The sequence below is a fragment of the Akebia trifoliata genome, chromosome 15 (assembly GCF_017979445.1).
Source record: "Akebia trifoliata isolate Shusen 1 chromosome 15, ASM1797944v1, whole genome shotgun sequence".
Lineage (NCBI taxonomy): Eukaryota > Viridiplantae > Streptophyta > Magnoliopsida > Ranunculales > Lardizabalaceae > Akebia > Akebia trifoliata.
Genome location: NC_141389.1, coordinates 13,428,754 through 13,500,842, shown reverse-complemented (window position 1 = coordinate 13,500,842; position 72,089 = coordinate 13,428,754). Strand labels below are relative to the sequence as shown.

Genomic DNA, 72,089 nt, shown 5'->3' with positions numbered 1-72,089 from the left:
TTTTTTCATCATAGACCTAATTTCATTTTGCATAACAGTCATCCATTTTTTAGAAGCAGATGATGATAATGCTTTCCAATAATTCTTAGGTTCATCATCATCAAGTAAAGCAGACATAAATGATTCCTTTTCAATCTCAAATCGACGACGGGGTACAATTCCACGTTTACTCCTACGTACTTCAAGATCATCATCAATAACATCTAGTGGTACATTCCCACTAATTGGTACACTCCCCTATCATCGACGATTCATCAGATCATCAAAAGATTTAGTTACCCGATCCTCGTTGAGAATATGTGGAGGTTCCTCTTCTCATTCCGGATTTGATTCTATCAACTCATAGAACTCATGAGGTACCTGAGTTATTTTTCTATATGGGAAATCATTCTCAATGAAATTCACATCTCGCGACTCAATCTATACCATTCCACCATTGTTTCGTTCATAAATAAACACAAAGCCTTTACAATGCTCAAAATATCTAATAAACGTGCATTTCTTAGCTTTTATGTCTAACTTCCCAATCTGATGGGAAGGAATATGAACAAAACCAAATGATCCCCATGGACGTAGATGACTCAAATTGGATTTTCTACTTGTTCATAACTCATAAGGGGTGGATATAACAGATTTAGAGGGTACCCTATTGAGGATGTAGATGGCAGTCAAAAAAGCGTCCCCCCAGAAAGAAATAAGAAGGTTTGTTTGTACCATCATCGATCTCACCATATCTAAAAGGGTTATATTCATTCTTTCTGCTATGCCATTTTGTTGCAAAGTAGAAAGAATTGTTAATTGCCTACGGATACTTTTTTCTTCATAGAGCCTCTTCATAGTCTCTGATAAATATTTGCGTCCTTGGTCAATTCTGAAAGTCTTAATTTTCCTTTCTAACTAATTTTCAACTTTCAACATAAATTTCTTAAAGCAATATGATATTTCAGATTTATGTGAAATCAAATAAATATATCCAAATCACAAATAATTATCAATAAATGTGATGAAATAGGTCATTTCATGACGTGCCATCACATTAAGTGGTCCGTAGATATTATAATGGACTAACTCTTAGGGAATTGACGCATGTACCGTCTTTCCAAATGGTTTCCTACTTGACTTTCAGGCTAGACAATATTCACAAACTGAAAGATCGACTTTTAAAAGTGGACTTAAGAATCTACTTTCATTAGTCTTTTCATCATATCCTACTCAATATGGCCTAATCTAGCATGCCATTTCATAGAATCAGAAACAACATCATTGGAAATCTAATAAGCATCAAGGTTTAAATTATTAAAATTAACATCTAATTTAAACAAACCATTTGAAATAAAAGCATATCCATAAACAACTTAATCCAAAGAAATGCTAACTGTTTTTAACGAAAAATGGAAATCAAAACCTAAATCTAATAACGATATAACTAAAAACAAACTGCGTCGAACTCTTGACACATAAAGAACATTATGGAGTAACAATGTGTGTCATATGCGTATCCGTAATTGGTATGTTCCCACTCCCACTACATTTTCACTAGAATGTTTCCCATGAAAATCTTTATGCTACCATACGGGACTCGATGAAACTCTACGAACCCAACTCTATCCCTTGCTATATGTTTTGTTGCTCCGGAATCTACAATCCAATCAAAATCACAAGAATCAGCAACAAGCACTTCTATGCAAACAAAACAATGAAAGGAGGTTTTAGAGTTGATTTTTACCTTTTTCGGCTCAATGTATTCACGAGTGAAGTATCCTAGTTTCTTACAGTTGTGACATGCCATTTTAGATTTGTCTTTCTTTCCACCACGTTTTATTTTACGACGTTTGAAATTCAGGTTCTTCTTAAATACAATTTCATTAGTCTGAGTTCTTTTCATTCGCTTGCGTTTGGATGTGAAATTCCCACATTTACCAGATTTAGCAGTAAAAGCAACATTGTTACTCCTTATAGACTGATGTTCAGCTTCTAATTCAAGATGTCACGACAATTGAGAGAAGTTGATACTCTCATTGTACGTCATATTGAGTTTCATTTGCTCTCATGAATCGGGTAAATATCTCAAGACAACAAGAATTTGCTGTTTATCTATTAAAACATTTCCAGTAACTTTCAGATTACGTATTGTAGACACCCCAATTTGAACGGGCCCTCACTCGAAAAGACCCAAAAATAGTAGTCTTCCAACAAACAGGGCCAACGGACCTCGAAGGCCCGAAGCATTAAAATCTGATATTTTTATCAAATCGAAGCACCTAAAACCTCCCAACAGATTAGTGGACCCACCAAAAGGCTCGGCATGCCCTGCTCTATGCAAAATGTCAATTTTCCAACAAAATAGGCCAACGGGCCTCTAAGGCCCAAAACGCTAAAAAAATGGCAGTTTTGATTGAATCGAGGCCCCTAAGACCACCCAATGGTTTAAGGGACCCATCAAAGGGACCAGACTCATCCTACGCTATCCCAACCTTTACCGCTCCACGCTTGCATCCAAAAAAATCGATAAAATTCTCCAACGGACCTAAAAGGCCCAATTTGCCAACACATGGTGTTTTTGATCAAATCAATAATTTCAAAAATCTCAAAAAAATCAAAAAAATTAAAAAATGCGAGACTTGGGATGCCTACCCCCCTTTTACTTCCGCCACTCATCTCCGAATCCGCAAACACCTTAAGCCCATTCATGGCCCATGAACCCACAATTCTCCAAAAATCAATTTCCAACCTTACCCCCCTTAACCTAAAATTAATCTCATATCACCTAAACCCTAAAACCTACCCACCTTCAAAAACCTTATCCAAAACAAACCCTACCCAATCCAAAACACATATAAACAATCTTCAAAATCCAAGCCCAATACACTAAAAGCCCACAAACCATTATCCATATCCCATTCATTATCCAACCCACAACCCTAACCCATTAACCACTACCCACATCAATCAATCACCCTCTTAACATCAAAAGATGACACGTCATCATCCCCTCTCACCTCCCTCATCTAATCACCTACTCCCATCATCATTCTCTAAACATCACTTCCCTCCAAAATCACCTCAACCCATACCTTACCCTAACTTAACCTATCTTTATTCTCTAACATCAACAACCACCCACATCATAACCCATACCCTACACCCCCTAACATATCATCATTCTCTAATATCATGAACCACCCACATCACAACCCATATCTCTACCCATCACCTTCTTCAAAACACTCTAATAAAATCACCTCAACCCATACCCCCCTCATCATCAACTAACTAACCCATATCTTCTCCCTAATCAAACAACCACCATCAACCATTCAACCAATCTCATCACCTCACTCTCTCATCATGATTGCCACATGGCTTCATCCCCTTAATCCTCCCAAAAACCAATCTACCAACCTCTTACATAATCCATTCTCCTAAATCTACACACATTACCTCTTCAACCAACCTAACACTCCTTCTCTAAACAATCCCCTTACACCCCCATTCCTTCCATCAATCATCATTCACCTCATCCCCCCAAACACTCTACCCAAATGGATTGAGTAAGATCCAAACCATTTGGGTTAAAAAACAACACATTTCCCTCATTACACAACTACCCTTACTTACACTCCAAATTTCATACCCTTCACTTCTAAAACTCATGTCATTCTCTATTCTCTCAACTCTTCACCCCATTATACCCCCAAATATCCTCCAAGCATCTATAAATACCCCTCCCCTCCTTCCAAAAATGGTTACCAAGTTTTCACCAAGTCTCACATAAAAAAAAAGAACTCAAATCTCTACTCACCTCTCCTCTACTATTCTACTTTCACAATAATCTTCTAAAAAAATATATATACACACTCTCTCATAGTCTACTAAGGATTCAAGAAGACAAAGAAGAAAAAAGAAAGAAGAGAAAAGAAGCTTCAAAGTGGGTTCAAAGTGCACCCCTCCTCTCTCTCTATCCTTTCCTCCTCCCTCTTCTATTATCCCTTCCTTCTTTTCATTTTGTTTTAAATGAATTTAGGATGAGTAGTCCACAAGGCTTAAATCTACAAGGATTATCTCCATAAATAAGATGACCCTATGATCCAGCCGAAAACAAACCCCTATCTAGGGTACAAATACACCCAGGTGGCACATTATTTTTTATTTATTTTAAATCAAAATGATCGAGTTCTTTGAGGTTACCGTCACGTGACAAGGAAAAAAGGGTGTCTAACACCTTCCCTTTTCTCCAACCGAACTGCTTATCCCGATCCCTAGGTTCTATTAGTTCCTTATCCATCACGAGTTATTATAAGTCAAAAATATCATTTTTTGAAAAATGTACATCGGGTGACCATTCACACCCACTTATAACATGAATGGTGGCGACTCCAAATCTTTAATAAATGTGACCGTCGTAATGACGAAAGCCACATATCTACACATATCATTTGAGATATTTTCTTAAGATGTTCAACCATGGTGTTATTAAGAACCTTCTTATATGAGTCAAATTTCAGTGTCAATACGTGCAATTTGGTTGTTGAAGTACCCACAAAAAATAGCTTCAGAACATCCCACATTTCTTTGGTTGTCTGATAACCTTCAAATTTGTTAATAAGGTCATTGTGCATGCTACTCAGCGTAATAAAGCGAGTGCACTAATCTTATTTTTGCCAATTCAAGTATGTGTCCATACTACGACGATGTTGTGCATAAATTTCTTCTTTTGGTCTGTCCATAATTATGGTCAAAGTATTCAGAACCCCTTGCTCATTTAAGAGATATTGGATCTTACGGTGCCAAATGGCATAATTTATAATTTATAAAAAGAGGGATCATTCTAAAAAAATATGAATGTGTCAACATTTATATATCAGATTGCAAAAGACTATTTGCATAAAGACAAAGTAAATCATATTCTTAGTCAACATTTATCTTGTTACCTAGGATAGTGTGCTGATATTTTATTTCATATCAAATAAAAAGTGCATTAAAAGAGCTCCCACATACTATTGCATAACAGTGACAAGTTTTTTTTATATAAAAAAACAATATTGAATTGTGTCACGTGGAGTCTAAATTAACAAATAATTGTTACGGGAAATCCCAACCATACAATAAAATATGCATATTATATGTGTTAAAGTGTCAAAATAATTATATCAAACAAATGGCGTATATGAATGTAGTAAACTAAATCCTATTAATTTCAAAAACTTTCAACAACAAAAGAAATTTCGTTCTTACTCAACTTATATAGAGAAGGAAGATCGTTCTTTCTATTTTATTATAGATCCAAGAAATCCAAGAGGAAAGGAGGATCAAAAGAGGGAAAACAAATAGAAGATCTTTGCGGTATGGAAGAGTACAGCATGGCAAGGTAGTAGCCATGGTTGCGCCATGCTTCAACCTTTGGATGTGTTTCGATCCGTAATAGGCAAACATGGGTGGTGAGATCTACAACCTTACCATGCCATCATCTCTCCGATGAAGTCATGGCCGTTCTCTTTCCAAACGGAGAAGTGTATCGTGGTAAAGCAACAGCCATGACTGCACTTAATCTTTGATCGGAGACAAATCGACTGAGTTCTTCCAGATCTCATCTACTATCCCTCTTTTTCTTTATTTTGTTTCTCTGGTTCTACCCCCTTCTCGATTATTTATTTATTTATTATGAACTTCGACTAAAAGTAACAGAAATTGAAAAAAAATAGGGTATTAGAAGTGTCTAATGAGAGTTCAAAGAAAAGCCCCCAATTTTCTTATCCAAAATCAATGGAGAAAAAAACCTTAAGTTTTTGTCCAAAATTGATTTAGGGAAAAACTTAATTTCTTTCCCAAAAATCAATTAAAAAAATTCTTAAATTTCTGCTAAAAGAAATCTTAGGTTTTGTTCGATTTTAAAAATAATTTGATTTAGGTTTTTATTCGCACAACGGAACATGAAACATATTTGGCTTTGATAATAATATTAGGATTTAGGGAGCGTACCTTTTAGTTGCAACGGAGATCCAAACCTTGAGTCGATCGTCGGAGATCGGAAGTCCAAATACTCGTCACATCGATGCTTCTGGAGTAGTCACTGTTTCCATACCTTAAATCTCAGGGTCTTTTGATAGAAACCTAGAAAATTACTACTTAGAGAGAAGAAATTCTTTTTTGAGAGAATTTGATTTTCTGTCGTCTTTTTGTTATACTTTTCACATCCCCACATCTCATTTATTTATAGAGATAAAAATAAGAAAATGGATTGTAGTCTCCTATTATAATAGAGACCCAACCTTATTAGGACTCTGACTCCAAGAGGAATCTTAATACGTGATATACATTGATTGGGTCCACATGGACGCTCAAAACAACTAACAATTACGAATGGGAGGATCTCAATGCAGGCATCAACCAATATTTGAAAAATGATAAAAAGGAAGAATAAAAGAGCAGGAAAATGTCTAAGAAAGGCATGTACCATGATAGATATGTTTGAATGTCCAAGCGGCATCATGCAAGTCTCTAGCTACTAGCTTCTAAGTTGGTGGTTGCATCAAATGCCAGTAATGCTTCCTTACCACACTATAGGAAAAAGGATTTAGTTTTTTTTTCTTTCTCTCAAGTGAAACATAAAAAATAAAATCAAAACAAACATCAACAAAGAAATCAAATGGAATATCTTGACCTACTTTATTTACTGGTTGAAAAGTCATATGTGCATAAACTTCATCAATTTTAACATCAGCCTGATAGAAAATAGAACGATTTAAGCAAATCTTACAGCATTACATTTATTCTATCTTAAACACCATAAAAATTATTTTTTCCTTCAAACCATAAAATAGTGAACATTTTTTTTAATAATACAGAAAAGTAAACAACAAATTAATAATTAATGAATAACACAAGAAAAGAAAATCATAATCAACACTTGGATGATATTTTCTTCACCAACCAATTCGTCAACCACCATCAAAAGTATGTTGTTTAAAGGTTACAACCATATTGAAACATCTTAAATAAAAAAACATATAATATTCAAACTTTAAAAGTACTAAAACCAAAAGTTCATATTGATCCGTATCGACGTAAACTCAATCAACCAAATTGATAATATCTATAAAAAAAAGTAGTAGTAGGAAGGATATGAACAATAAAATATAACAATTATAATATTTACCATTAAGGGATGGCAACCAATCTTTTACTCAAACCAAGGCATTCACAATTTCGGGATTCAATGAAGAACGAGATTCAGTGATTATTCTACGTCCACTACTAAATGTTGATTTCGATGTTACTATAGATATTGAAACTACCAAGATATCACAAGCCATAGTTGCAAGTGTGGGAAATTTTTTACCATTATTTTTCCATCAAAATAATATATCAAAACTATTTTCATCTTCACCTAGTGAAAATAAGCCTTCATTTAAGTATTTATCTAACTTTATCTTTTGAACTTGTTGTAAATTTTGAGAACTTTTTGGATAAATTTCTTGAATTCTTCTTACATCCTTAAGTTTCCAATATTAGAACTTTCATCACAAACTGTACCCAAACCACCTCCAATCGAATCACTAGCTAAATCAATAAAAGAATCATCAAAAATGAAATACTTGGAATATAATTTATTCATTAATTTCTTAACTTTATTGATGTGCATGTTAGCATCTTCCCCATAAATCTTAAAAAACACAAATTCAATTAACTCCATTTTACAATATGGATCAAGGACCACACTATTGCTCATCAAGAAGTTGTTATTATTCCAATATTTGTCAAAATTTTCAATCATTTTGAAAGTCATTTGATGTACATAATTGTGCTCAAGGACAAGTCATTGAATGATGTTATCATAAACATCACATATGCCTTTAAAATATAAATTAGTCGTTAGATATTTGATTCCTAAAAAGTTAAGAGTAGTATCATAAAATACTTTCAAATAGTCACAAATAACTCTCCCTATTTCCCATTCCTCTAAAGATGGAAAATATTTGTAATCGGGAGTGAACTCCGCTAATTGTTTATATGTTAAATGTACGACCAAACTATTGTCAAGCATCAAATAGGTAGAATTCCATTTGTTTCACACATCCCTGGACACATCTTTTCTAGTCAACCTAATATGGGCTAATGCATTTGCAAATTTTACAAACTTTACACTTTCTCAAATCTCATTTAAAATTTCATCGATCCCTTTTAACCCATCTTGAACAATTAAGTTTAGAATGTGAGTACTACATCTTATGAAACATTTTATTAGATGCATTATCGACTATGATTGAAAATATCTTTTTATTAATATTCCAATCCAATACTTGTACTTTGATAAATCCACTCAAAGCTTCTTCAGAATGTGAACCTTGAATTAAATTAAAGGATATTATTTTCTTATTCAATCTCCAATCATCGTCTATGTAATGGCAAGTCAGGTAAGAATAATTGAGTTTTTGATGATCAGATATCCATAGATCTGTTGTGAGACTACATCAAGAAGGCAGTTGATTAAGTAAGTCTTGTAATCCAATTTTTATCTTGTTATAAACTTTTATTAAATCAGCCTATCTTGTATTTCTAGAATAGAACTTGACCATGAGATTAACGCCAATGACAAATAACTGAAAATACTCATGCTTACCCATATTGAATGAGTAATCATGTTTCACAAAATCCATTCTATTTTTTTCAGGATCATACTTCCAATTTGTCAATTTTGTGGTTCCTATACTAGATTTTTTAAAAGACAACAATTGTTGTTTGACATCTTTAATTGATCTTCTCATACATCTCTTTGTATGATTCATCAAATATGTAATTCCTTTTGAATTGAAACCGTCAAATTTTCTCTTACAATGTATACAAAATTATTTGAATGCTCTCATCCCCCAACTTCTTTTCATTAAATTCTAACCATACTTTTGACCTCATTTTCCAACTTTTAGTTTCTAAGAATGTTGTCTTATTTATAGTATTGGTTAATGGAATTATATTATTTGTATGTTTATCATCATTAAAATCATCATCAATCACAATAGAAAGGGCAGATGCAACACTAGGAGTTGTTTAACTAATGGATCAAACATTTTATTTATAACCTACAAAATACTAACATGTATATCCTACTTAGTTATATGGATTACTAATTAAATTATCAAACAAAAGATAATAATATTTAACAAAGTGGATAAAACTCAAAAATAAAATACTCACATCTAAAATTGTAATTTACTTGGTCTTGGCATATTATCAAATACCCTTTTTATATTACAACCCCAACGTAAATCCTTCGAATCATCCATAACTACTTAATCAAAAATAGAGTTTAAAAAATTATAAAATTATGAAAACTTACCAAATTTATAAATGTGAGGATTAAAGACTAAGTCGATATGTTCTCCAAGTTAAGTTCGTTAGGTTGAGACTCAAGATGTTCTCCAAGTTAAGTATGTTGGGTGACAAAATGTAAATATATTAAATACAAAAACATCATGAGAGTTTACTGATATTCATCTACACATTTAGTACCACAGAGTTGGTCAATATAAGTACTGAGAGCTTCGAAAATTACATTATACAATCTCAACCATGGCATTCTAGTTGATAAATTCTTTAGACCTGACTAACTAGCACTCTATGTAACAAAAACATTACCACTATTAGGATTTTTTCCATGTTAGACATGCATTTACATACACGCAACACCATAACACATAAAGGTAATTCCCCATTTATTTATCTAATAAAAAAAATAATGATGTATGTAATACATCACAAAGGGTACCCATTCCAACTTAGTCCATGAGCTTCACTTAAACAGAAAGTAAAGATAAAACAAACCAATATCCCCATTTATACAAAACTTTGGAAAATCCCCAAAACAAAGAATTTACTCAAACATAAAACAATCCAACATGCCCATTATAAAAAATTTCTTAAAATCCCAAAACTAATAACATTCTTAAAAATAAAACAAACCAACATACTCATTTATACAAATTTATGAAAAACCCAAAACAAAGAACTTGCTTAAAATATAAAACAAACCAACATATACCTATTATACAAAAAATTTGAAAATTCCAAAAAAAAAAAAAAATTGCTTAAAATAAAACAAATTAAAAAGATTATTACATACAACAAATAAGTATAGAACCCATTTCAATGATATTAGAGTTAGTTGAGCTAAAAAAAACACTTCGACTAAATTTCTTAAAGACACAGATTAAATAAAATAATTCCCATTACACAAACCCAAGTTTAATATTTAAAATAAAAAGAAATCAGAAGAACTTGAAGAAAAGGCAAACCAAACAGGATGAAAGTTTTTGGGAGACACTGTGATTTGATTTCAGCACTAAAGGTCCAAACAACAATAAATCAGAGAGAGAGAGAAAAAAAAAATATATATAGAGAGAGCAATAAATACAGATTGGACACCTAAGCTTTCTTATTCTTAGATCTACACCTAAGATATTTACACCTAAAATATCAAAGAAAAAAAATATATAAATTGAAATAAACGAAGATCAAATCGTCACAAAACCACAACAAATAAGGGATAAAAAAGGGTAGAATGCCAATGTCTTCAATCATGTAGCAAAAAACCCTAGATTTTTTTCCATCAAAATCTAATCATCTTCAACCCTTTCATTTTTCAATTTCAACCTTCAAGATTCAAGGCAAGATAGAACAACAAAGAAGGGATCAAAAAGGGTAGAAAGAAAAAATCCAAACTCAAGAAATTGTAGAGATCAAAAGAAAAGATTTGAGATTAGGTTGGCGTGTCCTTACCTATAGATTCTGATGTCGATGTCAGAGGTGAGGTTGTGACCATGAGGGGCTGAGGTCATGAGGTGAGGCTATGAGGCAGTGAAAGACTGAGGGCGGCTGAGGTCGTTGCTAAGGTAAGAAGACTTTTTGTCTCTCAAATGGGAAAAGCTAGCTCTAAAGGAAAATAATACAATTATTTTAAAATTAAAATAAAATAATATTTATTTATTTTCTATTTTAAATCGGATATTATCGAATTGAATTAATCGATATCCGAAACGCTATCGAATATTCAAAATTATCCGAATCCGAATTTGATATTGGAAAATTTCATATAATATTCGATTTTTCAGATTTGAATTCGAATTCAGATTTTGGCTATCCATTGATAGCCCTAGGCTGACAAGGACTAGAAATAGTTGAGCCAGGTACATGGTTTAACACATATTGTTTGTCCAAAGATGAGTTCAATGTCATTTGTTTTTTTTAGCGACAAAGAAAATGGGTGAGGCTAGGTAATGGTAAGGGGGAAACGAAGACAGAGAGAGATCCTTGGTTAATTTTTGAATAGGGTGCTAATTCTAGAGCTATTTTGATCTTTGTCCCATCAAAGGGACCATCACAATATAAATAAGGGATCCTTCCCTCTCTCTACTTGCCTAAACAACGGATATCAGCCTAGACATCAATGATAGGTAGGCTAGGTTGTTATCTAGGATTGACACTCTCTGTTAGAGTGATCAACCTTAGATAGTAGACTTTCCTTTAAGGTTGACAAAAGGGATGTCACCGGATTGACACCATCTATCGTAGTGACGATTTCATAGGGATTGATAATGAAAAAATGACGTTAGCTTTACTAACATTCTCATCAAGAAAGGTATCAGCTTGGTTGACACCTCTCAGAGAACTGCAATCCTGAGGCATTGTCTCTTGTTATCTTTACTGCTGGTCCGCTCCTTGTCTTATGGCCACCAAACCTACACCTTGAAGCTTCCCCCTCATTGGTGCATGTATACCTCATCTTAGGGCCCATGTTGTGGCACCTATTACAGTGTTGGCACTTCTTGACAAGATCAATTATTGGAGGCATTTATGCCCATGCGAGTGTCAATTAGCATCCTCGAGATACATGTTTAAGAATTCTTATCAACATTAGCCCCTTACATGGTAGGGGAAGTGTGATTTACCTATCACACAATCTGGTGCATTCGGAATCAAGGATCTTGACCCTAAAGTTATGGTAGAGAGACCCTACAGTCGTCAAACCCATTGAGGAATTGGCCCTAAACAGGCCAGTAGGGACTCCATGGGCATTAAGCCCATTGAGGAGTTGGCTCTAAATAGACCAATAGGGACGCCATGGGTGTCAGGCTTGCTAAGCCTTAGGTTGCATATTTCTTAACTCATCACCTAGAATATTAAATTGAAAGATTGAAAGAATTTTCAATTTATCCTATTCACCCTCCTCTAGGATTAGACACGATGTATAGCATAAAATTTTAAAAAGATGGAAAATTTAGGATGTATGTGGACTTCAAAGATTTGAACAAAATAAGTTTAAAAGACAATTTTCATCTTCCATATATTGACATTTTGGTTGATAACACGGTTGAGTATGCTCTATTTTCGTTTATGGATGGATTTTCTGGATACAATTAGATATAGATGGACCCTCAAGATATATAGAAAACTTCTTTTATCACGCAGTGGGGGACTTTTTGTTATAAGGTGATGCCTTTTAGATTAAACAACGTCGGAGCTACATATAAAAGGGCAGCAACAACTTTACTGCATAATCTAATTCATAAAGAAGTTGAAGTGTATGTGGACAATATGATTGTCAAATCTAAATAACGAACCACCACACAATTGCCTTTAAAAAATTCTTCAAAAAGATTCAAAAGTACCAATTATGACTTAATCCAATAGAAGTGTGTGTTTGGAGTTATCTCAAAAAAGCTACTAGGATTTTGATTGAGTATAGAAATTTTTTTTAATTTATAACCAAACTTATAGGAAGGCATATGAGGGTTGCACACTAGGAAAGAGAGTAAAATCAAGTTGAAAGTAAGAAATTAATTCAAACCAAAATTATTAAAACCGTTTTTGTGTTTTTAAGTTACCAAAATAAAATCAAATGTTTTTGGAAAATAAACTCCTAAAAGAGATTTAACTTAGAACTAGAGAGAAACACTATTAGAGAGGGTTCCACCTCGAGAAATTAAATCCAACCTAATCTAGTTCATATTCTCATCTAATTTAATTCTAAGGGTTTGGTGTTAACAACTTGGATTAAAAGTTTGACAATGAAAACTTAAATTTAAAAAATATAAGGTAGAACTCTTTCACTTACTCATGTGTGAAGCTCATGCCACCTGTGACACTCCCGAAACACTAACGTAAAACTCCATGTCAAATCTCAAGGCACTAAGTGGCGTCTCAAAATTTTGGTATGATTTCCTCTATTGATGCTAGCATTCTAAGGCACTCAACCTATTTCACCTGATAAACAATATACATAATATCCTCTATATAAATATAGGAAAATGGAATAACAATAAAAGTCTATATACCTCTAACAACATAAGAAAGATCAGAGTATGGAAGAAATAAATAATATATACAAGATTATACAAAACTCTTTTCTGTAACAACATTTTAACTCTCAACCAAAATCTATATTGCAACCTAAACGAACTGGCATTGTTAATAGGTATATAGTTCTAATGCTCACCAAGAAAATGACTCTGATCATCTATCTGACCTATTAGATAATTCTCGCTAACATGCTCTATATCAATCTCATCAAATGCAGAATTTGAAACTAAAAAAATGAAAAAGAAAAAAGTGAGTAATAAAGGTTACCAAATAGGTAAATAAACAATTTTGACTAATAACTTCTCCTAGCATGAACGAGTAAGCATTCGGAATCATTTCAATACATGTAAAGTTTTATAGAATATACTATGATTAACTAGTACATATAACTATTTATGAGCAACTAACCAGTTAAAATTTTATATTATATCAATCATTAGTACTCACTATAATATTTTCTTTCTATACAATTCTAATTAATAAAATTGAAACAGTAAATATGATTTTCATTATATAATTCAAATAAGGCAAAAGATACATAATACACAATGGTGGAGTAGTGGAATTAGAAAGTTGGGATTTTACGAATGGATCGTTCCCAGTCAAGACATGATGTTCTAATACTTTACTTGTTTTTAGCTCCTAATTTTGTAATCGGTCACTACAACTTACCATAATTGGTTGACCATTTATCCCGCTCAAATTGGCCTTTTGACGTGACCGTAAGTAATAAGTCTCTTTTCGATGTGTCAAAACGTTCCACTACTATCTATTGTTAGTGATCAATGACTAGTCACATTCGTATATGCTTATCAGACGTGCATGTGATTTAGATTATATATTTTTGTTCGTATACAATCACCTTTACATTACACGTTCACAAGTAAAGATAGAAAGGAATAAACCCATATTCTAGTTGTAACTCAATTTTCATATGCGTCTCATACCACGTATGAGCTTGGTTGTCCCTATTGTACATCCTAGGATAGTATATCACTCCGGATGATATGACAGATTATCCTTTCAAACATTCATAAGTTTTTTAATAGTTCACAAAATAGTTATGTATATATATATATATCTCATTTTTCTTTGAAAACAAATAAGAAATTGACATTAGAAAGTTGAGAATGAATATCCAGTTTCCTATCATGCAATTGTAGCCAATCGACCTAAATTAAATAATAATATCGAAATGTAAAACGCCAACATAATCATAAATAAACATGCAACAGAAAGTAAATTACCCCAGGATATCCATTCATCAACCCACACATAGCACAACAATGTAAAATGTAAACATCACTCCTCGAGTGTGATTTTGACATTTTACCGTTTCATCCCCATTTTTCCATTTTCGATTTTATCACTTTTCGATTTTTCGAACACAACATTTCTAAATTGAGTCAAAAAATTCATGTGGAAAAAAAATATTCCATTTAACTTAAATTAATTTAAGATCTCTAAAATTGATGAGTTGACTCGTTATATTTTAAAAAAATATTCTTTTAAAATATTCCCCTATGCATAATCAAAAAAAATGTTTTGACTTGGTTTTCTTATTTGAAAAATATTTTGAATGCCTCCAAATTCTAACGAGTTAACTCAATAAGTAAAAAATTGATTTTTCAACACATTCCCCCCCACCCAAAAAAGTTAATGAATTACCAAAATTGATGGATTACTTAAGGAGAGAATCTAATACCTGAAAAATCGAGAAATGGGTCGACTTGGTCTCTTAAAAAAGAAAAAATTAAACCAACTCACCTAGTCTAAATGAAGGTTTGGTTGCCGAGGTATTCCTTTAGAAATTCACCGACTCATGAAGTCTATGGGTTGTATTTGGATTTTTAAAATGTGATGTCTGTGGGCTATGATGTGAATGGAAAGAAAAAAAGAAAGGAAAGGGAGATGGTAAACTTAATAGTTGATATTGCACTATTATGGACTAAAAGAAAAAAAAAACAAGATTGCTAGGGATGATGGGTGATGCGTGAATGAGGGGGTGAGCAAGAAGATGAAGAAAATGTTGAAGTGGTGGTTTTTAGTGGAGGTGGGCTCAAGAGGAGTGACTAAAGGGAGAGGTAAGGCTAATAATGGAGAAGATGAAGATGGGTAATTTGATTGGGCTGAAAAAATGACATGGAGATGGATAGTTCAATTGAATATGGTTGAATAGCAGTGCTGGTCTGATCGTTAAAGGAGGATTGCTTGAAGAGGAAGGTAAGTCCTTCTCTTCCTCTTATCTTTTTTATTTTCTTTTTTTGCGTTTTCGTTACTATTTTTTTCTCTAAAATTTGATGATCTTGTAAAACATGAGGGGGGTGTTATTGTATGGAGTGAAGATAGAAGTAGAGTCCATGAAGGACATCCTCTCTCTCTCGCTATTTCATACAGGGAATTAAGGTGAGATCGAGTCATTCATGCACTCTGTCTCCCTCTCTCATGGTTTTCTTTTTGTTATTTTAAGTGAGAGTTTTTTTTTCCTCTTTCCTCTTTTCTAATTTGGTCGAACTAATTTGGATGAGAAATCGGTGGAACCGTTTCTTGGTCGAACTCATTAGCTAATGAGATTAGCCACAACTCAAGGGACAACAATCCCTTGCATCTCGTGTGTATCATACTAAACCATTTTCTTTAATTCGATTGGTTAATTCTAACTAATTTAAATATATAAAAAAACTTAAGTTGATCGATGATTAGATGATTTTTAAGATTATTTGATTTTATTAACCATTGCCTACTATAAAAAAAAAATTGTTGTATAACATTTGATTAGCAATGTGATAAGACTATCGTTGTCATTCCCATAGGAATTAATATGTTTATAATTTTTCTTGACTTGTGGGGCAAGTAAGGGATTGAACCCAAGAGAAATGGGGATAACCAAGTTAAGGAAAAATGAAGTTAATTTAAGTCACTATTTTAGTGTTTTGTGTAACAAAAATAAAAATAAATATTGTTGAAAAATAAAACAATAGAAATGAAAATTAAATTAAGAAGCAGAAAAATAATAATATTAGTGATTAGAGTAACCCAAGATTAGTAATTAAAATCACATCTAAGTTTTATCCTTCTTTTAACTCAACTCCAAGGGTTTAGTGTGAGCTCATTGGTTTGAAAGATATAATATGAAGCTTGAATAAGACAATAGTTATGACTCCTTTACTCACTAATGTGTGAAACCCCTATTACTAATTATCTAAATTAAGTATATTTTATATTGATTTAATCTAAGTATAAAATATCTAAGTTAAGCTTAAAAGGTGTAGAGATTGATCTAGAGCTTCAATCCATTAGAGTTGGATAAAACCTTAAAGAAAATCTAATAATTATAAAGAACATAAAAGGATAAGAACTAAAATACAAAATTGAAAGCTTGTTCCTAGGCTTCCTCCTCTCACTAATGGTGGGAGTTTAGCCTATGATCATTATAAGGAGACAAAGCGAAGTCATGAAACCATCACTTGTATTCATTGAGTAACCAATGTGCACTATCTTCTTCTTGGAGAAATTATAAAAAAAAAATTACAGAAATGTAAACGATCTAAAATGAAAAATTACAAGAAAAAATGTCAAAGGCATTAGGGGATAGAATAGAGAAGGGACAAGGCCTTTCCTAATTAGGAAACATATTTATTTATAGACATTCGGTGATCTAGAAGGACCCAAAAATAATCGTCATTAGTCTTGTGTGTGTTAGTTCATGAGAAAGGAAAAGATTTAGGGCGCTCCAATTGAAATCTATTATGCCACATTGATGCTGAGACTTCAGGATCTCCAATTTTACATGGTTGCTTGCTTGGTCCTCTAAATTTTAATGCATACTTGATTGATTTTTGGTGGTCCATCTTAATAATTTGATATTTGACCTGTACGATAGGCACACATAATCAGTTTTCTGATAAATGTATTAATTTTATACAATTAAGCCTATTTAGCATGGTAGGACATGTAATGAGATAATTTGAGACTTAGCATAATTATTTACCTAATCTAATAAAATATGACAGAAATCAAGATAAATACTTGGAAAAAATATGGATAAATAAGAGTTTTGAGACACTGATCATACCCCCAAACTTATCTTTTTCTAGTCTCTTAGAAATAAATTGCTACTTTCGCAAGATTTTCGACTGCAATTAATGAATGCAGTAAGTACTTAAATCGTTAGGTTACCCCTAGTGGACGAGTTTGACTCGTGAGGGTTTGTAGAGAATATACCAACGAAATTTGAAACAACTTTTGAAGTAACAATGGTCAAAATCAAAACTTATATTTAAAAGCATAAGTTCTTTTAAGATTTGTTAACCAATTGGAAGTAATACTTGGTATAGAGTCCTAACTCTTATTTCTCTGTGACAAAACTTAGACTTAAATTGACCGTTAAGAATAGTGATTCCAACTTAGAAATTTTAGAGATTCAATTTCTTAGAGTGAATTTCAACTTTCTAACTAATCAAGAATAATTAGATCAACTTACGGTTTAATTCTAAACTTAGCATCTTATCTGGGGTAGTGAGAAGTGTGGATGTTCACTTTAATACCTCTAAGTTGCTTTATCTATAATATTTCAATGTACTTATATTTTTACACTTGTTGATTTTCACCTTACTGAAACTTTAAATATTTCTTTCTCATTTCGAGAAATCTTTTTCTTTTCTTGTTATTTTTTTCTTTTATACTCTTTTTTCACTCTTTTTCTAAGAAAAGTAGGAAACCCTTTTCAAGGTACATAGTCTAATTCAATGGTTGTCATTCAAGATATATTCAACCTAATTTTATTTTTCTTCTAATCAGCCAACCAAATGAATAAGGAAGTCAAAGTTCATCAAACTCAGTTTTTCCTTATACTTTAAGAAGAAAGAAGGTAAAAATGCTCACTTAATTCGATTTAAATTCTTAGTAACCTTATTTGAAGTAACTATATCCAAAAGGTAACTTTACTATAATTTTGGCCTAAGAGAAATACAAATTGAGACTTCATATCAAATCTTCCAACCAGAAATTGATTTAATAGTTTTAATCAAGTGCTTAAAGATACAAACTAAGATCTTGAATAAAATACAACATAGTTTCCACCAAATTTTTTTTTTAAATTTTCAAAATTTTAACTTTTTATGATTTTTGAAGTAGAAGAAGAAAACAAAAGAAGATAGGTGGAAATCCAACCCATACACCCCCAAACTTAAACATGATATTGTCCTCAATATTTCAACATGCACATGCAAAAGTAAAATTGAAATTTATGAAAGGAAATGAAGTGAGTTAGATGACACCTAAAAAAGATCATAAAGTCTTGTTGATACCAACACAATATCTCTTGAAATGAGACAACACACTACTCACTACAATAGTAGTGTCGCTTGTATGAAGTTGAGAGGTATTGTGCTCATAACCTACACTATGTTGGATAAGCATGCAAGACAAAATAACTACTAATAATAAAAGGTAGGTTACCTCCTAATAATGCTAAGTTTTATGTTTTCAGCCAGACTTATTAGAATTGAAAGTCTTAACTCAGATTACATGGGTTGCCTCCTAAGCAATGCTAACATCTTCAACCGAACTTATGAAAAGGTGTTATTGAAAGGAATTTTCATATCATCAAATTTGATTGACACCTTAATTGATTTTTCATCCCGTGTATAACTTAAGCAAATTTTTATGGTTCGAATAGTATGAAATTATATTGCAAAACACCCAACATCCTACTTAAGTCTTTTTGAGTTAAAGAATTCATCTCTTTGAGAAATTGTTCAATTACAATGTTTCCTATGATGGTAAAGATTGTAGGATCGATAGGATCCTTATAACTCTATGAAATTATAGGTTGGAAAAGGCATAGGTTTTAATTGAAAGAAGTTTTACTATTGGTGGTGATTAGACTCTTAGGAACTAGTGTAAATAGAGGATTGAAATTGGTACTCATTTTTTTAAGACAATATTGTCTTTCGAGACTGAATTGATAGACAACTCCAAATGTATTTCTTCTTCCTTGAGAGGTTGTTCCATAGATTCATTTTGTGAGATTGTTTCTTCTAGGAATGGATCACTCTTTTCTAAAGACATAACATGTTGCTCTAGTTGTAATTTCATTTTTCCTATGATTGCTGTTGTAACTTGATTGATGTTTATTTTAGCTTCAAAGGAAAATGGGTTATCAATTATGGATAGACAATTATGGAGTTCCTTATGGAATTAGTCACTAAAGGTATCTTGGAAGAATAATGGATTTTCTATGATTGGAATATCCTCATTTTTTAATTGATCAAACTTCCATTCTTCTAAGGATAGCTTTAAATACCTTAATTGGATCTTTATATGGACTAGGACTTGAGTATTTTCTTGTTGTTGTTAAAGAAGTTGTCGTTGTTGAATGAGTTATTATTATTAATTTAGTACTCTATCATCATGGATTCTAATGCAATGGGTGTTAAAAAGTTGAAGTAGGACAATTGTACATCGATTAGGACTTTATAAATGGTTGAAATGTTGAGTAAGATTATTGAAGAATCATTAAGTTGTCGTGTGTATGGTTACCAAAAAAACTAATCTGAATGAACTCGTTTTGATTATATGAGAATTTTAGAGGGGACCAACTTTTTGAATGATATGATTGACTGGACGGTTTAGGGTTGGCGTCGAATAGCAATTATACTCATGAAAGATTTGAGACTTCCTATTCCTCATGATAGATAAGCTTAAGCAACACTCAACTATGTGATCATACTTTCACATAAAACAAAAAGGGATCGTATTCCTTTATCTACTTTTATGATATACTCTGACCTATAGAGTGGGTTGTGAATTGGTGACTTTTGGAAAGCATTGACTATATCGTTAAGACTATCCACCTCACTCAATATGCTCGACATGATATACTCATAATCATTCTCCATTGAAAGATTAAGAGATTATACTACTACATTCTTCAAATATCCATTAAGCACTCAAAACACATAGTCGATCAAATAATCAAAAGAAAGAAAATACTGAAATTGGATAAGATGATTAACTTTAGACAACTCCTAACTAGGTAAAAATTGCGCCACTAGCTTTCCGACTTGGTTTTATAAAATCAAGTTTGGATCATTCGGATATCCAGATCGAAGGTGACGCACAATATATAAGTAAAGACACTATTAAGTCGTCTTCTTTCAAGAATAGACTGAGTCTATCCCCTTAAAGGACAAAATCTTACTAGATATAAAAAATGATCAAGAAACACAATCGGTGCAACTTAAAACGAATTTCTTTTATTGAGCTTGTGGGGCCTATAGTCAAGTCTTATTAATTTTAATTAATTTGATTAGGTGACTAGTGAATTGATTATCTTAATTAGAGTATGAAATTGGTAATCCAAGTGTGTGTAAGTTGGAAAATAACAAACAAAGATAAGGAGTAACCTACTAATAATGAGAAGCGTGGGTGAATTGGAATTACCTCCTGTTCTAGATGGGATGAAGACGAGTTGAGTCATCTTAGGCCACCAACTTTAGTTTTGATGTGCAAAGCTAAGGAATTGTGACAGTATCATCTAAATCGTTGTCATTCCCTAGTTTATTGCAATCCAAATATTCTTGGATAATTAATTAACTAATGAAATTTTACAAAGTTCCTAATATAAATATATCTAAAACAGAAAAATAAACTGAAAACTCCCTCAATCTGTAGGTTACGGATCTGTTTTTTTATGTTTAGGAGTCACCACCTAGTTTTACGATTTAGAAATCAAAACATGACTCAAAACTAATAAAAAGTATTAATCTGCGAAAAAAATGGTCTGGAGATCACATTACGGGATTGAAAAGTGTTGGGCACCAATCCTACCTGACGAACGTCGGTCTCTATTTCCCAAAATTTTACATTGTTAAAATGACCTAAAAAATAAAAAACCTAATTTACCTAGGTGATTACGACAGTTGATCCCCTTAGAATCTGGCGGAGAGCGTTCCTCATGTGAGTTTTCTTACTTTTGTCTCCATCACTAAATTCTCTTCTGATCTCTGAGATGAAGTATTCTCCTCCTACATCTAAATATTTTTTAGCTTTTATGGTGTTTTTTAGGGTTTCTAGGTATTTTTTGAGTAAAAAAAAATAGTGTTTGGGTATTAAGTAAGGATTTGAGACTTCAGATTTAAGATTTTGGGAAGGTTGGGGGAGAGTTTTTGGCCTTTTTTTCCTAAGGTTTTTCTTGACCTGTGAGATTAGGCCGTGGAAGCTCCTTTTTATAGAGTTTTTTAGAAAATTTTCATTTTGACTAGGTTTCTTCAAGATAAGATTAACTAAAGTTTTGAATTAGGATTTTAATTATTACGTATAATAAAAGAATATTTTTAAGCTTTTTTTGGAGAACCTCCCTAATTATATTTTTAATTCTTTGGGACCCTAGATGGAGGGGTCTTTTATAAATATCAAGTGGGCCTCACTTGAATAAGTATGCCACCACTTAAAATTTGACTTGTAGGCTTGATTGATTGATTTTCTTTGTTCAAAATTTTAATTCAATTTATTAAGATTTTACTTTATGTTTATTAATGTTTTTTAATTATTATTTCAAAATTTAAAATTTTTAGGATTGGAAATTATTGTTTTGCCTTCAAAGAGGACTTTTGCGTTGAGAGGTCATTTTTCGATGTTTTGGGATGTTTTGAATCAATTTTTCGTAAGAAATTTAATGAGAGTATCGGTTTGTATCACTTACAGGTTTTTGACATGAAATGATCGTGGACCCTAGTAAAAATTGAAAAAATAATTTATTTGATTTTAATTTGTTGTTTTATATGTTCGAAAGGATTTTCCTAATCGTAATGTAGGCTCTAGGGATGTTTTGATGTTAGGGGTATTTTGGTAATTTAGTCATTTTTTAGTAATTTTTCTCATAAAACTTCTTTTTATCTCAAAATGATGGTTTCTATGTTTTGTTGTTATATTATCCTAGTATAACATGATTTCTAAAGTTTTGTTTGCTTGAGATACCTCATCCGAATTTTTGAAACATATCTAGTAACAAATAAAAATATTAGAATATTCATCCATAATTGGGAATCATCACAATTGGGTTGACGAGTTGATTAATCAGGCGAGTACGAAAATGAGGTGTCTACATAAACCTAACTAAAAATGTAAAAAAAACCAGTAAAGTGGAATGAATCTTGGATCTAATAGATTAAACTTGAGATTTTTGTTCAAAAATTACTCCAACCTACAAAAGAAAAATAAAAACAGAAACTAAACGTATTGTTACAATCTAGAAGACAAACTAAGAAATGTGATAAAATCAAGACATAGAGGTCTTTGGATTCACCATAGTGTAGTGAAGTCTATGGATCTATGTCCAAAATTTTTCCATAGATCTAAAATGATTTTCCTGATTGTAATAAGGACGCTGTTTTCTATTTTTTTTTTAATTTTTTTTATATCAATAGAAAATAGAAATAAAAAAAAAATGAAGAAAAAATGACAAATAACTTCAAACCAAACTTAGAACAACTACAAATTTTTTCAGCAATGACACCAAAATTCTGATGGGACTATCGTTGTCCTTTCCATAGAAATTAATATGTTTATAACTTTTTTTGACTTGTCGAGCAAATAAGGGATCGAACCCAAGGGAAATGGCATTAACCAAGTTAAGGCAAAATGAAGTTTATCTAAGTCACTATTTTAAAATTTGTTTTTGTGTTTTGTGTTTTGTGTAACAAAAATGAAAGTAAGTGTTATAGGAAAATAAAATAATAGAAATGGAAATTAAATTAAGAAGCATGAAAAAAATACCATTAGTAATTAGAGTAACATAGGGTTTGTAATTAAAACTACATCTAAGTTTTATCCTTCTTTTAACTTAACTCCAAGGACTTGGTGTGAGCTCTTTAGGTTGGAAGATATAATATGAAGTTTGAATAACACAATAGTTAGGACTCATTCAGTCACTAATGTATGAAGTCCCTACTACCAATTATTTAGATTAAATATGTTTTTATCTTGATCTAATCTAAGTATAAAACATTTAAGTTAAGCATAAAAGGTAAAGCGATTGATCTAGAAATTTGATACATTAGAGTTGGATAAAACTTGAAGAGAACCCAATAATCATAAAGAAACATGAAAAGATAAAAACTAAAATACAAAATTAAAAGCTTGCTCTTAAGTTTCTCATTCCCACTAATGAAGGAGTCTAGCTTATGATCATTGCAAGGAGACATGGAGAAGTCATGAAACTATCACTTGTATTCATTGAGTAACCAAGGTACACTATCTTATTCTTGGAGAAATTATAGAAAATCATAGAAATGTAAACTATTTAAAAATGAAAAATTACAAGAAAAAATACCCAGGGCATTAGGAGAGAGAAGAGGGAAGGGACAAGGCCCTTCCTAGTTGGGAAAAATATCTTTATAGACATTCGGTACTCTACAAGGACCCAAAAATAACCGCCATCAGTCTTGCACATGTCAGCTCATGAGAAGAAAAGATTTAGGGTGTTCCAATTGAAATCCACTACTCCACATTGGTTCTTGACTGCACCACATTGATGCTGCGACTTTTAGATCTCCAATTTTGCATGGTTGCTTGATTGATCATCTAGATTACAATGCACACTTTATTGATTGATTTGGTGGTCCATCTTAATGATTCAATATTTGACTTGTACAATGGATACACATAATTAGTCTTCTGATAAATGTATTAATTTTATGCAATAAGCCTATTTAGCATGGTAGGACATGTAATGAGATAAATTGAGGCTTATTGTGATTATTTACCTAATCTAATAAAATAAGATGAAAATCGAGATAAATGCTTAGGAAAAGTGTGAATAAATCAGTGTTTTGAGACACTGATCACAATGCATGCTCCAAATCGATGACCTAAGAAAGGCCTCAAAGTTGCAACCAAATAGTATCCACGGATTAAAATGCGAAAAGCAAATAGGAATTAAAGAAATGCGCCGGTTGGAGAGGAGTTCGGAGTGGGCCGTATCTAATAATGACCCGGAATCTATTCCATTCCCACCAGTCCCACTATCCGGCATCGGATCGAATACAACCGGTCGGAGCTATTCATTGATACGTATATAATATCAATGGGAATTGCCCGCAGGCACCCCTGAGTAGACTTTTTAATAGGCCTTCGGTCTAAGGAAAATGTTCTATGAGCGCCTCCCACTTCAATTTAATTTATCTGAAGATAATTATTTATCGATGATTATACAAAAAATTTCATGATAGGTCGATTTTAAATTTTGAGTAAAGGACCATTGTTTTACATTCGTTCCTAATTGATTGGTGAAAATTTTCAGTGCTTTGAATTTCAAATTTTGAATTAAAATTTCATCTTTTCAAACTTGGACTGAGGTTTCAATTTTTTATTATTTATCACTTCATATAAAAAATCATCATTTTATGTGACTCGAGGGGTGTCTTTCCACATGAAATTTTTTTCCATTTCATGTGAAAATTTGTGGTTTTTTTAAGCGTAGGATTTCTAAATTTTATCGATTTGCATGAATATTCTTGAAAGATTTATTTTCAATCCCAAAGTCACATTTTCCTAGGAATCAAGGTTTTAAAGTAAAAGTCAAACGTTATGAATGTTTTTATTACTTTTATAATTCTTCATAATTTTCTCTGTTTTATTGATTTTAGTCTTATTTTACTAGAATTCTCATTATGAGAATAATGACAGTACTTTTGACCCACGAGGGGTATTTTGTCATTTTGTAAAAAAGTTGATGAGAAATTTCATTTGGTCATGATGTGATTATTTTTAAGTTCTGATGTCGTATTTTTCTACCATTGTAAGATTCCTAGATTATCGAAATGTGTGACGATATTGAGTGTATGTATTTGCTAAGTCAAGTGTAAAATAATGATAATGTGGCGCCCCGTCAAACGCTAACACAAATTCCTATGTCAAAACTCGAGGTACATCGAAATTTCGGCATGGTCTCCTCTGTTTATGTTAGTATTCCAAGGCGTTCAACCTGCACCTGATAAACGACATACAATCCTTCATACATATACAAAATATAATACTAGCGGAAGTTTATATACGTCTAATAACATACGAAAGATCAGAGTGCGGAAGAATAACCAGAATACAAGATTATACAAAATTCCTCACCCTAACAGAAATCTTAACACTCAAGACAGAATCTATAAGACTACCTGGGGGAACTAACACCACTAGGGGGTATAGCCCTAGTACTTACCAGGTGACGAACTCTAGTTGTTTATCTAACCAACCAGATGATCCTCATTCGTACTCTATACTTGCCTCGCCAAGCTTTGAATCTGAAACTAAAAAAATAGAGAAAGAAATGGTAAGTAACAATGGTTACCCAGTAGGAAAACAAACAATTTCTGCCAATAATCCCTCCTACCATGAACGAATAAGCATACTAAATCATTTTAACAATATAAAATTTTATAGAATAAACTACGATTAACTAGTACATATAGCTAGGGATGAGCAACTAAATATTTTAAAACTGACATCACATCAATCAACAGTACTCACTATAGCATTTTCTTTAGGTACAAATCTAATTGATCAAATGGAAATATTAAACATGCATTTCATTTTATATATCAAAGTAAGGCAACAGATACATAATACACTATGGTGGAGTATTGGAATTAGAGAGTTGGGATTCACGACTGGATCACTTTCAGTCGGGACATGATGTTACAATTCTTCTCTAGCTTTTAGTTCCTGATTTTGTGACTGGTCGTTGTTTACCACACTTGGTTGACCATTTATCCGGCTTAGGCTGGTCGTTTGACGTGACCGTAAGTAATGGGTCTCTTTTCGATGTGTCAGAACGTTCGACTACTATAGATTGTTAGTGATCACTGACTAATCATCTTCGTCTATACCTATCAGGCGTACATGTGATTCCCAAATATACAAACCATTCGTATACGATCACCTTTACATTACAAGTTCACTGGTAAAGATAGAGAGGAATATCCCGGATTCCAGTTGTGACTCCACTCTCATACGCGTCACATATCACGTATGAGTTTGGTGGTCCCTACCGTACATCCCAGGATAGTACACCACTCCGGATGATATGACGCACTATCCCTTCAGGCATTCACAAACTCTTTAACAGCTCACAAAATAACTACTTATATATACTATTTTCATTTGAAAATAAAAGAGAAATTAATAATACAAGGTTGAGAATGGATATCCAGTTTCCTACCATGCAAGTGTGGCCATCCGGCCTAAAATAAATAACATAACGGAAAGGTAAACAACGCCTCGCACTAACAAAAATTTAAATAAATATGCAACCAGCAATATTATCCCTGGATATCTATTCACCAACCTACACACAACACAACGTAAAATGCAGACATCACCCCTCGGGTGTGACTCTGACATTTTACCGTTTCATACATTTTTCCCTTTTTTCGATTTTTACAATTTTCAATCTCTTCAATAAAATATCCATTTTTTGTTATTCATCAACTCAATATGAGTTCATTGAATATTAAATCACATTTTCCAACTATAAAATTTATTTTTATCAATAATATTGAAAAAGAATACAAATTTTATATCAAAACGGGATCCGAGCAGTGCACAAGACCCAATTGATGGAAATAACCCATTAAAATACCCTACCCACGTATAATTTGTTAAAAATTATAATTAAACATATCAAACATGCAATTTCTGGTGTGAATTTTTAAATAACAAAAGAATTCTATATTTTGGAAATACATCAAAATATTTCGATAAAATCCTAAATGCAATTTTCACAATCTACGATTAGTAATAGAAATTGAGAGTTCCTTACAATCTCTAGGCGAAAGGATCGAAGCACGTGTGCGAAAATCGAGACGATCGACACAGAAATCGAGATGGATCGAACTTCGAAGTGGTTGATTTTTTAATCTGGCCTGGTGGTTTTGAAGATCTCAACGCCGTCGTCATTTCTCTCTTCTGCGACGGAGGACGGTTTAATCCCGAAATCGATGAAATTCGAGGTCGAAGTTTTCGAAATTCCTATATATAAATACTGCTGATTTTTGACAATATCGAGTGAAATAGAAAGTGAAACGAAAAAAGGTTGGGTGGGTTTTGTAGATGTCGAGGCTGCGAACATTTCTCCCTTCTGCATCGGAAGACGGTTTGACCTAGAAACGGACGAAATCTGATGTTAAAGTTTCGAAATTTTTGTATTTAAATACGACTAATTTTTAACGATATTGGATGAAAAAGAAAGTGAAATGGAAAGAGGTTGGGTGGGTTTTGTAGAGAGAACGTAGCTGCGGACATTTTTCTCTTCTACGTCGATCATCGACGGCGAGCCGTTTGCAAGATATCTGAGGTAGAAGATCGAAAGAAATCGAATAAAATTCATTATTTCGTTGATTGGACAAGTTGGAGAGGACGAATAAAAAAATAATTAAAAATTTTATTTATATAAAATTTGGGACGAATTCGGTATTTTGTTAATTGTTTTAATCGACGATAACTTGACCATTCGGACTCCAAAACTGACAAATGAATACTCTATTTCTCCTAATTTTTCATTTCGGATCTAATAGTATGGTCAATGCCTATAAGTTCTGTCTCTAACAAAAATTTATATTTTTAGCCTGATGTGACTCCTAAAATTGATGTCGTTTTCGTTTTTGACTATAATTCGACTTTTTGATCTTCAAAAATGATAAATAAATAGTCCATGTTCAATAATTTTTCATTATGAATCCAATGGTGTAATCAAATCTTAATAATTCTTACTCTAGCAAAAAGTCACTATTTTAGCCTAGTCCGACTCGGTAATCGAGGATTTTGGAATGTTTATATTCGGACTCGCATTTGAGCGTACTTACAGGTTAACGTATATTTTTCGATCATTTTGAATCCAATGATGAGGTCAGATTCCATTAAAAATGACCAAAAATATCCTAAAGTTTTACCCCTAAGTCCCACTTTCAAGATTTTCTTAAACTTTCAATATTTATATTTTTTTCTCGAGATACGAATTAAAAATTTGAGGTTTTACAGATAATCCTAAGCATGAGTAAACATGCAGAAAATAGAGAAAATGAGGAAGGATTGAAAAGAAATTGAATAAAATTGGAAAAATTGGAGGTTGACCTCTCACAAATTTCGACTCTTCACATATATTATACACTTATCATTAGGGATCCATAGCAGCCGGGTAACGGGTTGTCGGATCAAGTGGACACAAAATAGGATGTCTACACTGATCTCTGAGAGAACCACAATTATGGTGTCATCATCTGTCTTTATCAGATTCACATGATTCCTTTTCAATTTTTTCTTGATCTTTTTGAATTTGCATTCAATTTTATGATGACTAGGTTTACCACACACGAAACAACTATCTTTTGGCTTATTGAATCCAACAATGTCTTTATCCTTAATCCCTATTTTTTAATGTCTTTTTTGGCTTGAACCTAAGGGTTGAGAGTCTCCTTCTATGATATTAGCTTTGGTGATAAACTGTTTCACCTTACCATTCTTCTCTCCGTCTACTAGAGTATTTTATGTTTATGTGAATAATAAGATCGTTGAAAGACTTATCTTTTTTTTTTTTTTTCTTGTTTCAAGTTGGTTTTGTATTTATTTCAACTCTTGGGAAGTTTCTCAATTAGAGATGATACTACAAATTGTTCTGGCAATTTAATACTTTCATAGGTTAACTCGTGAACAATATTGTGGCGCCCCGCCGAATGCTAACACAAATCCCAAGGTCGCCTCGAAATTTCGGCATGGTCTCCTCTGTTTATGTTAGCGTTCCACGGAACTCAAACCTTATAAAACCATAACCAAATAAATCCCGTATATAACATGTGACAAAAACATACAAGGTATGAAAGAGAATGAGTTACGAATGGTGTAAGATGAAATCAGAGTGGCACAAAATGATAAAATATACAAGATTACAAAAATTTATCCTCACTCTTATATAGCCCTATCACTTGGCCTAAAACACTATGTACACATCCTAGGATGAACAAACTCTTACGGGAAATAATCTCAATGCTCACCGGGTAATGGACACTAGTCGTCGATCTGACCAACCAGATGCTCCTCAATGGATGGTTCAATACTCGCCTCTCCAAGCACAGGCTCTGCAACTAAAGAAAAATGAAAGAAAAGGGTAAGTAACAATGGTTACCTAGTAAGTCCACAAACAATTCCTATTAATAACCTCACCTAACGTGATCGACTAATCATACTACATCATTTCAAAATATGCAAGTTTTACAATTGAAACTACGATTAACTGGTACATATAACCAGGGATGAGCAACTAAACAGTTTAAAAGTCACACATAACATCAATCATCCATACTTATTGTATGTTTTCCATTTTGTGCAAATACAGTTGACAACATTGAAATAATAGACATGCTTTTAAGTTTATAATTAGAAATATAACAATAGATACATAGTATAAGTGGTGGAGTAATGAAATTTGAGCGTTGGGATTCACGACTGGATTGCTCTCAGTCGGGACATGATGTTACAACATAAATCTGGCTTTTAGTTCTTGATTTTGTGGCCGATCGTTGCGCTTACCACACTGGTGATCATTTATCTGGCTCAAACGAGCCGTTTGACATGACCGTAAGCAATAGGTCTTTTTTCGATGTGTCAGAATGTTCGACTACTACTAAATTGTTAGTGATCACTGACCAATTATCTTCGTCTATGCCTATCAGGCGTGCATGTGATTCCCAAATGTACATTACAAGTTCACTGGTAAAGATAAAGAGGAATATCCCGGATTCCAGTTGTAACTCCACTCTCATACGTGTCCCATACCACATATGAGCTTGGTGATCCTTACCGTACATTCCAGAATAGTGCACCCCTTTGGATGATGTAACGCACTATCCCTTCAGGCATTCACAGACCCTTTAACAGCTCACAAAATATCATCTATATATATATATATATATATATATATATATATATATATACACATAGGGTAGCATTCAATGGCTAATTTTTTGACAAACTTTTTGGCAAAACATTTTTCAAACACATGAGTTAGAAGTTTTGGAATGGGCAGATTTTTGGTGAGGATGATCTCTACAGTGAGGAAATCATCATCACCAAAAATTAGACCATTTGAAAACTTCTAACCCATGTTTACAAGTTGAAAAATCGTGGATCGTCCATTTTTTGTAAACTATTTTTGATGGGGTTAGAAGTTTTGGAATGGATTGATTTTTGGTGATGATGATCTCCTCACCGTAGAAATCATCCTCACCAAAAATTAGCCCATTCCAAAACTTCTAACTCATGTTTTGAAAAATGTTTTGCCAAAAAGTTAGTTATTGAACGGGACCCATATATATATATATATATATATAATATATATATATATACACATAGGGTAGCATTCAATGGCTAATTTTTTGACAAACTTTTTGGCAAAACATTTTTCAAACACATGAGTTAGAAGTTTTGGAATGGGCAGATTTTTGGTGAGGATGATCTCTACAGTGAGGAAATCATCATCACCAAAAATTAGACCATTTGAAAACTTCTAACCCATGTTTACAAGTTGAAAAATCGTGGATCGTCCATTTTTTGTAAACTATTTTTGATGGGGTTAGAAGTTTTGGAATGGATTGATTTTTGGTGATGATGATCTCCTCACCGTAGAAATCATCCTCACCAAAAATTAGCCCATTCCAAAACTTCTAACTCATGTTTTGAAAAATGTTTTGCCAAAAAGTTAGTTATTGAACGGGACCCATATATATATATATATATATATATATTATATATATATATATATATATTTATTTATTTATTCTTCATTTGAAATAAAAGAGAAATTAACAGAACAGGATTGAAAATGGATATCCAGTTCCTACCATGCAACTGTGGCCCCCTCGGTTTAACATAATTTTAAATAAACATGCAATCCTTTCATTAATAACATGAATATCCTTTCACCAACCAACATACAACATACAATGTAAGATGTAGACATCACCCCTTAGGTGTGATTCTGACATTTTACCTATTCATCACTTTCCCATTATCTCGACAATCTCACTTTTCGTCTTTTCAAATCAAACCATTCATTTTCAATCCTTTAGAGTCAGTTTTGGTCTTTCCATCGAAAACCATCAAGGTTTATTCAAAACGAGGTCCCGGCGATGCACGGAACCAAAGCTGTTAAAAACAAGGAAAACTGGTGAAAATTTGGTTAAGTATCGGAAACTCAATTTTTCCAAGTTCTCGAAATTGAAAATGGATTTTTAAAAATTAAAGTCTCGATCACGAGATTTGACACCATATAGTTTTTGTAATCTAATTCAAAGTAACGCGAAAGTTATTACATCTTGAATTTTTCGATCCATTCTTTGGATTTTTGTTCCGTTCTTCAAACTCTTCAACCCACCCACGAATTCAACATTTAAAATTAATAAAACACATCAAAACAACTACTTCTACCATGAATTTTAAAACTAAACAAAAGTTTTCTACGATTTACAACTACAACACATTTTCAACAAAAATCCCTAAATACACATTTTCAGAAATCTAAAGTTACCAATAGGAATTGAAAGTCCCCTACTTGGTTTGTGGAGGTCGAACGTTATGAACTTGCACAATAATCAAGGTTGGTGGTAGAAGAGTCGATGTTGGATTGAGTTTGGTGCAAAGTGAGCGAGGGTTTGTAACTCTTTCGACGACGGCACTCTCCTTTACTTCTACACTATAAGGCAAGTCTCTACTAATAAGGTAAAGCTCCGAGTTTGATGATACCCTAACTTACTTGCTGATTTTTTGTGGAGGGTGAGGAAACGGATGTGAATGGGTTAACAAAGAAGGTGAGGTTGTAACCATCGTTGTAGCCGACAACTTTGTCTTCTTCGTCGGGATTTAATGGTCATTCCTTCTCAATGAATCTTGAGGTGAAGAGAGGAGAACCCTAGGTTTGAGAAAAAGTTGAGTTTGGGTGCTTTGGAGAAAAAAGAGAATGGATTAAAAGAAGATCAACTTTTTTTTATAACAAAGGTGAGGGTATACTTGTAATTTCCTTATTATTTCTAGTTTTGACCGTGACTTGACTATTTGAACTCGAAATGTGACAAACGAGTATACCATTTCGAATAATTTTTCGTTACGGTCCTAATGGTGTGGTCGAATCTTCCTGATTCTCCTTCTAAGGAAAATTTTCTATTTTGAATCCCGTTCAACACGAAATTTGAGGATTTGTTAATTTTTTCACCCGAACTTAAATTCAAACTTGCTTAGAGGCTAAACTATATATTTCGATCATTTTGAAACTAATGGTGAAGTCAATTTTCAACAAATATGAACATAGCATAATCCGGGTACTTGACTCTAAGTTTTCTTTTTAGAATATTCCTTGAATTAATACTATCTGATCTCTTCGAGATACGAGTTAAAAACACGGTGTGTTACAAATATTCTAAAACTAATTCACTGGGTTTATAATCGACTTCCTATAAAAAATTACAACTTTAAAAATATTTTCACTACATAGTTTTTAACACATGCATTTTCAATTACATATTTTTCTCTAAACCTCCCACAACTCTTTAGAAGTTTCATACACATAGTAGATGTCATACCGGATGTTTACTAGGCTAAATGAAATATAATTGTTATAAATCTCATATGTTTTAACCTAATTTTACAGATTAGGACATGTTTTTGCAAGTTTTTCTCCTTTAAGAATGAACAATACATCTAAGACTTCAAGGAAGAAAAACATCCTTTTGAGCCATCTTCGGTAAAACTTCCCACTAAAGGATTAACAGATCATGTTGACATGTTCTATTTTAAAATCCATATTTTAAGGTGTAAAATAAAAAAAACAAAATGTAGGTAAATTGGTTTTAAGATTGTGGCACTTAATTTGGCCAATTTTTGAATAGTCTAAAGCACATAAAAAAAATGAATTCAAAATTAAAATCTAATGGTTTGAAATTAAAAAAAGATTAATGGCTAAAATTAGATTTGAAGGTCAATGAAACTTTGAATTAAAAGATCCTCAAGTAAGATCCAAACCCAAACCTAAGCCCAAGTCCAAGCCCGACCCAAGTCGATGCATATGTGTGTGTTACTGTGCACACGACATGTCTATGTGCACGTATTAAGGTTTTTTGATGAATTGGTCTTAAACATAATGGGTTGTAGTCCCGTGGTGCCTTAGACCCCCATGTGTATATGAGACCTCTCTCTTTCTCATTCACATTTAAACAAGTGAGAGAGTAAGATTCTTTATTAGGTGAACACCATTCTTGTAGTCATTTGATGTAGAACTAAAGTTTTGAATAGCCATCTTTACAACTCTTATAATTAAGAAAGCGAAGAATCTTTGATTTTCAATTTACATACAAAAGGAAAAAGCTCTTTAATTTTAGGTTTTACCAAATAAGGAAATCTTTACACAACTAACTCTGAAGAGGTCTAGAGCTCAAATTTTGCCCCCAACAAAGCTTAATAAATCTATGAATCCTACAATAGTTCCAACTACTAGTTTTCATTAAAAATAAATAGTTGAGAGGGGAGCAAGTTGGTATGAAAATCGACATCCAAATCATTGAATTTCTTAGTCAAAAGGGTATTTTGGTCAAGTTAAATATTTAACATTGGAAATCAACATTTCAATTGTCGATTTTTGAAAACAAGCAATTGGATCGTCAATTTATTACTTTTTATTTATTTATTAAATATATTATTTTAATAATTTTTTTCAAATAATATAAAATAATTTTGTACTTATTTTTTCATGATGTTCTCGAAATGGAAAACGATTTGTTGATACGTCATTTTCCTTCAAATGAAATATGCCCATCTCGAGACGAGTGAAAAGCTAAAGAATAAAAAATGGATAATGGGTCAAAGTGACTTCACTTGTATCTCGATAAAAATATCTATGATGTACATTTCAAAGTTACTCAAAAAAGAGTTGTGCTAGAGTAACCTCAAGTTGGAATCTCACGTCACAGTTCTTGACTTGAAAGTGGATAGGAATCCTAAATACTTTCATCGAGATACGAATGAAAAAGTATATATAATTTCCGTACAGTCTCACGTGACAGGAGTGCGATACGAGATTTCAGAACATGGTGACGTCAGTATTATTATTAATTAATTTAAAGTGCTAGACACCTTAACTTATTAGACTTACGTGGCAACATGCGTGTACGCAAAGCAAAGTCAGTATCATTATTATTAATTTCTTTTTCTAAGCAAGTGGGACTGTGAATTTACCTTTCAGTCGCCTTTTTTTTTTTTAAGGTTGTCGAAGCCATTTTCTTTAATAAACCCTAATAGCTCTTCTTCTCTTATATATATATATATATATATATATATATATATGTTCATATTGGGTCACGTTCCTAAGACTCATATTGCGACACACCGTTTTGTCTTATATGGGCAAAAATGTTTGGAATAAACTGATTTTTTTGTGAGGATGATCTCTGTGATGAGGGGATCATCCTGGCAAAAAATCATCCCATTCCAAAACTTCTAACCCCATCAAAATTTATTTACAAAAATTGGACGGTCTATAATTTTTCAACAAAAATTGGACGGTCTAGAAGTTTCATAATGAGCTGATTTTTGGCAAGGATGATCTCCTCACCATAGAGATCATCCTCACAAAAAATCAGTCCATTCCAAATATTTTTGCCCATATAAGACAAAACGGTGTGTCGCAATGTGAGTCGCAATATGAGTCTTCGGAACGCTGTTCATATTATATACATACATATGGGAATGTATATATAGAGTGAGAAAACCATCATAGTAGGAAAGAACGGCAGAACCGCCTCTCTCTTTTTTGTAGTCTTCTTGAAAGCCAAAAGGTTGATCTTCACCAGATTTCGTGTAATACAAACTCAGAATCTAAAAAATGGGTTTTCTCTATTCAAGCAACTGTTGATCTTCGAAGTAAATGTTTTTTACTTACCAGATTTCATGTATGTAAATAGAGAAAACTTAATAACATCTATGAATCTAATGTTGGAATATTCAGAAATCGAACAAGAAACCTTATCAGACATCAGAAATTGGAGATCGCAGGTAATTTCTCTCTCCCTGTTCACTATTATTATTCTTATTTTCTTGATTCATGATCATGAAGAAATAAAATTTGCGGAGAAAGAACTAGAAATGGATTTGGGGTTTCTGATTTTGCTCTCTTTTGTTTCAATCCTTGATTTTAGAGTTTCTTTTATTGGTGTGAATTTTTTTTTTCTTGTCGATTTCTTTGCGATAGTAAAACTCAAGTAGTCAACTAGAACCCAGATGCAACAATAATTTTTCTCTCAAATTCCCAATTGGATTGTTGTCTTCCCATGAAGACGTCATTATTGTGCAGGGTTGATGTATTTTATTTTCAATTATAGTGTTGAAGAAAAGGATATTTAGGTCATTTCCGATTAGTCTATGTGGGGGGGGGGGGGCGGTGTTGCACAATTGGATGGAGTTGAGGGGGTGGGGGCAAATGGGACGTCTAATTAATTGAAAATACAAGGGTGTCTCAAAGTTTTGCTGGGGCAATTGCCCCCATTGTCTTCTTACTAGCTCTGCCGCACTGCCCCTGGTTCTTGATAAGGACTTTCAGTTTTTCTCTAATTTTCTAAGAGCTTACAAATTCATAGTTGAATTAGTTTTCATAATTTTCACCATAGTTTTGATGGAGATTTCTTTAAGAGTTGTCAATGTTTTAAAACTCGGTATTTCATCTTGTGTCATCCCCCATTGATATCGAGTTGACTAGTTTGAGTAAAGCACATCTCAAATGAGATAGTTGTAGTTTGATTTACAATTATTTATATATATTTATGCAAATAGTTATAAATTTATTTGTCCAATAAGGTGGATTAGAAGGTTATTAGTCACAAGATCAGTTTTTTATTTGGATAATAAATATTAAAATTATCAATTTCATAAAAAAAACCTGGTTGACCATGATGATTTTTATTGAGTCTGCCAATATTTTCAAAATATCACCAAGTCATCTCAGTTGTCAAATGAGACCTTGTGCAAGACAATTCACTATTAATATCTCATTCATTCTAGAATGATGTCGAGATGACTTGAACGAGATTTGAAACCATGGATTGTAGTAGGTTTTTCGTTGTTGATGACATGGGTAATGGATGTATAGAGGATGAAGAGTTAAAATAGGAAACTAAGTAGAAAAACTCAAAAAATTTTAAGGAAGACAATTGTTATTTCTAACTTTTTAATCTCTATTTCTCACCCGGCTATTTCTTTTTATGAGGTTTTGAAACAAAAAACTGCCTACAAATCTTTACTGTTATAATGAGAGAATGTGGAGTAGAAGAGGTTTGACATTAAATTTTGAATCCTACGAATGCCTCCACCTTTTCATTTAAACTTGTATAATCACGGTCATTTTGTTCAAAAACCAAGAAATTGCAGCCCATGACCCTAGAATTACATTTGTTAAATTTTAAAATTACAAAACTATCATTTTTGCTATGTAAGATTCAAAAACCCTTTAATCAGTATTTTAAATTATACTTAAACCCTTTTAATACTTGGGTGTTTGCACATGCCACTATCTAGTAGAGTTTAAATATAGTATTTGCATTCTATGCAAAGAAGAAAACCATTGGAAAAATACATGATAGACAAACTTGAAAAAAGAAAAAATTATGAAAGGTGGACATGATTTCAATAAAACTTGTACCATATTTGAAGATTAAAAACACTAGAGAGAAACATGTCTTATTTTCAATCAAGTTTATTCTTTGCAGGCAATAGCTGACATGTGATGAAAGAAAAGAGTAGGTACTTTTGACTTTCTTAGTATCATGTATATGAGAAAACAAAGTGAAACACTTGCTAAAGTGTATGTTTACGAGTATTGATGATATCTCAATCATGAAATATATGTTTTTGTTTTTAGTATCATGTCGAGAAGGATAGAACTTCATGTTCTTGGGCTTTTAGGTCTCAAATAGAATTTCATGATAGAGACTCCCAAGGTCGCAAGGGTTTTGTACTCAATATTGTTTTAGCATGCTTAAGACAAATGCTTGGTAAACATAAAGTGTGAAATCAGTCCAAAGTCTAGACCAACCCCATTTGGGTGGGATTGGGACTAGCTAATTCAAGCCCGATAGGGGTTTACGATTGAACTTGTGCACAAGCCTTTTTAGTGGGGGTTGGGTGGAGCTCAGCTTGACTTGCTTGAAACTTGTCCTTTGACAATTTAAGAATGATATTAAGATTCTTTTATTGCAACATCACTTGAATTTTATATTTGCCTTGACAGGAGTTGGAGAGGTTGTTTAGTGAAGAATGTTGTGTTTTTGGAAATCATTGTATCATTCGGGATGGGTGGTTTGGGAAAATTGTTGCTGCCATAGGCATTCAAGGTTAGCATTTCTGTTGGGAATTCTTTTTTGTTAAATCTAATGTGGTTTTTTTAGGTTTTAATGGTACATGGATTGACAACTATTTGTTGGAGTCCTCTCCTTTATCTTCCTATTGATCCATTAGTAAAAAGTTAACATGGTGATTAAATTGTTGATTTATATAATGTGAATCTTCTTAATACTTTTCTTTTATATATCATGGGAGTTGATCACAACTCTGTTTTGAAATATATATGGCCACCTATGGTGTTAGCTTTCAAAGGACCATTTTAGAGAATATTTTATCTGATGTACTTCTTCATGACTGATTTGTAATGAGTCTCCTTCAAGAAATTAAACATTCGAACATGAGAAAATATTTGAACCAAAGATTAAAATTGTTTTGTTTGATAAGATGAACAAGAAATTAAAACAAAAACTAAAGTGCTTGAAATTAGAAGGAATTAAGTAAAGAAAAGAAAAACCATTAGAGAAATGGATCCACCTAGAGTAGCTTAATTACACTTCAATTAATTTCTGTCCTCTTTTTAACTCAACCCAAGAACATGCTAATGTATCTTGGGTTGAAAGATTTAACTTGAAGCTAAGCAATGAGGTTTTTAAAGTTAGGATTCATTCACTCAAAATGTGTGAATCCCTACTACCCTATATCTAATTTAAGCATAAACCATCTTGGTTCTTATCTAAGTATGATTTATCTAAGTCTAGCAGAAAGTGTGCAAGGGTTCATCTAAGGATTTAATCCATTGGAGTTGGATGAACCTTGAAGTGAACCCATTAAACAATAAGCAATAAGAAAGGAAAGAGAAAGTAAAGTAAAACATAATTAAAAGTTTGCTCTAAGCTTCTTCACATCTCCATTGGAGGGAGACTAGTCTAAGATCATTGCAAGAACAAGATAAATTGTAAAAGAGAATAACCTTGCTTCTATATATGTATAATTGATGTACATACTCTCTCTTTTCTCTTGTAATTCTGGAATTGCAGAGAAATAAATGGAAATAAAATCTAATCTAATTGGGGAAGAAGACCTAATGAGGACTAGAGAAGAAGGAACTATTTACTATAGGTTAAGGGTCCTATTTATAGAGAATTCTTGGTTTTTAGAATCATTTCGTATGTGTGGACATCATCAATCAGATTGCCATTGCGTATGATAGCTGTCCATGCAAAATCAACTTTGATTAATCACCATTCAACTGTGGTGTGGTTAGGGTCCACTACAGTTTGGTGAAGCAGGCTTGAAAATGCTTGAAACTTGGTTCAGCTTCTAATAGCTTCTTGATTGTAATGATGCACTTGAAATATTCAATTGTGTTCGTTTGTGATCTTCTGATTTTGGGCCTATATAATTGAACACACGATGGTCAAATTTTTCGAAAATCATAAATATTTATGCAATTATGGTAGTTTAATATGGTAAATCATGTAAGGTAATGACAAAAGGTAATTGCATGTTTATTTGCCAAATATGATACAATTGGGGTAAAAAATATGATAAGTGCCCTGATAAAGTGGTTTAAAATCAAGATTTTAAGGCATTGGTGATGCAGGACAGTGAGGGGAGAAAAGAAAATAGGGGGTTTAGGTAAATCTGGTTGGGGATTGGGTTAAGGATTTGGGCTAGGATAGGGTTACGACGAGATAGATGAAAAGGGTCAAAGGTTAAGGTTTATAGGGTAATGATTAAGAGAAGGGAGAAATAATTAACAGTTGAGGTTTGTAGGTTTCAAGAATCAAGAAAGGGGTTTCAAGATTCAAAAATCCAAGATTTCAAAAAGTCAAGAATCAAGAATTCAAGATTTCTTGAAAAATTAGAGGGTTCTTGATGATTTCTTAATCTCTTACAAATAAACAAAAGAGATAGAGGATAAGAAGATTAATGAAAAGAAAAAAAAGATACCTTGGAATTACCTCAATGATTTTCATGACATCAACCACTTTGAATGCACCAACATTCAAAAGAAAAAAAAACAGAAACTTTTGTATTTTATTTATTCCATTTATTTTCTGTCAATAAATCCTAATACAATCCATAAATAAGGAAAATCAACTAAGAGTTCTAATAAAACTAAAGTACCTAATTTTCCTAACCTTCTTTCATAAATTGACAATCCTGATAAACTTAAATAAAACACATCCTAAAGTTACCAAATTGCTCCTAAGTATTATATTAAGACCATGGGCCAATAAAATATGAAAATAAAGCCCTAAAACACCTCAAAACTAAAATAAAAAACACAACTAATCTAAAACAATCTCAAAGATAAATCTAGACCTAATTAAGTGAAAACCTAAATAATTACAAATTTTTCATCGAAACCCTTTATTATTGACTTGATTTGTGTTCTGCATTAACTGGTCAATTACTTGTGGAGAACAATTACTTCTCTTGATTAAAGTGGTATCTAAAACATGATCTAGAATTGAAAACATTAGGATTTAATGGTTACATATAAAACTTAAAGAATTGAAAACAAATGGATTGAATATATGTATGGAGAACCATGAAGGTATATAGAATAATGCATCATAATTAATAATACTAGCATTACTAAATTTATTGAATTTAATGAACGTCGAGATTCCTATTTCAAGTATTCATATTACAAACAAAAACTTGAATATTTTAATCCATCAACATTGATTTATGACGATGGAAAATGTAAGACTTTGTACAAACAACTATTATTTCTTTAAATTTTAGTTCATGACACTTGTATTATATTTATCATAAACAATCCAAAATTGACAAAGAATGCAATGAACGATTACATTTTATTTACAAGCATCTAATTTTTTTCTTTGTATATGTAGACGAAAGAGTACATTTTATTTCTTGCTACCCAAAATTAGCTATTACAAGAATTAAAATGGGAATCATCTATTGGATGTTTCGGCTTGAAGGCAGTAATATTGTAAGAGTGGAAGTGGGCTAGGGTTTTGGCAACATTACATCTATCCATGTTATATGGATGGAAGGGAAGACATACAATAACCCCTAAAAAGTCTTTACCTCCAACAACCAAAGAAGTGGAGACATGGAGAATCCCCACATAGAGAGCTTAAGAGAATCTTGCACAAGAATGGCCTTTGTATTACATTCTATCATTTAAGGTGAGTGACTTTTAATTGGTTTTCTTTTACTTTACTATTTTTATTTGTTTTATCTTCCTAATTTTGCTTCATTAAACTCAAGTCCACCAATTACCTATGTAAAATGAGAACTTATAAAAATGGGGCATCTAATCATGGGTTTATGCCTTCATCAATTGTGCTGATTTTCAATTGATAGTTATTGTAGAAACAAATAATTACCAAAATAGGTTTGATTTTTTCGTTATTTATTGAAATTAATAATTAGCAATTTTTGAAAAATCACCAAAATCGATTTAGGGAAAATTATTAAAAAAAATCAAAAGAAAAATATATTTTGTAAAAGAAACCGAATTTTTTGAAAATTGTAAATGGGAACCTAATTTAGTCGTTTAAGGGCTGGTAAGAAATGGTTTAAAAAAAAAAAAAAAAGGTTCACCCGTCTAATGGTCGTAACTTTTCTCTCTTCCCTCTCTCTCTCTTACAATATATTTTTTTTTAAAGAAAAGTTTCGGCCATTAAACGGTTAAAACTTTTCTCTCTTCTGTCTTTCTCTCTTACAATATTTAAAAAAAAAACGAAACTTTCACCTGTTTAATGGGTGAAATTTTTCTCTCTTCTGTCTTTCTCTCTCACAATACTTTAAAAAAAAAATAAAACTTTCGCCCATTTAATGGTTGAAATTTTCTATCTTTCCTTTTTCACACTTTTCCCTCGATTTTGTTGTTGTTGTTCTACCGACAGAAGTTTATTTCGAATTTTTTCTTCATCTTCATCATTGTCACTCAGTCATTTCGGTTAAGGTAAAAACATTTATTCGAATTTCCTTCTTTTATATACACTAAGATCCTAAGATCTTGATCATGAGATCTTTAACATAAGATCTTGATCTTAAGATCTTAAGATATTAATCTTAAGATCTTGATCAAGATCGTGATCGTGAGATCTTGATCTTGATCAATGTGATCGTGATAATGATCAAGATTGTGATCATAAGATTGATCGTGATTATAATCATGATCATAATTGTGATGAAGATCGTGATCGTGATCATGATCCGCATCTTAGGACAATCATGATCCGCATCGTAGGAAAATCATGATCGTGATCCACATTGTAAGACAATCATGATTGTGATCATGTATATATGTTGTGGGTCCCATTGTTTAATTGTCATTCTTTTGGATATAAACGAAGATAAGTTATGTTACCAGACCAAAAGTAGCTAATTCTTTTATGATTTACATATGAATTGGGGTGGCATTAGCAAAAGTTGGTGTGACAATAGAATCTTAAAAAAAATATGCTACCCAACCCAACTCAACCTGCATCCTAAAGTTCTATATATTAATATGGAATTATTTTTAAATTATTTTTTTAGCTATCACTTCTGTATATATTTGTAAAATTAAGGAAACAATTTTTTTAATTGATTTTTCTTCTTATTTGAATTTATTTAATGTGATATTTGGTTTAGTATGGTTTGTCTAAATACTATTTCAATGATAGATTTAGAGGTTGTATGCGATTTTGTTTACTAGTCGTTTTGTTTTTTATGTTGTATTTGTTTTTAGACATAAAATATTATTTTTGTTCATTATGAAATTAGGTCCAACCCGTCTAAAATTACCTGATTCGGGTTAACTTGAGCTACATGTGGCCCTGACATGTGGTCCCTACTTTGATCAAGAGTTGTGAGCTATTTTCATTTTCTGAGCATCATACTACAATGGGTTAGTCTTTGGGTCCATTAGAGTGGGTCTAAATATTTTGGTGTTATTTTGACTTGGCCCTCCTTGTTAAGGAATATTTGGCATACCCTTTGACCTAGGTTTCCTTGTGATTTTAATATAATAACCTAAATGCCCTCATCTTCACCTCAAGTAAATTAACACTTGATTATCTTCTTCCAAAAGTCAAGTCTTCTTTAGTCATCTTTACTATTTTAACGAGAAAAGACATAGTAGAAGTGGGTCAACACAAAAATTTGAGTGGTCACAGATGACCCTCTTTTTATATTTAAAATTAATATAATCAAGGTCATTTGGGTAAAAAAAACCCAAGAGAGTTACTACTCATCATACTTAATTTTCAAAATTACAAATGTCTCCTTTTTAAAATATAATATTCAAAAACCCTTTAATAAATACTTTGAATTACAAATAAGCTCTTTTAATATATGTGTGTTTTCACATGCCATCTTTTTAGTTAGATAACAACTTCACGATTAATGATCTTACTCGTATATCAAATAAAATTAAATATAATTGGTAGTCCCCAAATTGAAGTACCATTAACATTTTCTCTCCTAAAATTGAGCTCTCAAAAAATTGCTTTATACTTGGTTATATGTATTTTATCTCTATGTGGCTTTATTATACAATTTATTCTGAAATTTCTTATAACTCGATCGGGACCCACATCACGTTGATTAAGATCAAGATCACGATCGTGATCTGCATCGTAGGACAATCATGATCGTGATCGTGATCACGTTGATTAAGATCACGATTTTGATCATGATCGTGGTGTTGTTATAATTGATCAGCAAAGTTAATAAGTAAAATAAATATTTAAATATTATACTTATATAAAAATAATTTATTGTAATAGATGGCAATTAATGATGGACGTATTCCTAAAGATTCGATTATAGATGTTTTAACCGATCAGTAGGGTCATATATCGAATGATATATGGATGAGACATGTTTATAATTTTTATTTAAAAATTAATAATACAGATTGGTTACAATTATATAATTACTTAATAATTAATTTTGATAACTATGCAAATCGATTACGACTACCATTTACAATTATGATATCATGCGTAGTTTTTTAGATATTAGGACATTAGTGGTCAACGAGAGATTCTTGTTGCTACTGTTGGTTTTAAGCATTACCAAAGCATCCGGTCGTGGTATTATGATTCATGCATTTGCTATGCATTAGTTGAGAAATTTTGACCACAGACTTATATGTTTCACCTTCCACTTGGAGAAATGACTATTACATTAGGGGACACTTTCCATTATTTAAGACTGAAGATTAATAGGTACCCTATTGTGCCACGTACAAGGAGAAATGAGTATCCTAATCTTATATATGAGTGTCTTGGAATGTTACCTCCTATTGATGGAAGTTCTTCTTACAGTTCTAGTAATCTTACATGGTTAAATTATACATTTGGAAAATTGTCAAATAAAGATATGTCTATAAATAAGGTAAAATTTAATTTTTCTTACTATTTTCAAATGCCTCGGGTAATACTGTTGATAGTATTCTACTTAATTTATTTAAGAATCTATCTATTACGTCATCATATGCTTGGAGTGTTGTCGTTCTTATATTTTTGTATTATTTTCTTAGCAAATTTGTAAGAAATGAGGGGTAGCGACCATCGAGACTTATGAGATGTATATCGTTATTACAAGTATGAGCACACGAACGATTACTAGTAGGTAGGCCCATACTTACGAGTGACGATCTTTCATACCCTCGAGCGTGTAGATAGATGACGTATAATAAGACATATATTGGTGATCCGTATCATACTATCTTACCATATTAGAGATCGAGTTAGATTTTCTTATTCCCTCTATGATAAATATAAATATTTTTAATTTATGTCTAATTAAATTATTATTATGATATTTCTTCTTATTTATTTATTTATTCTTTTTTAGGTTGTATGGACCTCATATCTTCATATTGTAGGTGGAGATATGGAGATTATACGTACAACTCGTGATCTGAGCTTGCACCGATCTTGTATAATATTTTTAAACACTGCATTGTATCATCCAGCGGATAAATGTATGGGACAGTTCAGTTTACAGCAGTTTATCCCGGGTCCTGTCCAACGGTGGGCTACAATGGGGAGGAGGAGAACAATAGAAACCACAGTAATGATAGATTGAGAAGAAAGATTTATTAGATTTCACGTACATTGTCAATTATATTAGAACTTGCAAAGTAATTTTAAAGTGAAGTTCAGTTATGTCAATTATGTTAAGACTTACATGATAATTTTAAAAATGTTTAGTTGATCCGAAGAATTTCGAAGATGGTATGGTTGTTCTCGGATGGATAATTGGCATTGTATTTTCTTGAGTCGCGATATATACCTCGTGGTTATACAGATGACTTGTACGCATTATACAAAGATAGATGTTATAATGTGGTAAGTTATAATATTTATTTTAATAATTTAATTTTTTGATAAAAATTTATATTTAATATGGTATATTATTTTTCAGGCTGATGTTTTTAATGGAACCTATGGATGAGTCATAAATCAGTTGGAAGCTGTTGTTTCGACTTTAACATTGTTACCGTCTTTGCCTCTTTAAATACCTAAATCGGGTGAGCTAGTCTATATAGTTTCACAACGTCGATGTCGTCGACCTGAGCTTGAGCCTAAGCCTAAGTCTGAGGATGACAATGATGATGACGATAAAGATGAGGATGAGGAAGAAGATGGTGGTGATGAGGAGTCTGAAGAGCAGCAGGATGATATGACTGAATATTACACGCAGATGAATCTGGGTGATTATATTCCAGTACATGTTAATCAAGATGAGCAAATGATATGTTCAAATCTTAGGATAGGTTATTTTTCATATTTGTTGGGTTCCCCTTATGACATGCACTCATCATTTTTTCCTTTAAAGTCATATCATACACAATACTAACACTCCAGAGGTTCCACATCTTCAGTCATTTCAACCTGCATATAAATATTAGATGCAATACTCACAGACTCTACAAAATCCACAAATTTCACATCTTTAGTCATCTTTAGCCCCCATGTGCTGAAGAATTAGGTATTGCTTTACCTAGACGTAATCTAGGAAGAAACATGTCTAAAAAATATGTTCGAGAGTTATTAAAAAGTGATTGTAGTTGAGGCAAGAACTGTCGTTATTAGTCATTTATTATGTTATATATTATGATTTGCTTGAGAGTTATTATGTTTTTTTACCACGTGATTAAGTTTATATTTGAAATATTTGTCACGTAATTAAGTGTACCACGTGATTAAGATAATGCTGAAGCCCATGATATAAAGTTTGAATTATACAATTGTTAGAGTTATACAATTATCCAATTACGCATTTTAAAAATACCAGTATTTTGCACAATTATCTTCTATGGTCATGGAAATACATGAGATGGAAAGATTAACTAAACTTTGGGTTGCATTCTATATTAGTCATAACATGAAACTCATCACATTTGTTTTAAAAATAAAAAAATCATGAAACCCATCTTCCATCGATGCAATATTCACAGACTTCTTTTGTTATTCTCAAGAAAACATTAATCTGCACTTAATGAGATAATATATTCAACTTAAACTATTAAAGCCTATTAAGAAAAAAAATAGAATGAAAGGCCAGTGTTCTTATCTATTTCATCAGCTAAGTTTTTAACTTAGTGTTGAGTTCACCACATTTTATTTAATTACTGTTGAGTTCGATGGTAATTAAATAAAAAATGGTGAACTCAACACTAAGTGGTAAATGAACTAAGTTAAAAAGTGTTGAATTCAACACTAAGTGATGAGTTCACCAGTTTTTAACTTAGTATCGAGTTCACCAGTTTTTATCATAGTGTTGAGTTCACCACATTTTATTTAATTACTGTCGAGTTCGATGGTAATTAAATAAAAATTGGTGAACTCAATACTAAGTGGTAAGTTAACTAAGTTCGAATCTCAAGTTTATTATTCAATTTCGATACTTAGTTAATCTTTTCGAAATACCCAAAAATGTATATTTGTCACGTGATTAAGTTTATATTCGAAATATTTATCATGTGAGTTGCATTTTTAAATTTGAAATATTTGCCGTGAGGTACATTTTGCCACGTTATTTATTTATTAAATAAAATAACATAATTAAAGTAAAAAATACTCAATATTTGTTTACAAGGTTCGTTGTATAATCTAGCAACTACGTCCTCGGGTTCTTATGAGTTAATCCATTATTTTCATACGTACATATTATATCTCAACTTACAAATTAATATACAAAATTAAATACAAAAATTTTAAAAAAATAAAAAAATTACAATTATATTCAAATTGAATTTCTACATGTGGATCGATTGTGTCCAATATGTTCGTAACAAGTACAATTTAATGGTCGTACATTTTGAACGTTAGTCTTCTTTCTGTTTACATTTGGACAATCAGGTCGGCGTCGAGTCATAGGCGACAAAATTTTGTTCTTATCGTTGAAGAGGATTTTTTAGCTCATATAGATCAGGAATACCTTTAATAGAAGTTGCATAACACTGTTTATATCTTTCAACACTAAATTCGTTAAAATAAAATTGATATTTATCCCATCTTTTTATATCATATACTTTGATTGCATGCTGGCATGGAATAAGTGTTTAAACCTATTTGTCACAAGTACAATATCTATTATTTATTTGAAGTACATGTGTTTTTGATTTATCGCAATCATATACTTCAAATTTCATATTATTAATAGTTAAAAGTTCACAACTACTAGTCTTTTGTATTATTTTTCAAATTTTATATTCTATCATTGGAACTAATGAAGAATCCAAGTAAGACTCTTTAATCTACATCTATTATGTAATTTAATTATTTTACATCTAATGCCTTCTAGTAATCCGGTTATTAGTTTCCTACGTAATTTTAATATTTATGAATTAAAACTTTAATTTTCATTTGATCTTATTATTCTAAAACGAGGTATTGGAGAATGACTTATTGCCCAATGAACTAATGCATGTGTTAGATCTTCCTCTGATATCATCCAATTATATATTTCAATATTTTTTTCTCTTAATTCATTCTAACTTTATTTTGCAGTCAAGTATAAACTTTAGCTACTTTTTCTAAAAGTTTATAAAATAAATCTGATTTATAAATTCTTTTTAAATTTACTTAAAAATGTTGAATGCAAAAAAAAAAAAAAAATGAAATGATGAAGGAAAACATTTATTAATTGCAAATATTATTCTTTTTTTATTATTTGAAATATATAAAATTTTATTAAAATCATAAGGTCTAAGTGATATTTCAAAACAATTTAAAAATCATTATTAAGTATCTTTATTTTCTTCTTCAACTATTGCATATGCAAGTGGAAAAATACCATAATTTGAGTCGTAAGTAACTATAATAAGCAATATTACTTAATATTTATCTTTTAAAAATGTATCATCTAATTCTATAATTGGTAAACATCCATTTTTAAAGTCATCTATACATGTTTTAAAAAATATAAAAATACATTAAAAATGACTATTTAGACTAATTTAAAAAAAAACAAAAATTTATTAGATTTGTTTCTAACATAGTTTGATAATAATATTCAATATTTTTATATGCCTCAACCTCACAACCATGTATTTCAGGATTAGTTTTTTCCCTTATTTTTCAAGTTTTTATATATGTGATAGATATATTATATTCATCTTTAATATCAGTCACTATAGATTGGGGAGAATAAAATTGATTATTTCTTACTCAAGTTAATATTTTATCATTTATCCAATTACTATTGGCTTGAGGATGAGGTCGTGAGTCCATTGTAGGGTTGTGTTAAATTTACATATAGTAAATAAATCACCATTTGCAATTTTTTTTGCATATATGCGTCAATCATAATTTGGAACATTGCATTTAACTATAATTTTTTCTTTATTATTAATAATATATTTTATTATAAAATTATTTATAATAGCTAAATAAATTATTTTTTCTCTTAGTTCAATTACATTATTAAAAATTATACCAATATAAATATTGAATATATTTTCATCGTCGTCGGATGACGAATTCAAATAGTTATCAACAAATTCATCTACATCACTCTTAGAATCATTTTGTGTTACAACATTACATTGAGCTGTATTGTATGCAATATTATGGTCAATATTAGTATTTTGATATTGATTTGATGAGTTAGGCTCACCTCGACCATAATTTGATTGATACGTTACAAAATTTGCATGTTATATCACAAAAATAATTGTACTTTGAGAATTTTGATTATAATTTAATATATATTCCCAAATTCCTTTATCAAAAATATCAATTAAAAAATTTTCATTATCTAAATTAATAATTGATTTTATTGAAAATTGTCATTGAATATTGCAAATTAAAATAATAAGAGCTTTTAATTCCGTATATATAATTTCTAATGAAGTTGATAAAAATCATGTATTCCACCAATATACGTGATATATTCAACAAAATCTCCATTTCGACAAATAATTGTTCTTGAATACTTTTTCGATGTAAATTGTGAGAAAATAAAAATAGTGAGAATTATGAGAAAATCAAAATAGTGAGAATTGTGAAAAAAATAAGAGTGTGAGATATGTATATATATACACGTAGTCTAACGGCTAAATAACGGTAAGAAAAATAACGACTACATAACGGTCGGATAATTGAAATTTAAAAATTGAAAATTCGGCCCTTTAAAGGCCGAAACTTTTCATTATTTTTTTTTAAATATTGGAAGGAATAGAGAGAAAAGTTTCGACCATTAAACAATCAAAAATTTTCATTTTTTTTAATATTGTAAGAGAGAGAAAGACGAAAGAGAGAAAAATTTTGACCATTTAATGGTCGAAACTTTTCTTTTTTTCTTTATAAAAATATTGTAAGAAAGAGAAAGAGGGAAGAGAGAAAAGTTTCGGGCACTAAATGGTCGAATTTTTTTTTTATATAAAAAAAACTATTTTTTATCAGCTCTTAAATGGTGGAATTAGGTTCCCATTTACAATTTTCAAAAAATTGGGTTTGTTTTACGAAATATATTTTTCTTTTGGTTTTTTTTAATAATTCCCCCCCATCGATTTAAAACATTGGATTGTGCAGTAGTTTTCGACATTGTAAGATTGTTCAGCTTTTATGCACTCCATAATTCCCATACTTTTAAACATTTGTATAAAATGTTACTTGTGTGTTATATTTTTCCTCTAAAATTGCATATCCATATACTAAATCTTGGAATTGTCCTACGTTGTAAGTTTTCTCACTCCTAATAGTCCTCTTAATACATCGTTCTCTCTCTTTTTGTGTTCTTTCTAAATATTTGCATCTCTTTGGGTTTGTTATAGGGAAAATATCTAAACTACATTATGCGTGGAGATGAAAAAAACTTGGAAGGTTGTATCAATGCATCCACACTTAAGGAACACGAATACTACCTTAATGATTTATGGAATGAAAATATTAGTTATTCGTATTTCTTAAGATTAATAATTGCATGTGTTGTTCCTTACATGTTTTGAACAAATAAATTATTGATCGAGATAATTAAATGGGTTAATAATTATGTTGGGGGTTGGTGGCCAATATAGTCACTTCAATGTGATTGCAACAACCAACAACTTCGATAGACATTTTTATTTTTATTTTTTGTATTTTACTATTTTCCTTGTAACTAGTTTTTGAAATCTACTTTTTCCCATAAAAAAAAGTTATCACTTGTCGTTTATAATTAAATTTAAAATAGTTATATAGTTACATAATACAGGTAGTAGAAAAAAAGTTTTTTTTTTAAGCAATAGGTAAATTTAAAACAATTGAAGAGACAGTTTTGCAAAAGTTTAATTAGTGGCGATCATGCCCGCAACTAATTATATTATAATTATTAAAAATAAAATTTATAATTAGCTACGCCCTTGATTGTTGCTTTATTCTTTTCAAAAAAATACAAATTTTATTGTTATTGGTGGTTTGATGTAACCGTCAGTAATTCTTTCAACAATGGATATCATACTATAAATCCGTCAACATTGATTTACGACAAAGATGCATAAAACCGAGTAAAGAATTATTATTTCTTTAAATTTTATTACTAAACACATGAAAGTTGATCTAATCTTTTGTCCTTGTATATATAGATGCAAGATTACATATTTTCCAATGCTACCCAAAATTAGCTATTACAAGAGATCAAAATTGGAATTGTGTGTTGGTGCTTTGACTCAAAGGTCCTTAGTATTTAAGAGTGGAAGTGGACTAGGGTTTTGACAACATCACATCTATTCATGTTAGATAGATAGAAGGAAAACATGGAGGAGCCCAAAAAGGAGCTTTTACTCCCAACCACAAGAGAAGAGGAGAAATGATCCCCACACAGTTCCATTTTCTCATTTAAGGTGTGTAAACCTTAAATTGGTTTCCATTCGCATTACTGTAATTTGTTTCGTATTAAGGCCCTTAGTGTCCAAGCAGGGAAATGCGTTAGGATATTGACAATGTCACATCTATCCATTTTAGATGGATAGAACGGGCTACATGGAGGACCACCAAAAAGAAGGCCACACCTATAACCAACAAAGGAAGTGAAACATGGAGGCTCCCCACATATAGAGCTCGAGAAAGACGTGCATACAAATGGTCTTCACATTCCATTTTTTCATTAAAGGTGAGAGATCCGAGATCCTTGATTGATTTCTATTTGTTTTGCTATGATTTTTTGGTTCATCTTCTTGATTTATCTTCATGATACTCGAATTCAATAATTACTCATGTAAACAAGAACTTTCTATTAAAAAATTGTGGCATCTGGAATATGGTTTTGTGCCTTGTCAATTGACTTGATTTATTGTACTAAGAAATAAAGATGAATATTGGGAACTGTGCATGGAATATTTTGGCTCAAAGGCCCTCAATTTTAGTGTGGGAGAGTAATCTTGTAGTTGTTGAATAATTGATGCTATTTATTGCTTGCATGATAGTATTACATTTTTTAATATTGTTCGGTTACACCTAACAGGCAAGTGTTTATGACAGTTTGGGGTGCATCAACACGTTACTATGGTCCGTCGATGGGAATTCCATGAGTAACCCACTCATGATTGGAGTGAGAAATTTGAATGACTTGGCTTGTGACGATCTTCCAATTGATGTCCTAGGTAAGTTTTCACTTACTAGAGTGTTTTATTTGTTTATTATTGAACTAAAAAACATTTCAATAATGTAGTTCCATGGTCGTCTCCTTGGGTTAGAGAATGGTATGGAACTTCACGAGTTCGTCACCCAATTTATAAAGATCAATACATGACAGTGGGTTAGAAAGTAAGGTTAAATATCACCATGGTAGAGCAGGAAAAATTGTAGAGCTCAAGTCAAATAACAATACATTGATTGTATGTTTTTTCCCATTATTTTTGAAAGAATAATGCTGAAGTGATCTCAGGCTGGAACAACCTCATATTGCACTTCTTGATGTGATAGTGTATGGGAACCGTAGATGCTTTTCATCGAGATACAAGTGAAAAGGCATATATGGCTCCTATCCACTTACACGCCAAGAAGTGCGTATGAGATTTCACCTTGAGTTCACTCCAGCACGACTCTCTGAAATATGTATTAATCATGTCGTGTCTTGTGATTGCATGCTTACATCATTTACAATGTATTAATAGTTATCACATATTATCCTTCAACCATGAAAGTTAGCTCCAATATTGATAATGATACCCCAGCTGTGCTGGTGTGTGACCCTAACGAGCCTCTTGTTGAGGTAGTTTGGAGAATCGTGCCCTTAGAACCGTCTAACAAAATCCAAACAATTCGTATTTGTTTGGGAGTACTTTTAGCTAGGGGTGCAACTTGGTTCGGTTTGAGGTCAAATTAGAACCGAACCAACATAGGTCGATTCCACCAAATAAGAACCATAACCGAATTAAAGTCAGTTTGGTTCTACGGATTGCCAATACTTTATAAATTGTAAGTAATATTTTTTTAATGAAAGAACAAACATAAAATTTCATACAATAAATCACAAATCTTTCCATACAAAGTCATTAGTTTATTCATAAAAGATCATTAATCTATGTCCTAACTCCTAAAATAATTCATAACAATTATTATATACTTATATCTTTATTTATTGTATAGGGGTTTGGTTCTATATAAATTTTGATCCTAGAGCCGAACCAAATTGATTGGTTCTCCATTTTTGTAACCTGGAACCGACTGCAACTTGTTCCAAATCACCCCAAAGCTATCGGTTTGGTTTGGTTTGGTTCTCTGTTTGAATGGAACCAAGTTGCACCCTTACTTTTAGCCATAATACACAGGGAGATATCTAGTTATGGGCAAATTCACAATATTTAGATAAAGCTATACCCTCTCTTACTTGAGGCAGCCCTTATACTTGATTCGATGGTATTGAATATTTTCCACTACTACGTAGGGATAGGCATCTTCTCATTGGATGATTTAGCAATATCGATAGTAGTGTGAATTGAGGTTTACTTAGCACTCATAATTATATTGCCCCACAACGATCGGCATGTCAATCACCAATGTGGACAAGTAGCATGTCAATCACCAATGTGGACAAGTAGAATGCCAATATGGACTAGCAGTAGCATGGGTAAAGGTGCCACGTGGCCTTTGATAGGCCCTAAACCATCTATTGCCCAAGTATTGAAACGTCCATGATTAATGGATAGATTGTGCATGAACGGATGAAAGCAACAATGATGTGGTGTTATAGTGGTGAGGTTTTGTTAGAAAATGGAGTAAATATGTCATTTTGTAAAGTTGAACTATTGGCATTCCACTTCATTTTTTTTTTGTTGAACTTAATAGTTGTGTAAAGGAAACGGTGGTGGGGTTAAAAACTAATGTGGGACCAACAATTTATTTATCTATAATGTATTGTAGGTTTCTTGTATTCTAGCAAATCGATCAATCTTTTACCTAACAAAAAAAAAAGATGTATTAATTGGTTTAAGGTATAGAGTAGATGTCTGAAGATTCACACATTTGATTTTTGCTGATGACTCTTTTCTGTTTAGTAAGGCTACTATAGAAGAAATAGTTTTTAATTAGGAAATCGCTTAGTCTCAGCCTCTCAGGGCAAGCAGAAATTTTCAACAAATCTAGCGTCTACTTCAACAATAACAGTTCTCTTTCTTTGTGAAAAGCAATTTCCATGTTGTTGGACATTAAAAACAACGTGAAACCTTGGAAATACCTTGGTGTTGGCATTGAATTTTTGAACACATAAAGAGCTACAACTTTGCTTTTTAAAAAAAGCTTCAAAGAAGATTTTGGGACGGAGAGGCAAATTACTTCATAGTATGAACATCAGTAACATCAGGTTCACCCAAATTACTGGCATTAATAGCATTGAGATGATTCCATAAGCTTTTGGTTCAAATCTCTTTCCATATGTAGCACTTGAAATCGCTCAAATCTTATGAATTGGAGCAAAAATCTTGCTAGGACAATTAATGATGTCTTAATTTATTGCTTTCATCGTGAGTAATGAGATTTGAATTAGTGGATGCTCAAGAGCACGTTGTAGACACCCCATTTTTGCATCCGTCTGATTAATCAACTCGTCAACCCGATCGCAAAAGTTCCCAATGATGGATGTCTATTCCAATGCTTTATTTTGTTACCAAATATGTTTCAGAAATTCGGATGAGGTATCTCGAACTGACAAAACTTAGAAACCACGCTACGCTAGGAAAATACGACCCCAGAAACATCGAAATCATCATCTTGCAGACCAAAAAGAAGCTTCACGATAAAAATCACTAAAAATGATCAAATTATCAAAATACCCTTAACATCAAAACAACCCTAGAGTCTACATTACGCTTAGGAAAATCCATTCAAACACATAAAACAACAAATCGAAACCAAATAAATCATTTCACCAATTTTCATAAAATTCGACAAAATTACGAAAATACCCCTCATAAAATTCACGATCATTTCACATAAAAAATTTCATAAACGACAAAAACCAACATTCCCATTGAATTCCTTACAAAAAACTGATTCCAAAACATCCTGAAACATTGAAAAACGACTTAAAACGTAAAAAATCCTCTCCGAGGGCAAAACGGTAATTTTACAACTTTAATAATTAAAAATTTTGAAATTAATAAATAAATCATTAAAAAATGTAAAAAGAAACATTAAGGTCAATCAAGTAAGACTAAAGTCAAAACATTAAAGTCAATCAAGAAAGACTAAAGTCAAAGTATTAAAGTCAATATCATAAGACTAAAGTCAAAACCCTAAATCAAAACACTAATCAAGTCAATCTCATAAGACTAAAAGTCAAAACCCTAAATCAAAACCTAAATCTAAACTAATCAAGTCAATTTCATAAGACTAAAAGTCAAAATCCTAAATTAAAACCCTAAAGACTAAGTCCATCTCATGAAACCAAAGTCTAAACCCTAATTGAAACCCTAAAAGAAATCCTAATGAAACCCTAATTCTCTTAAGAAACTTTATAAATAGGAGCCTCCACACCCTATTTTGGTATCAAAGAAAAAACCCTAGAAAAAGTAGGTGAAGAAGCCTCCACAACCCCTCCAAAACCCTAATTTTAGAGCCCCAACTCCTTCCCTAACACCCCTACACCGATTTTAGCCTAAAAAACACCTAAAAACCTCTCAAAAATATGTCAAAAATTCACAAAAAATTCGAAGCACCCAGATCCAAGAAGGAGATACTTCACCTCGGAGATCAGAAATCAGATCCGGAGATAGAACGAAGTAAGGAATACGATACAAGGAGCCGTTTTCGCCAGATCTGAGGGAATAGCACTTTTGCAGATCGAAGGTAAGCTTTTTTTTTTTTTTATTTATCTAGGTTTTTCATTGGCGGTGTAGATTTATTTGGGATAAGTAGAGACCGGCAATGGCCGGGCGGGGTTGGTGCCTAACACCTTCCAACCCTGTAACATGATCCCCGGATTCAGATTTTCTGTAGTAGAGTAGTTTTTATCCATTTTAGAGTCAGTTTGGTTCCTAGACCACAATAACTAGGTGGCGACTCCCAAACCTCAAGGGTCAAAAGCGGATTCGCGCACCCTGCGGATCGAGGGCGCTTTCAGTGGCGACTCCGCTGGGGACTATTGAGGATTAAACTTGAAAAACCCCAAGTATGGGAGCATTGCCAAGATGACCTAGTTTTTTTTTTATTATTTAGTTGGATTTATTTTATTTATTTTTTCTGTTTATTTATTTTTTATCTTGATTGTAGATGATTTTGGGTATTGCATTATTATTTTTTTTTTTCCAATTAAGGATCACTTTTTGATGACCCCTAAATAATGAAAGATTCAAATTGACCTATGAAAATGATGGAATGATGAAGGTTGGACAGAAATATTAAAACATTTTTAGAGAATATTCTATTGAGAATTAAGTCTGGGAGCTTCTTAATAAAACATAGATCTCGTCGAGTAGATTAATTTAGAATTTGAGTTCACTCAATTTCGTTATCGGAAGCCTTAGATATCATCGATGCAAGTTCAATTTGTAAATCTGGAATTATTTCTGAATGAAGTTGGTACAGCAACGTTAAAACTTTTTTATAGAACATTCTACTGAGAATTAAGTCTAGGAGCCTCTTAATAAAACATAGATCTCGTCGAGTAGATTAATTTAGAATCTGAGTTCACTCAATTTCGTTATCGGAAGCCTTAGATATCATCGATGCAAGTTCAATCTGTAAATCTGGAATTATTTCTGAATGAAAGTTGGGACAGCAACGTTAAAACGTTTTTACAGAACATTTTGGTGAGAACTAAGTCTGGACACCTATTAATAAAATGTAGATCTCATCGAGTAGATTAATTTAGAACTTGAGTTCACTCGATTTCGTTATCGGGAGCCTTAGATATCATCGATGCAAGTTCAGATTGTATTTTCCTAATTCACAGAAAATCTGAATGTATCTAATGTTAGCACAATTAATGTTCTTGAGAGTGAGCTCATCTCAACCATTGTCATTCTATCATCAATGTAACACCTATTGGAATCTCGATTTATTTTGGATCACCCAAAAGTGATCATTGATTGGACCTTAAAAATCATAAAAATTATGCTTATTGCAATGTTTGTTTGATCAATTATTATATGTCATGCTCATTAATTGATTTGCCATGATCTTGACAGATATATTTGTGATGTGTTTGATTTCATCTTAATTTCGATGTGATGGGTTTGAGATTATTTTCTTGATCAATATTCATTTGATATCCATATGTGATGACATAATCTGGCCCATGTGTTTGAAAAAGGCCCCGGGCACACCCCACCCTGTTTTGCACACACCACATGCACGTTTACTGCTTTACTCACTTACACGTCCCATATAGCCAACGTGGCACTAGTGCGTGGCCCGGTCTCTTCGGAGATGCGACTTCATTCATGAAAACCACAACTCCAGTCACGTACCTTAGGGTATATCAAACTAGGGGCATCAATACCGTCTGATCAGGTGATTCTGAGAGATATATTGATGCACCCAGGCTGGAGCGACCTGAGCCTTTGACCTATTGTGAGCCACACAGTCACATGTCCCGATTGCCAACGTAGTACTAGTACGTGGTCGGTCCCCTCGTGGGATGCCAAACCATTTATGAAAGCTACAACCCTTGACTCGTACCCGTAGGTATAAAAGATAATCTAAGTATATCAATTGTATTTCTTGGTCAAAACCGATACCTAAGCAGATCTTGCCCCGCTGTACCCTACTGTACGAGGGGGATAGACTGCGTCTATTCTAGACGAGAGGTATTTAAGTGGGCCCTTGCTCAGCATTGTGCGCCACCTCTCAACTGGAGATGAAACTGGCTGTTTTTGACTTCAGAGAAGTGAATTGAGGTTTTAGATTATCACCTATACGGTATATCAAACCAAGTCACCACGTATCGAAAGGTATATAGGTGTGCTTGGGCAAGGGTGGCCAGATGAAAATGCATTGCACGTAGTAAGCTTAGAGTCTAGAAACATTCCCAGTAGGTCACGACTCGAACTTATCGTAGGTGTTCCTGGGTTGTTCATTGAATGAAATCTTGTGAGACTTTGTATGAATGTATGTGAATGATGAGATCAGAATGCATGTGAATGATGAAATGGATGTATGTGAATGATGAGATCAGAGTATATGATTGTCCTCAAAGATAAAAAATGTTATTTTTGAAAATCAAAATGGGTGCACCGACCCAATAAAAAATCCATATCTTGCAAATGACCCAGCCCAACTCGATCTAGCAATCCTGATGGACCGGGCCATTTAAATCGAAATAGAAATCAAATTTTCAAAGAAGAAAAATAGTTTACAAAGGGAAAGTATTTTCCAGAAAAAATATTTTCCAAAAGAATTGTTTTTCAAAAAAAGTGTTATTCTCTAAAAAAAATGTTTTCTAAGAAAAAACGTTTTCCAAAAAATATTTTCCAAGAGAAGATACTTTCCAAATAAAAAACTATTTTTCAGAGAAAAAATATTTTCCAGAAGAAAATGTTTTCCAAAAGAAAAGAAAAAGAAGGAAAAATAATTTGCAAAAGATCTATTTTTGCATGAAAGTTTTTATGGACCTTGGAAAACTACCAAAAAAATGTTGCAAAAAAATCATCAGATTTGTGAAATAAAAACATTATTTTCCAATATTTTTCAAGAGTGCAACATAATTATTTTTCTTCTAAATAATCATTGAATGGATGAATTTTTTAATGGATTGATGCACAAAATTCAATAAAATCTCAGGGTTCATTTAAAATGTTATCAAGGGGGTGACACTGAAATTGGTTAAATTCACCTTCAAAGAGGTTTAAGGGTTATCATTGTATCTAAGCTCAATCGTCCATCGTCTAGCTAGGGTTGTAAATCCGGTCAGTTAGAGTAAACGTCAATATCAAGTCAACAGTCAGAAATGACCTCAAAATTTCTCAATATCGCACAGTTGTTCCATGAAGATCATCGTGCCTCAATCCTGTTGTTTGTAAGCAATTTCTTAGTCCTCAGTCCTAATCAAGCCCATTGTGAGTAGTTGTATTGAGTTTTCATGAGTTATTTGAGTTAGCTCGAATCCAATTTTTCAATGTCATGTTTTCTTTAGATCGAGTCTACTCTTTTTCTGTTGAGTCGAGTTAGTTTGTCGAGTCATAGAGGTGTCTGTCGCCCCTTTTGAATTTGATTGGCTAAAGGAAATATCTGAATACCTCGAGCGCATTAACGAATTAACTACTAATCTGGCTTCAAGGATAGATTTCTTTCCTGATGAAATCGCCTCGACCCCCGCGGCCGTCCGCTAAATAGCGGATTAGGGGTCCGATCTACATATCTCGGGGATTTTTAAGAGAAAATGGAGTCGCCACCTAGTTTAGGTCTAGGAACCAAAATTAACTCCAAATGGATATGGGTCGGTCCGTGGATCAGAGAGATGGGTAAGGGGTCAGGTTACGGATTTCGGAAGGTGTTAGGCACCGAACCCGCCTGATCAAGATGATCAGTCTCTACTGCGATCCAAAAATATCCTACGGTCAACATTCAAAGACTAAAAGTCAAACTAGGGTCCAATCATCATCAAATTGCATCGGATTTATTAAACAAATCCTACGGTTAAAATAATTACATGATTTAATGAGGCATTCATGACACCAAAAAATAATGGATCAACTCGATCATACTTTGAATAATAGAAAATTGATTTTCAATGCCACGTACATGAAATTAATGAATTGGCTCATTGATGATATTTATCGAAGAAATTCGATCATTACGTGCATTAAATTCAGTGGGTTAACTCACAAATTTTGAGTTGCCACGTGCATTAAATCGGTGAGTTAACCACGTGCCTAATTTTAAAATAAAATCGATTCAAAATTTCAATGTTTTAAAAATCAGCGAGTCGACTCGCAATTTGTTAACCAAAAGAATCCTAATTTTTTGGAATCGCCACGTGTATTAAATTGGTGATTTAATTCACGTGCCTAATTTTTAAAAATTCCATTTTTGAAATGTCACGTGTATTAAAATCGACGAGTTGACTCACAATTTTTGAAGTGCCACATATATTAAATCGGTAAGTTAACCCACATGCTAAAAAAAAATCAATTCAAACTTCCAATGTCCCTAAAATCAGTGAGTTGACTCACAATTTGTTAATCCAAAGAACTTTGATTTTTTTTTTAAATTCGCCACGTGTATTAAATCGGTGATTTAACCCACGTGCTTAATTTGAAAATAAAATCAATTAAATTTTCGATGTCCCCCAAAATCAGCGAGTTGACTCACAATTTTTATTGTGAAAATCGATTTTTTATTTTTGTGTTTAGTGTATACCATTAATTTTCATTGAGTCGAATAAAATCAACATTAATGAGCCGGTCCATCAACTTGGTATACGTGAATTGATTCAGTCGATCTATTAATCAAAAAAATGGGTGAATTGATACACTAATATTTCGGAAACTCGAACATTGTCATTAATGCCACGTATACCCCAAAAATCAATGAATTAGTTCGGAGGCATTTAAAAAATAAAATCAAGAATAAATGAATAGAAAATAAAAATAAATAAACAAAACAGAGGCATAAAAAATACTCCTAACCTATTAATATGCAAAAAGAATAAAATACAAATGAATCAACAATATATATATATATATATATATATATATATATATATATATATAATATATATATATATATATATATATATATATATTGTCCTACCCTATTGATATGTAAAAATAAATAATAATAATAAGAAAAAAAAAAAAAAAAATTTCAAACAAAAGAGATGTCTAAACATGTTCCCTAATATTACCGATATGCAAAAAGAATAAATAAAGCATAGAAAAAGATACATAAAAAAAATCCTAATCTTATTAACATAAAAACACAAAAAAACTACATAAAATAAAAGAAAACTCTCTTAGTCCTACCGTTATAAAAATATATAAAAAAAAAATTATCTAATCCTATTCAATGTGTAAGGATGAACAAAAATCACATAAACAACGTTTCTCTTAATCCTACATAAAAAAATGTCGTAAAGACGAAAACAACAAAATTAAAAATAAAATGATAAAAAAAAAAATCCAACAGTGAACTCACCTATAAGGAGAATTATCGGGAGTCAGTTCCTTCAGGTACGACTTGGAGGCTTGCAAGTATTTGCTGTTGAGAAATAGGACAGAGGAGTGGCTGCACTGCGAAGAGGATGATGGCTGAGAGTGAGGTGACTGTGTTGGGTAGTGAAGAATACGATGACTATGATGGCTGGTCGGTGATGTGAATGCGGCAAGGCTGTTGAAGGTATTGTAATGGAATCAATGAAATATGAGATAGGCCATTGAAGGAAATGATTTAATAGCAGAAAGGTTGGCTGTTGGAGGTGTTTAATGACAGCAACATTAGCTATTAGAGAGGAAGGAGAATGGCTAAAAAAAAAATATTGGGGCAGCAACTAACAAGGAAGATAAGGGGCTGAGAAGATGGGTATTGTTGCAAATGAGTTGGAAAGGAGACTGAGTAATAAGATTGCAGCTTTAATGGAAGAAGGAAAAGATTCTTTTTTTATGGCAGCCCAAAAAAAAAACGTCTCTGTTTTTTTTTTATGGTTGCTGATTTTTTTGTTTGATGATGGTTGTATCATCAAATATCAGAGGGAGAAATGAGAGAGATCAAAGGGATGAAGGAGGAGAGTTGCTGGTTTTTTGTGCAGCAAAGGGGCTGCAATCGGTCCTCTAAAATGTGAGGGAAAATTGGCTATCTTATGAAGATGTGGGCTGTAGTTGCAGGTTTAAGGTTGCTGTTTTTTTTTGTTTTAATGGCCGCCTCTCCCCCAAAATCCTCCTCCCTTTTGTTCTCCTTCCCCGCTTTTATAATGGTTTATCTATGAAACGTGGGTGTGGGTGTGTGTGTGTGTGTGAGAGAGAGAGAGAGAGAGAGTGAGAGAAGATGGAGCATGGTTGCTGTCCAACGTGGGAGCATGGCAGCAGTTCGAGAAGGGAGGTTATGGAGTGGAGAGTGATGGAGAGAGTTGGAGAGAGGAGTGGGGAAGAAGTGGGTGTTGTGTGGGTGGTCCAAAACGTGGTTGGAGAAGATGGAGAAGGAGGAGTTGAAGACGTGGGGGAGGAGAAGGCGTTGGGGAAGAAGAGGAAAAATGTGTTTTTTTTCTTTTTTTAATTTTTAATTTTTATTATTTATTTATTTTTTTAAAAGAATGAGAGAGGGGGTTCCTACGCTACTCGTACTACGGTAATTCTCCACCAATGAGTGTGATTGGTTAATAAATTGATTTTGTTTCCAATTAGTTGATTTCGAATTTTTTTATATTTTAGTCGATGTTTTGATTTGAAATTTAATTTGATGTTTTAAATTACATTTGAATTTGTATTTGATTTTAAATTTTGAATTTCGATTAGAATTTAATTTGAATAATTTAGTTGTTGGTTGATTTAATTTTGATTTTTGATTGGTTGATCGTTCGATTTTATTTTTACATTTTAATTGGTTAGGTGATTCGATTTTTAATTTTTAATTTAAATTTTGAACGGATTGATTAATTTGCGTTTTAATTTGAAATTTAAATTGATTTCAATTTTTAATTGGTCGGTTGATTGAATTTCGATTTAAATGTGATCGAATGGTTTTTGATTTGTTAATTACATTTTTGGTTGATTTGGTTGATTGATTTAAAATTTTAATTCAATTTTGCATTTTAATTGGTTGAGTGATTTTTAAATTGATTTTCAATTTGATATTGATTTTGATTTTGTATTTTAATCGGTTTCTTGAAAATGTAATTTTTATTTTGGTATTGAATTTTAATTTTGATTTTACGATTTTAAATTAATTTTAGATTTTGGATTTTATTTTAATTTTCAATTTTAATTTTATTTTAGTTTAATTTTTTTATTTGAATTTTATTTTCCTAGGGATCAAGGTCTCTATGTTAGAGTTAGATGTTAAGGGGCGTTTTGGTCATTTTTACGATTTTTGACGATTTTTCTTGAATTTCTCTGTTTTCATCGATTTGAGTTCCGTTACACTCGAAATCACGTTCTGAGTGCAATGGAGGTACTTTCGAGACTTTTCGGACATCCGAAATTTATGAGGGGTATTTTCGTCATTTTGATGATTTTTTATAAATTTTACAATTTCTCTGTTTTCATCGATTTGGGTCCCGTTAGACTCGAAATCACGTTCTGAGTGCAATGGGGGTACTTTTGAGACTTTTCGGACATCAGAAATTTATGAAGGGTATTTTCGTCATTTTGATGATTTTTACAGATTTTTAGGAATTTCTGCGTGAGATTTCTTTCAGTCCCTGTGTGTTGTTTCTAAATCTCAAATCCATATTTTCCTAGCGTAGCGAGGTCTCTAAATTATCGAAATGTGTAGCGAACCTATGCGTACGTGCTTGTTAAGTCGAGTGTAAGATGTAGCGATCCTAAGCGTGCGTAAATTTCTAGGTCAAGTCGTGACGAGTAGGGAGGATGAAAAGAAACTAGAAACAGAAGGAACCAAGCAGTACTCACAAGCCTTCGAGTTCTTTTATATTCATCATTAGGAATCCACCAAAATCGGGTGACGAATTGTCGAATTAGGCAGATGCAATAATGGGGTGTCTACACCTGAGCAAGAAGATAAGAGTCAGGCTCAACGTTTAATCGAGAAAACAAAGGTTATTGACCTTGGAACAGAAAATAATTCCTAAAGAGATTCAAATAAAAACCCTCCTATCCCTAGAGGAACACGAGGGGATAATGAATTTACTCAGAAATTTCAAAAGACTTGTTCGTGTGATCATATGAGGGTATGTTAGGTATAAGCTTGGGTGTTGTTCAACACGGAATAGATACTCGTCTATATCGATGGAATCAAAGAAGATGTTATAAAATGTATCAGCACTATCCTTACTACATCTTAAGTTTCAAATCACATATTATCAGTCGATATGGGGGTACCTTTTGAACTGATCTCTGATAATGGGTCGTACTTCAAAGCATAAATCATTACTCTATGTTTAAAGTTGAAGATCCGGAAGCACAAATCATCCCCCTACCGTCCTCAGATCAATGGAATGGTTGAAGCAGTTAGTAAGAGTCTCAAGACTATCATCAAGAAAATGTGTCAATCACATCGAGATTGGTCAGAAAAATTATCATTCACGCTATGGACATATTGAACTTCAATTCGATCCTCTACTGGAGCTACTCCCTACTCCTTAGTGTATGGCATGGAAGTAGTCTTGCCAGTTGAAATGAAAATTTCGTCTCTCAGGGTCTTATTGGAAAATCATTTGTTAGAAACAGATTGGGTTCGTCAGCAGTATGAAGATTTAAACTTGATCGAAGAAAACGAGTTAAAGCCCTGTACCATGTGCAAGCTTATCTAAGAAGAGTCACCCGTTGCATTTGACAAAAAGGTCAAAGCTCATCATTTACAAGTCAAGGATTTAACTATCAGACTTCAAAGAAAATTGAACACTCCTCCTCGACTATAGGAGAAAGTCTGAACCCAATTTGAGAAATTCATTCATTAAGGAAATACTGTCTGGAAAAGTCGTCAGACTTCAAGATCATGATGAAAGTGAACTACCAGAGTCAACCAACCTTGACCGAATCAAATGGTACTACATTTAAGGAGGCCATCTTTGGCCGAATCAATTTTCCTGCTACCTAATTCATTATCTCCTTTCTCAGCCCTTTGCAGTCTTTTCAAAAAAAAAAAAAAAATGATGCCTTTTTCTTTCTCAGCCCGATCACCTAACCTAGGGGAGGGAAAATCCGAACTACGTTTTGGTCTGATCCCAAAAATTTGGGGTACGTAGGCAACCTGAGAAGTCACTTTAGGCCCGACCACATCAAAATAAAAAATAGATTCCCTGATGAAGAAAAAATCTAAAAAAAAAAATGCAAAAAAAAAATATCATCCAAAATGGGGAAGAAAATTCAAGAAATTTTTTAAATGAAATGCCACACAAGGGGCATTTGGGTTTTTGAGCCTCAAAATCCCTTTCATTTTATGCCTAGTCCCAAGCCTACCTATAAAAGTCCTCCTAAGTACCGTGTGAAAAGGTCAAGGAGGGGTAGCAGAGCATGATCAGACAGTAATTCTAGAAGTTCAGAGGAGATAAAAAAAAAATTGATAAAGCCTGCTAAGTTGAAAACCCGAAAAGGGCGACTTAGGCAAAAATTAAGGCAAGCTCGCAAGGTTGAAAATCTGAAAGGACAACTTTGACAACAATCAGAGCCAAGAAAAAAAGAAAAAGCTCGTTAGATCGAAAACCTGAAAAGACGATCTAGGCAAAAGTTAGAGCAAGCTCGCTAGATTGAAAACCCGAAAAGGCGATCTAGGCAAAAGCTAGAGCAACAAAGAAAAACAGAAGAAAATCCCAAGCTGAGAGCGGTTCGAGCTGAAACATCAGAAGTCCGAATAATCAAATTCAATACTCAGCTTAAACCAGGCATAGATTCAGAAGTCACAAGTATCTTGTCCACGATCGATCTGAAAATTCTTACTTCCCGAAGTGAACCAATGGAGAGAAGGGTGAATTCTATAATGAGTCTCAAAAGGAAATATTTTGTTCTCTTGAGCCTGACTCAAAATCTTCAATAAAGTTAATCAAAATTAAAAGTTGGATCTTTATTGCGCTTGTGGTAATCAAATATTTCAAACCTTCATACAAGGGGCATTTTTATTTTTCTCTAAATTATGTAATTTTCCTCCTTATACCAGGGACATTTTTGAATGATGTGTTCAATTATTTTCAATGCCATGTTTATTGTCAAACTAGGGACATTTTGTTTTTGGAGCAATGTTAATCCTAAAAACCTCAAACTTAAGATTACCCTCTTGTTAACAGTTCTTCAAAAAACTCTTGAGGTTCACAAGAAATAAAAACTCAGGTTTTAAATTCATAAAACTTTTGGATAAATCCTTGAGGTTCAAACAAAAGCACTTCGGATCTCACATTTGACTGTGTCTAGAGATCAACTAATATGGTATTCCCAGATCCAATCATTCCTGGATTCGATCATTTCTCTTCCAGATTCAGTATCTTCCAGATTTATTCAATTCACTCTGATCAGTCTTTTCCAAATTCATTGTTTCTTTCCCAAAAGTCCTTCATTCCTTTGCCAATTTTGCTCAGTTGCCGCCAAAGGTTAACTTGGATTTTGCTCAGTTGCCGCCAAGGGTTATCTTGAATTTTGCTCAGTTTCCGCTAAGGGTTAACTTGGATTTTGCTCAGTTGCCGCCAAGGGTTATCTTGGATTTTGCTCAGTTTCCGCCAAGGGTTATCTTGGATTTTGCTCAGTTTTCGCCAAAGGTTATCTTGGATTTTGCTCAGTTGCCGCCAAGGGTTATCTTGGATTTTGCTCAGTTGCCGCCAAGGGTTATCTTGGATTTTGCTCAGTCTCCGCCAAGGGTTATCTTGGATTTTGCTCAGTTGCCGTCAAGGGTTATCTTGGATTTTGCTCAGTCTCCGCCAATGGTTAACTTGGATTTTGCTCAGTTTCCGCCAAGGGTTATCTTAGATTTTACTCAGTCTCCGCCAAGGGTTATCTTGGATTTTGCTCAGTTGCCGCCAAGGGTTAACTTGGATTTTGCTCAGTTTCCGCCAAGGGTTATCTTGGATTTTGCTCAGTTGCCGCCAAGGGTTAACTTGGATTTTGCTCAGTTTCCGCCAAGGGTTATCTTGGATTTTGCTCAGTCTCCGCCAAGGGTTATCTTGGATTTTGCTCAGTTGCCGCCAAGGGTTAACTTGGATTTTGCTCAGTTGCCGCCAAGGGTTATCTTGGATTTTGCTCAGTTGCCGCCAGGGGTCATCTTGGATTTTGCTCAGTTTCCGCCAAGGGTTTTCTTGGAACTATGCTCAGATGCCGCCAAGGGTTTTCTTAGAATTATGCTCAGATGCCGCCGAGGGTTTTCTCGGAACTATGCTCAGATGGCGCCAAGGGTTTTCTTGGAATTATGCTCAGATGCCGCCGAGGGTTTTCTCGGAACTATGCTCAGATGCCGCCAAGGGTTTTCTTGGAATTATGCTCAGATGCCGCCGAGGGTTTTCTCGGAACTATGCTCAGATGGCGCCAAGGGTTTTCTTGGAATTATGCTCAGATGCCGCCGAGGGTTTTCTCGGAACTATGCTCAGATGCCGCCAAGGGTTTTCTTGGAATTATGCTCAGATGTCGCCGAGGGCTTTCTCGGAATTATGCTCAGATGCCGCCGAGGGCTTTCTCGGAACTATGCTCAGATGCCGCCAAGGGTTTTCTTGGAATTATGCTCAGATGCCGCCGAGGATTTTTCTCGGAACTATGCTCAGATGCCGCCAAGGGTTTTCTTGGAATTATGCTCAGATGCTGCCGAGGGTTTTCTCGGAACTATGCTCAGATGCCGCCAAGGGTTTTCTTGGAATTATGCTCAGATGTCGCCGAGGACTTTCTCGGAATTATGCTCAGATGCCGCCGAGGGCTTTCTCGGAACTATGTTCAGATGCCGCCGAGGGTTTGCTCGAACTATGCTCAGCCAGATGTCATCGAGGGTTTTCTCAAATTATACTTAGATAGTTCATTACTCTTTCACCTCGAGCATTTAGAGTAGAACTCCAAAAAAAATAGTTCATTACTCTTTCACCCCGAGTATGTAGAGTAGAACTCGAGAAAATTAGTTCATTACTCTTTCACCCCGAGTAGGTAGAGTAGAACTCCCAGAAAATAAGTCCATTACTCTTTCACCCCAAGTATGTAGAGTAGGACTCCCAGAAAAAATAGTTCATTAATTACCCTGAGTAGGTAGAGTAGAACTCCCAGAAAATAAGTCTATTACTCTTTCATTCATCTCGAGAATGTAGAGTAGGACTCCTAGAAAAAATAGTTCATTACTTTTTCACCCTGAGTAGGTAGAGTAGAACTCCCAGAAAATAAGTCCATTGCTCTTTCACCCCGAGTATGTAGAGTAGAACTCCCAAAAAAAAATAGTTCATTACTTTTTCACCCTGAGTAGGTAGAGTAGAACTCCCGAAAATAGTTCATTACTCTTTCACCCCGAGTAGGTAGAGTAGGACTCCCAGAAAAAATAGTTCATTAATTACCCTGAGTAGGTAGAGTAGAACTCCCAGAAAATAAGTCTATTACTCTTTCATCTCGAGAATGTAGAGTAGGACTCCTAGAAAAAATAGTTCATTACTTTTTCACCCTGAGTAGGTAGAGTAGAACTCCCAGAAAATAAGTCCATTGCTCTTTCACCCCGAGTATGTAGAGTAGAACTCCCAAAAAAAAATAGTTCATTACTTTTTCACCCTGAGTAGGTAGAGTAGAACTCCCGAAAATAGTTCATTACTCTTTCACCCCGAGTAGGTAGAGTAGGACTCCCAGAAAAAATAGTTCATTAATTACCCTGAGTAGGTAGAGTAGAACTCCCAGAAAATAAGTCTATTACTCTTTCATCTCGAGAATGTAGAGTAGGACTCCTAGAAAAAATAGTTCATTACTCTTTCACCCCGAGTAGAGTAGGTAGAGTAGAACTCCCAGAAAATAAGTCCATTGCTCTTTCACCCCGAGTATGTAGAGTAGAACTCCCAAAAAAAAATAGTTCATTACTTTTTCACCCTGAGTAGGTAGAGTAGAACTCCCGAAAATAGTTCATTACTCTTTCACCCCGAGTAGGTAGAGTAGGACTCCCAGAAAAAATAGTTCATTACTTACCCTGAGTAGGTAGAGTAAAACTCCCAGAAAATAAGTCCATTACTCTTTCACCCCGAGTATGTAGAGTAGGACTCCCAGAAAATATAGTTCATTACTCTTTCACCCTGAGTAGATAGAATAGAACTCCCAAAAAATAAGTCCATTACTCTTTCACCCCGAGTATGTAGAGTAAAACTCTCAGAAAAAATAGTTCATTACTCTTTCACCCCGAGTAGGTAGAGTAGAACTCCCGAAAAAGAATTCATTACTCTTTCACCCCGAGTAGGTAGAGTAGGACTCCTAGAAAAAATAGTTCATTACTCTTTCACCCCGAGTAGGTAGAGTAAAACTTTCCAAAAAAAATTATTTATTACTCTTTCACCCAGGGTAGGTAAAGTAAGACATTCAATTTTTTATGCTCAATTTATGCTCAGTTATGCTTAGTTTATGCTCAGATTTTACTCAGTTTCACACAGTGCACACACTTGCACACTTGTTCTTTTAGTCAGTGAGAATTCTTTAAAATTCAAGGATCTGACGCCATCAGTGAGAGCTCTCGCTCGAGGACCTGACAACCTTTTAGTTCGGGGAGAGTTTAACCCTCAAGGATCCGAACACCCCGACGAATTGCTAAATCAAGCTGCAAAATGAACTGTCACTAGTTTTGGCATTCGGATATCGCACTTTCTACCAAAATAGATTTGCTATCTAGTTTGCTTCAACCCTCTGCCAAAGAGGGGAATCTGTAGACACCCCATTTTTGCATCCGCCTGATTAATCAACTCGTCAACCCGATCGCAAAAGTTCCCAATGATGGATGTCTATTCCAATGCTTTATTTTGTTACCAGATATGTTTCAGAAATTCGGATGAGGTATCTCGAACTGACAAAACTTAGAAACCACGCTACGCTAGGAAAATACAACCCCAGAAACATAGAAATCATCATCTTGCAGACCAAAAAGAAGCTTCACGATAAAAATCACTAAAAATGACCAAATTATCAAAATACCCCTAACATCAAAACAACCCTAGAGCCTACATTACGCTTAGGAAAACCCATTCAAACACATAAAACAACAAATCGAAACCAAATAAATCATTTCACCAATTTTCATAAAATTCGACAAAATTACGAAAATACCCCTCATAAAATTCACGATCATTTCACATAAAAAATTTCATAAACGACAAAAACCAACATTCCCATTGAATTCCTTACAAAAAATTGATTTCAAAACATCCTGAAACATTGAAAAACGACTTAAAACGTAAAAAATCCTCTCCGAGGGCAAAACGGTAATTTTACAACTTTAATAATTAAAATTTTCGAAATTAATAAATAAATCATTAAAAAATGTAAAAAGAAACATTAAGGTCAATCAAGTAAGACTAAAGTCAAGTAAGGCTAAAGTCAAAACATTAAAGTCAACCAATAAAGACTAAAGTCAAAGTATTAAAGTCAATATCATAAGACTAAAGTCAAAACCCTAAATCAAAACAATAATCAAGTCAATCTCATAAGACTAAAAGTCAAAACCCTAAATCAAAACCCTAATCTAAACTAATCAAGTCAATTTCATAAGACTAAAAGTCAAAACCCTAAATTAAAACCCTAAAGACTAAGTCCATCTCATGAGACCAAAGTCTAAACCCTAATTGAAACCCTAATTGAAACCCTAAAAGAAACCCTAATTCTCTTAAGAAACTTTATAAATAGGAGCCTCCACACCCTATTTTGGTATCAAAGAAAAAACCCTAGAAAAAGTAGGTGAAAAAGCCTCCACAACCCCTCCAAAACCCTAATTTTGGAGCCCCAACTCCTTCCCTAACACCCCTACACCGATTTTAGCCTAAAAAACACCTAAAAACCTCTCAAAAACATGCCAAAAATCCACAACAAATTCGAAGCACCCAGATCCAAGAAGGAGATACTTCACCTCGGAGATCAGAAATCAGATCCGGAGATAGAACGAAGTAAGGAATACGATACAAGGAACCGTTTTCGCCAGATCTGAGGGAATAACACTTTTGCAGATCGAAGGTAAGCTTTTTTTTATTTTTTATTTATCTAGGTTTTTCATTGGCGATGTAGATTTATTTGGGATAAGTAGAGACCGGCAATGGCCGGGCGGGGTTGGTGCCTAACACCTTCCAACCCCGTAACATGATCCCCGGATTCAGATTTTCTGTAGTAGAGTAGTTTTTATCCATTTTAGAGTCAGTTTAGTTCCTAGACCACAATAACTAGGTGGCGACTCCCAAACCTCAAGGGTCAAAAGTGGATCCGCGCACCCCGCGGATCGAGGGCGCTTTCACACGTGTCTCCTCAAACAAAGGTGTATAATAAAGCCCAACCTCAGTAATCACCTGGCCATAATCATCAATCACCGAGCATCCAAGGCTTCCCAAATCTTGTTCTGAGATGGCATTACCATAACATAAATTTTTTTTTTTGACATTTTTTTCAACATGCCACGATTGACGACCAATATTATAAAGTGGGAAGGCGACAAAATATCATCCATAGCAAAAGAGGTGCATGAAAATTCGTTGGTGCAAAACATGGTTTCAAAACTCATACAAGATCGAGACGTATTGCCCGAACCATCTCAGTATCACCGAAACAGATGGACAAGTCAATGTATCTGACAAGATTTAAAACTCACATTCCTTTTTCTAATTGTTGAATGAGATGTCTCAAACATATTTGAAAACTTGTCCGAGACGATTCGATCTCATTCACAGACAAGACAAGACATCAAAACGAGTTTTAAAACCTTGGTGCAAAAAGGTACGCATGCCCCACATCCATTCAATGACACACAAGGTACGGATGCTAGGATTATCGTGCCATTCTGCCAAAATGCAAACATGTAGATGATGCACAAGGCCGATAATTCGAATGCCTGAGCTATTTTATTGAGACAAAAATCTAGTCAATGACACACAATGCTGTTCTACTAAGACAACAAAGTAGTCTATGACGCACAAATGCCATTCCTACTAGGATGAAAACGGTCGATGATGTTTGAAAAGATTCCCTACTAAGACAGTCAGGTCAATGATGCACAGGAGTAAAAAATGTTGCCCTATTTATTGTAGTCATGCCAAATGACGACAAGACAATGTCTATACTTTCATGTTGAGACACCACGTGTCCCCCAAGTACAAATCATTGCACGAGTCCAACATCAAGCAAATCATCTGGCAAGGGTAAGTCACGAAGGTACATACCCCTTTAGTCCAACCCCATTTCATTCCAATTTGTATATATATTTGGTTTTTCGAAATATATATTTATAAAGCCAATAGCGTGCAAAACAAGGGAATTTCAACGTGATAAATAATATATCTTCGAATGAGTCCCACGTACAAGTAAAAACCCTCAATCTGAGGAGCCAATTTCTATTCAATAGATCTTGACTTTTGGAACTCCTTAAAGTACCAAGTCTTCAAGATAAAGTTGAGCAAAGATCAAACTTGAGAAAACTATTGCACCCTTTAAAGCCATCGCAACTTGATCTAAGTGTTGATCTCAAGGGAAGTTCTTAGGACCATAAAACAAGCTATTTCCATCCACTGATGTCGGTTGGTTGAGGGTAACCCCTCTGGAGCTCAATAAATGGACGATTAAACTTCGTGCAAAGGAAAAAGCTCGAGGTTTAACTACTTTTATCCCACAAAACCAAATTGTGCACTGTGGTAGCCTATCAAGCATGATCCACAAGAGGCTAAAAGTGCACAAT

At 33.0% G+C, this 72,089-nt stretch overlaps 1 protein-coding gene across 1 annotated transcript; it reads left to right on the top strand.

Moving 5' to 3' along the window:
- Nucleotides 1-24,302: 24,302 nt before the first annotated feature.
- LOC147384394 (uncharacterized) lies at nucleotides 24,303-53,049 on the top strand. The gene is made up of 8 exons (XM_086424921.1): nucleotides 24,303-24,429; nucleotides 35,152-35,307; nucleotides 35,393-35,439; nucleotides 37,667-37,769; nucleotides 50,932-51,031; nucleotides 51,153-51,300; nucleotides 51,652-51,790; nucleotides 51,859-53,049. Exons 1-8 carry the CDS (start codon nucleotides 24,303-24,305, stop codon nucleotides 51,948-51,950), a joined length of 912 nt encoding a protein of 303 aa, XP_086281047.1. The 3' UTR covers nucleotides 51,951-53,049.
- Nucleotides 53,050-72,089: the final 19,040 nt, after the last annotated feature.

Bases quoted from the DNA above. Each gene is read 5' to 3' on its own strand.
- LOC147384394 (XM_086424921.1), top strand. From the start codon at position 24,303: ATGCGCCGGTTGGAGAGGAGTTCGGAGTGGGCCGTATCTAATAATGAC. The intron at 35,440-37,666 runs GTAATTTCTCTC...TTGCCTTGACAG, and splicing joins TCAGAAATTGGAGATCGCAG to GAGTTGGAGAGGTTGTTTAG. The intron at 51,791-51,858 runs GTAAGTTTTCAC...TCAATAATGTAG, and splicing joins TCTTCCAATTGATGTCCTAG to TTCCATGGTCGTCTCCTTGG.